This window comes from Neopelma chrysocephalum, unplaced genomic scaffold (genome assembly GCF_003984885.1).
Source record: "Neopelma chrysocephalum unplaced genomic scaffold, ASM398488v2 Primary Assembly neopelma1_131, whole genome shotgun sequence".
NCBI classification, from domain to species: Eukaryota; Metazoa; Chordata; class Aves; order Passeriformes; family Pipridae; genus Neopelma; species Neopelma chrysocephalum.
The window spans coordinates 1971854-2043942 of NW_020897793.1; the positions used below are offsets into that span (position 1 = coordinate 1971854).

Below are 72089 nucleotides of genomic sequence, written 5' to 3' on the forward strand. Positions count from 1 at the left end.
AATAGGTAGAAACTTGTACAAGCTCTGTGTCATCTGGCATGGGTCAGAGGAGAAACCAGAAACCCTATGCTTGCTAAACTGTGAGTGTAATTTCAAAGCATCAAGCAGACTGATTTTCTGCTGAATGTGACTTCAAGACTCTAGGTCAGATTTTCAGTAGTATCAGACATGTTCAGATAAATATCTCACTGGATTTTCTGTTGCTGTTGTAATGGAAGAGCTGTTAGGCACCTAGTTTCAGCACAGTGAGGAGAATATTCATCCTTGCAAACAATTTCTTTCTTGGTCAAAGTCAATTCTCAAGACATGCTGTAAGAACCAAAATGAACATCTGAATATCTTTTGGAATTACTGCATTAGTAGCTTTTTTAAAAATTATTATTTGTTGACACTTTGTTCTGTTCAGTTTTCTTTTCCCTTTTGAAAATATTTGCTCCATTAATAATCTCTTTGTGTCAGATTTTGACCAATTTGTTTCTTTTTGGGGTCTATTTCAAATATTTTGGCATTAAGCGGCGTATTTTGGAATCTCTTTTAGTATAATGTTCCCTACTATTACTATTTTAAAATTTCTTCTCAGATGAGTGTTGGACCACGTCAGGAATACTTAGGAATAAGATGAGGTTTGCACCAGCAACCTGGGCTGAGCACTTTGGAGAGCAGTATGAGCCACTCCTTGAAGGGCATTACATGTGATATATATCAAACTCCTCCTTCCACAGTATCTTTTAGTACTTATTTTGGAAATCAGAGTAGTGTAAAATTGAAAAATAAGGATAAAGTTTAAAGGAGAAGGTAATGATGTTTTAAAAATTAATCCAAGTAGCTCTGAACTGTACCTAAAAATTTTTATTATTTCTTTTTCTTAAAAGGATCTGCAAGAAAATAGCTATCAAAATGAGGGAACTGAGCAGAATATAAATGAAATATTGTGCTCAAAATGGTTAAAATTGAGTCCTGCAAGTAGTTGAAGTACAAGATGAAATGTAAAAACACATGTTGAGGCTTTGAAATATGTTTTTCCAAACATCTTAAAAAGTGTCCAGATTATCTGGTGAGGAGATCCAGACAAAGACCAATATTGGATCTGAATTATAAAGTCTTTGCAAATATTTTTAATGCCACCTATGCATAAAAATTCCACAAATGCAAAGTAATGTTCAGACTGACCACAGTGTGATTTAAGCATGTTGGAAGGCTATAATTGCATTAAGTGTGGTAAATTTCACATTTATTTCCAAGTGCCTGGAAAGAATAGACTAAAAAGTATTTAAATGATAAAAAAATAGGACAAAAAAGTGTGTGTGTACAAAGACATAAATTTGAGAAAAAAAATTACCAACTCAAAAGTGTCAAGAAGGACAGTAAAATATTTTTCAAGATATTTTAAAAACTGAATGGACACTGAGGAATGATTTTGAAAGTATTCCAATAGCAAAATGAAATCTAAAGACTAAAGGGGTCCCAAAGAAGCTGATGTCCAAGTCCCTCAGTGTCAGAATTGACTGGGAAACCCTGTACAATTTCAGTATATATTTAATCAGTAGTCATTTTTTTGAGCTTCACCAGCTTTAAAGTCCACGAACAGAAGATAAAAACTGTTGCACAAAACAGAACAAAAGGGTTGTTTCCCATTTTATTTTCCTGTTACTCAAGATTATAAATAAAGAATTTAGCAATTGCCAGCAATGGTCCAAATGGATGAGAAATAAGGGTGTACACCTCAGTGAGCAGGAGAAGGAGCTTCTCAGAGCAGCAATGAGCCTTGGAGCAGTGCCCATATTTCCCAAAAGCCAGGGCTGCCACCGTACTGTACTGTATCTGAAACACCCAACTGCAGCCTTCAGCTCTTATGTCCTGCCCTGTGGGGATTTCTAACACTGAAAGCCCTGGCAGAGGGACTAATTGCAAAGCTTCAGCCTAGACGTGATTTCTTACAGGCCCACGTGTGCCTGTCATTTCAAGATGGAGTTCGACTCCCTCGCCATAGCTGGGAGCACGAGTGTCCTTTTGGCTTTTGCTTTGGCAATCAGTGCAGCTTCTTAAACTCCACTTCCCATGGATTAGCAGACAATGTCTCTATGGAGATTTATTTTGACAGCTTGGGTTTTAGACAGCTTGTTCTGCATTTTGGCTTCGGCCAGGATGCCACATGATGTTAAATAGCAGCTGAACTGAGTGGACATCTGCTGTCACAATAGTGACCATTAAATTTACAAGCAGGCATAAACTGGGCTGAATTAAAAAGGCAAAATCCCACTCCAGTAGGGAATATAAATGTAAGGGCTGTGGCTAACACAGGGGGATTTTTTTTCCTTTACTTTTTCCCCCCCTTTCTTTTCCTTCCCTGCCTCTCTCTACCTTAGAGAGTAGATTGCTACCCATTAATTCATCTGATTTTGATAAGTAATTCGCCACTAGTCTCTCAGGTGAACCTTCTGAGTGCACTTGGAATTTGGAAATATTTAGATAAATGGCCTTTCAAGCAGCAAATAAATATCAGCATGAAAACAACCAGAGCATTGTCCCATGGTACTAACAACACTCTTTGAAAAGCCATTTTCCAGTCTTGTAGAGAGGATAGGTGGGACTGGGAAGAATTCTCATGCAGGAAAAGGAAAGCAACTGCAATTCTTTTTTTTTTTTTTTTTTTTTTTAGTCTCTTAAACAACACATTTATTTAAATAATGTATTTCTAATAGAGAGCCTTGGATATCATTTTACTTGCTGCATCCCAGAACACTGGGCATTCTACACCTGTTTTGTTCCCAAAGATGTACATGGAGGGAACCTCACCAGTAGTTTTTACTCTGTATATAAACCTGTTAATAAATAACACTTCATTTTTCATGAAAGATTTTTTGAAGACTTAGCTGCTACATGCTTTAATACTCTCCCTGTGTGCCATGGAGGAGGGGTGTGAAGGTGGTAAGGAAGAGGTCTTTACAAAGTTGGGCCTTAAAAGACCAAAAGTGAATGTCTCCTGCTGCCCTGCTAGCACAGCTGGGACAGCCAAACCATCCCAACCCAGCGGCCTCGCTAGGGGCATGTGTGCAGCTCACTCAGTGGGTAGTTTTCCATTGCATTTCCCTCGAATCCCATGCACTGGTGGATCTGTCTATTCCTTGTGAATACTTGGCCAGGATAACTGAACAAGTTGATCTGGGTGGACTTCAGCCATTTGTACCATCACAGGAAGGTGTCCTATTATCTTTAAAGCTGAACACCATCAAGACACTTGTTTTCTTTTGCTTCTGCTGAAGGCCCTGCAGGTCACACATGAGCAAACTCCTGACACTCAGCTATTTTCTAACTACATCATAAGTAGTTTACTACTGTTATTGCCAGTTATACTAAAGTGTAAAATTATAAAATTATTATAAAATAATAATATCCTTGTTTTATTAGGGAATATTTTCATGACAGACTACAGAAGAAGACCAAAGGCAATGGTGACTGTGCTGTTTGTCTTCCCAGAGGCCCACACCTCTGCTGGGTGGGCATGGGAGTCCCTGAGGCCCTCTGCTTCAGTGGCTGATGGATAAATGGGAAGAACACATCCTCCCATGGCAGCTGCCACTGTTGCTCTTGCAGCATTCTCAGTTTAGCCAGCCAGCCCCGCTGATGGGTGTTCCCTCTGCTGTTTAAGCTACACAGAAAGTGCATAAGGAGTCTCTGCTTTGGCTGATGGGGGCTACTCTTGGGCCACTCTCACTGCAACAGCTTCACCAAGAAATGTCCCCAATGGCCACCCCTGTCCCCAGGAGGGGGTTTTATAGCTGCTGCATCTGCTGTGCTACAGATCAGCAGCCTTATGTCTTCAGTCCTTGCTCACTGACATGTTTAAATGTAGAGCAGTTGTTGAAAAAAATCAAGTGTTGTACCATGGACAAATAAGGAACATTTCAGTGAAAAAATCCCATAAAAAATCCCATGTGCTTATGGTTAGATGCCAGGCACAGCAAACAATAACAGCCCCACAGGGCCAATACTCCTGACCTGCTGCTTATACATAGGGGACAGTCACAGGGTGCTGCATCAGTCCCCAGCAGTTTCCCCACCAGTTCATTGTGCTGATTTGCCATGAAATAAAAGCTCCTGTCAATTTAAATGCTGCAGAATCAAGCCTATGTCTTCTGTAGGTTTACAGCAGCTGTGCTATTGCACAAACCCTGAGCCAGGTATAGCTCTAAGCCATCACGCTATAAATATTTTTCTATCCTTGTCCCACAGGTCAGAGGTTAAGTAGGTCCAGGCTAATCTTGCTTTGTGACCCAGCGTCACACATATGGGCAGTGAGGTGCAACCCCTTTCCAAGGCACACTCCTCAGCATGCTGTAGTGAAGCCCATCCACACTAGATGGCCCCAGGAGAATGCAGAACTTCTTGGAAATAATAAACAAAACCTACTATTTTGGATTTAAAAAAAAAATAAAAAAATTGGTTACTCAAAATCCCTTCTCATAGATCTACTTAGACTGAGCTTTTCAAGGTCCCTGAACATCTTACAGGGGAACCTAGAGAATAGCATTGAAATTTTATACTTGTGGAAGAGATTGACTACCAGATACTCTTTTCTCAGAGAAATCCACAGACTGGCCACAGCTATGTTGCTATTTTCATTACCAACATGTAAGGATTGAGCTAGTGGGGAAGGGAGAGGTGGAGTTGTTTCAGAGGAAAAAGGTGCCATACTTATATTTCCATGACACAACATCTAAGTTTGGGGAGTAGATTTCATGCTCACCATGAGTACACCCTGCACAGTGCTGTGGGCAGGGTTTGGGGCTGGATGGATTGTGCAATACAGCACTGTGCACTGACGAATTCCAGCTGTGAATCTGGGCCTTACTGTGGTGTTCTGCTTTGATAAATGCCATTAAAATACAGGAGACAGAGACAGATCCCTTGAAATAAAAAAAGAAAAAAAAAAGAAAAAAGGTAATTAGGCCTGATTAATTACTTGGCTTGGCAACAGAAGTGGTTTTGGCTCCATCTTCATATTACCAACCAAATAAATATGTCTGTCAGAATCCCCTCAGCTAGAGGATGAATGCCAAGAGTGGTCCCGGGGGTGATTTTTAGCACTTCGACACAGACTATGAACCATACTATGTCTTCTTTAGGGTTGGGTCCCCCTCAGGATTTATTTCTGCGTCAAGGAAGATTACACCTAATAGGATTTGTTTCTTGGAGGCTGTTGGCATGTTTGGTGCAAACCCCTGCACAGTGCTTTCTTAAAGGAGAATATGGACCCTGTTTGTCATATTTTTCTTCTTCTTCTGGCCTTCCACAAGATAAACCCATCTGCTTCGTCTTGTATCACAGGATGCTCTTGTTCTCAAGACAGCTTTGGAAGGTAAGAACGCTAGTTAACCCTGTTGTAGCACCAGCAAAGCAGCTCATATATATTTGCCAATGATGTGAGCATCAAAACCAGATTGGTGCATGGAGTGCCTCCTCCAACACTTGACTAGTGCTAGCTTGAGCACAGAGTGAGATTTCTCTTATTTCCCTGAGATATGTAGTTGCATACATAGCCATTTTTATCACTTAATTGCATTCTTCATGGGAAAATTGGTATAAAACCCACAGAAGGATGATGTATGGTTTATGCATGCCCTATATACAATACCATGTAATTATTCAGGTGCTTGTCGTCCTCTATAGGGAACTGGTTTGTTAGACACAAACGTGGTATGTGACCTGAAGAATTTTCTGTTTTCCTCCTTAGGAGTTTGCTCTGCATGTCTGCACTGCTGAGGCAGATCCCTGCAAACATCCCTCAGGACATCCGGAAAATTAGAATCGAAAATTCTCACCTAACAGAATTGCCTCGTGGGTCTTTTGAGAATGTTAGTGCCTTGGAGTATCTCTGGCTCAATTTTAACAACATCACAGTGATGCACATCAAGAGCCTGGAATATCTGCCAGCTCTGCAGGAGCTGCGCTTGCAAGGGAACAAATTAAGTTCAGTGCCATGGACAGCATTTCAAGACACCCCAACTCTGAAAATCCTGGATCTGAAGCACAATCGGCTGGATGTCCTTCCAGAACATGCACTCCGCTATCTGCCCAACCTGACCTATTTAGATCTATCCTCAAATCAGCTTACCATCATATCCAGGGATGTCTTCTACAACTGGCCTGTCTACCAGAGAAGCCAGAGGACAGAGGGGCAGATAGAAGCTATTTCCAATGCTGTTCTGGCCCTCCACGACAACCCCTGGATTTGCGACTGTCGCCTGCGGGGATTTGTCCAGTTTATCAAGTCGGTTGGCCCACCTATTATTCTGATGAATTCCTATTTAACGTGCTCAAGCCCAAAATTCAGGACAGGGAAGTTTTTTCATGAAGTGGAGCTTAATAGTTGCATGAAGCCCCTGACCTCAGCCCTTGACACCAATCTGACAGTCCCAGCGGGGCTAAACATCACCCTGACCTGCTTTGTGGAAGCCAGCCCATCCCCTGCTGTCTGGTGGACCTATGCACTCAAACTTTTAAGGGCATTTAATGGTAAGCAAAGCTTTTTTTCTTCTTCTTCTTTTTTCTTTTTTTTCTTCATTAAAAATTTATGGTCTGCTATTCTACTTACACAAGGTCTGCAGGCCATCTCAGTCACCTCAGCAACTCTCAGCCCCATCACAGTTATTGTGGTGGCAATAATCCAAATAATCTTAATCATCCTATGCATCTGAGCACGCCTGACCAGCATAAGAAGAGCTGCTTCATGCAGGATATCAGTCAAAGATGAAAAGAGCATGGCCTCATTTTCACACAATTATCTTATGTGTGGATTTTCGGTAGTAGCTCTTTCCTCATGACACATGATGTAGGAACTATTAATACTGTATCAGTTGTACATATTTAATAAATATGTAGTTATCTAAATATACACGTATATTTACAGTATACATTATATACTACATATATATATGCACATACTCTATATAATTATATTTGTATGTACACGTGCATCAGCCCACACACATATACACAGGCTTGTATTTTCCTATACTATTTCCATATATTTTCTCAAGAAATACCACACAAACCACAAAACAATGCAGCTCTGTTGCCTATGTCCATGCATGTTCTACCAACTGAAACAGAGGTTGTTGTTCTCCCTAAGTGTTGCTTATTCATACTCTTTAGCGATGGCCTCATAAAATGAAAGCTTTTCCTCTTCCTCCCAATCCGTCCTCCCTCACATTTATTTTTACTAAGAGTCTTCAATAGGACAAGTTGCTATTTTCATCAGGTAAGATAATAGGCATACAGGCACTGCATAGGCTCTGTGTGTTCCTAATAAGGCAGCTAGTTAAATAGGATAGCATTAGCCCTTAATCCTGAGCTGATATTTGCTTCAATTGCAGCGCTGTAGCAGCACCTGTATGCCTTTGCACAAGCCCATGTTGAATTAATTACATATAGGTTTTTCCCAACCTACACCCCTGTTTGGGTAGCTGACAAGGTTTCATACTGTTCTTAAAACTGCATCTCACTTCCAGCCCAACACTTCCTGGCTCCATCCACTTCTTTTTGGCCTGAGCCTTTTGAGTCTGATGTTTTTCCACACTTAATCCTAACAGAGGATGGAGCACGCGTCCAAAATATATCTGTGCCTTCTCAGTGGCTCTCCCTGGTTTCCCCTGACCCAAGAATGCTGATGGCACATGGCACATGGGCCTCTGCCCACATCATCCTCCCCAGCAACTTGTGCTGGGGCAGGAGTTGGGTGCACTCCATGTCTCCCGTGCTTGGGTGTCCCAGTATATTTATTGCCTTTCAGACAGACAACACTTTCCTGATGTGCTCTGTGTGGTTTGGCACACTCCTGTTGCCCCTCTTACTTCTTCCCTGGGTGGGGCAGGTCCTGCCAGAGTCCCATCCCATGCTGGTCTCAGGGCTGCCCCAAGGGAATGGTGGCTCCCTTCTGCCACAGACAAGAGGGGCCCTACCTGCTGACACAACTTCCCTTTGCCCCTCTGCAGTGACCACTGAGCCCATCAGCGAGGAAACCGTCCGCTCTGAGCTGCTGATCCCAGCGGCACGGCCAGCAGACGCCGGCAACTACACCTGTACAGCCGCCAACTTCTTGGGTAACACCTCGGTGGCCATCAACCTCCGTGTGGTGGCCCCGTGGGCATCCACCACTCCCCGGGGCTGGGCCCCCATCGCCCCCGCTGAGCCAGGCGCCCACGTGGAAGTGCGCATTGCCAAGCAGACGGTCTATGGCATCACCCTGGAGTGGTTTGCAGCGGCGGCGGCAGCAGCAGAGCCGGGGGAGACCTGGTACACCCTCCTGGTGGGCCGCTATGACGCCGCCCAGAAGGACACCATCTACATTGGCCCTGGGGTCAACACCTACTCGGTGACCGACCTGCTGCCCGCCACCAAATACGAGGTCTGCGTGGCCGTGCGCAACCAGGCTCCCCGCAAGGGCCAGTGTGTTGTCTTTGTCACAGGCAGCGACGTCAGCCAGATGGAGCAGCGTGAGAAGCTCATCCACATCGTGGTCATCGTGTGCGCCATGGTGCTGGCCGTGCCGGCTGGCATGTACGCCTGCACCGCTGAGGCCCTGCCCGGCTGCCTGGCCCGCTGCCCCAGAGCCTGCCCCCGCCGCCGCCGCGGGGGCCAGGCACAGGCTGCTGGCAGCAAGGAGAGCACGCTGGACAGCATTCCCGCCGGCAGCGAGGATGGGCTCTGCCGCCCCGAGGACGTCCGCGGCACCCGGCGGCCTCCAGCCCGTGAGGAGCCTGGCAAGACCCGGCCGCCCCACAGGAACAGCGCCGACCTCTACTAGCACAGCCTCTGCCCGCCCTGCGAGCGCGGCCACAGCAGCACCTTTCACAGACCACCTCGAGCCACAGCACGTGTTGGTTTTCTCGAAGGACCATGCAACGGCGGCTCTGTGCTGCAAGGACTCGGGGCACGGTGGGACACATGACTGTTGTTTGCAGTGGGCTTGGGGAGCCCTGGGAATGGAGGTGCCCGGCGTGTCTGGTCGCAGGTATGGAGGTGTGCCTCCACAGCCCCGGGCTGCCCCTGCAGCACTGTCATGGAGCAACGCACACTGACACACCAAGAAAACCGGCATTGACAAAAAAACAACCCCCAAACCAGTACCAATGCTTCTGGACAAAGGTCAAAGGTCTCCCCTCACTCACTCACACAGGCGTCTTTAATTATTTATTCTTCTTGCTCGCAGCTCTGCCCAGCGCCAGGTGCCAGCTTCTCTTGTGTGCCACCTCCTGGGAATGGACAGGGGAGCTGAGCAGGGCTGTGGCCATAGCCAGCAATGAGTGGTGGGGAGGACTGGGTGAACACAATGGAGAAATTTTTTTTTACTTGGAGAAAATTTTTTTTATTTTGACCAGAGGTGTTGGGTTTGGGGGTGGGTTTTTTTGTTCTGCTTTGTTTTGTGGGTTTTTTTCTTACTCCTCCTTAAGGTTTATGCAGCCCTAGGAGATTCACAGCTTTGGTTGTACCACAAACAGGAAACCTGCAAGTGCTTACTGAACACCCCAGTGTAATACAGCCACAGCACAGGATTTTGTGGGTTTTGAGTTATTATGGTTTTGGGGTTTTTTTGTATTAGAGAGAAGGGGTGGGCTTTTTACTTGTGTTCAAACACATCTTAGAGGAGTGTTTTAGCTTCAGACTAACTAGTGCACACACACACACGCGCACACTCTAACACACACTTGTGCCTAGTGCTACACAAGTGTTGTTAATATATTCTTTAAAGTTAGGAACCAGAGCCGGTGAAAAACAATTTGTCTTTCAGAGGCAAACACTGAACTACTGTTTCCCCTCCCACACTCCTCATCACTTGCACCCCTTTTCCCAGGATGGTGCTGTGGCTGCAGGGGGTGATGGGGATGCTCAGCCTGAACAGGCTGGTGAGGCAAGTGGACAGAGGCAGAGAACCTGGTGGAGCAGGGGTTTGGGAGCTGAAGGTGCAAGCCAGGCACTTTCCCTGAATGCAGACAGGTGCCTGCCCATCCCACTGCTTTGAAACCAAAGCTTGCCTCCTTGGTAGAGGCAAAAAAGCCCCAATAAGCACCTAAAAGAAACAGCTTCCTGCTTGCAGAGCAGCTCACTGCTGTGATTCTCAGGGGTCTAAGGACATGTGAACTATTATTTTTCTTGGTTTGACCTCACGCTTTCCAGCACAACCATTGTCATATGTGTTGTTGTAGATTGTCTAAAAAATAAAAATCTACAGGAGGCACCCCAGCTGTAAGCAGGGATAGAACCTAATGTGAGCTTCATTCTGTGATAGTTTGGCTTTGTAGTTGTATTTTGTTTTTTGGTGTGTGTTTTCCATGCTGTGTCTCTTCAGGCCCCATGTTTCCTCTCCGAGCGCCTCCTTCTGCTGTAACATGCTGCACAGCTTTTGCACAGAGACCTGTTTTGTCACTGCGGACTCTTGGTGTGAATACTTCACAGGACTTCCTAGTCTTGTCAGTCTTTTAGTGTCAAAGCAATAAACATGACAGATTTTCAGAATACACAGATGTCCTCTGCTTCCTCTCTAGCCTTTTACAGTTACAAATTGCAAAGAAACCCGAATGCCAAGGAGCTCCGGGGTTTGGCTGCAGGGATAGAGGAGACCAGGCAGTTGCAGCACATGTCACAGGGGGTCTGGAGCGGTGAGGAAGGGGCAGAAACAGCCAGCCAAGCAGGGAAACCTTGACCTGGAAAAGCTATCCGTGTAGACAGTGCATACAGAGTGAGGCATGAGCTGATGCTGGTTGAGGACCAGTGTGGGGCTGTGGATGAAGGGGAGTGAAAAACAAAGCACTGTCTGTAATGACTGGCCTTCCATCACAGTCGACACAAACACTAGTACACACTAGAGATTGGAGAGAGCTGCTGAATCACAGAGAGGGAACAGGCAGAGAAAGACAAAACATCCCATCACCAAGTGTAAAAAGTTTGTAACAAATCACATACCCACTGGCATCAGGCTGAATCTGCTGCCTCGTGAGGAGCCTTCCTGCCCCCAGGGCCATGCTGCAGTGGGCTGCAGAGCACTATGGGATCCTGCCCACCCCCTGTGCCACATGGCATCCTGCTTCTCACCTCCTCTCCTTCCAGCCTGGTGTTGTCCAAAAAGCACATAGCCCCTCTCTTGACTTGCAGCCCATGAAAGGGTCCATTTGGCCATCCTAGAAAGCTGCCTGGCTGCCTGTGCCCTTTTGGTCATGTAACAGGCAATGACAAGGCATCGTTGCAAGTAGAAGCACACCATGCACAGAAGCACCTTTTGCAGGTTTTTTTTTTAAATTTATTAACAAAAACCTTTGAAGTTGAAATACAGAGTAACTTGGAAAGAGTCTTACAACATAGTAATAAAACATCTTTATTGCCTCTTAAATATAATCTCTAAGACTACAAGCCTGTAATTCCTATTAAATCTCACTTAATTGAATGGTCTTTATAGGCTTTCCTCATTAGAGAATGCACACTGAATACTGGCTTTGAAACAACATCAGGAAGACAGTAGTATGGGGAATAAACAACAAACTTTTAGAACCTCAGGAAACATTGCAGACCCTGGCAGAGACACAACCAACAGAAGGCGTGTGATGGCACAGGGCAGCAAGAGAGGGGTTGGGGGCTTGTCCCCTCCCTCCGACCAGCTCAAGGACAAGGTGACTGCACACAACACCAGAGCCTTGGCCTCAGGCCACACTGCCCAAGGTGTGGGGGATAAGCAAGAAAACAGTGGAGAAAAGAAGAGACATGATGGGAGAGGTTCTGGGTGCAGTGTTGCTGTCATGGTCCCCAGCTGGGACCCTGCTGTACCTCTCGGCTACAGCTGCTGGCTCAGCCCACAAGTCACCCTCTGGCTTCTAGGCAGATTGAAGTTAAAAAATACAGGATTTTCCCTGTAAGTGGGTAACTTCTTATTCAACCATCTATCCCCTAAACTGATGAAGTCCTAGTGCAAAAAAAGGGAATTTTTCCAGCTAGTGCAGTAAGAGGAGATCTGGAGTGCCAGGTCGGCTGGTTCAACTGAAATGACAGCTGGAGAACTTTCAGGAACCCTTTGAATTAACAGTGTCCTGTCCTGTCCTGTCCTGTTGGCTTCCCCATCCTGATGTTCCCAGTGTCAATCCATGACAGCACAGCTTCTCTGCAGGGCCAGGGCTCAGGCAGAAGGTGCAGGGTGCCCAGCCAGCCCAGTCCATTCTGCCTTCTTCCCAGCCTGATGCCCAGCTGAAAAACATCTCCTCAGAAACAAACATGAGGGAGAAACCGCTGGGTAGAAAAAAGTGCTCTGCCCTCAGGGGTTTTTTACTGTCACATAACAGAAAAAAAAAAGTGTCAGCTACCTTCCCACCCTCCCCCCCTTCCCATAAGGGGAATTGCGTAATTCACTCAAAAATACTGATAGGACAAACCAGAATATTTTATGGAAACCTCATTTTGCACTCACCAGTCCCTGGAACAAGCCAGGAGAGGTGATGAAATATATTCCTTGACACCTTCTGCTAGCAGTATACAACACCACATGATCTTTCCAGACACTTCCCTGACCAACATATGCGACTTTCCAGCACTTGTCTATGTTTTTCACTTATCGTTTGACTCTCAGTTTTACCTTGTCTTCCCTGTGAATTTATCTGTGTCCTTCTCCTGCTGGGCTCCTCCTTTTTTGGGGCTCAGTGTCAGAAGGAGGTAGTACTGAGAGTGCTGCTACTGAGCTTCTGTGCTCCAGTCTTGCCCCAGCTGGTCTACGGAAGGCTGAAAAGTCCCTCCTGTCTCCTTCTCAGCAGCGAAGTCCGGGGCAGAAGCAAAGCACAGCATCATGTCAATGCACTCTGGCAAAACCCAGCATAAGCTGCAGGAAAATGAAGAACTTCTCCAAGCCTGCCCGCTTACCTTTTGGGAATGAAGGTACTCAGGCCGTGAGCACATCACTCCGTCAGCTGTTGCAAAGCTTGTTACACTTTGAGGACAGGGCAGTGTCACTGCTGTAGGAGACCTGCATGATGACTTGGTGCTCATGCCACAGCCTTCAAAAGTGGGTCTGGGATTTGAAGTGATGGGATTTTGGACACCTCAAACCCACCTGCCAGACCAGCTCAGAAGCAGCATCTTCCAGGGCCTTGGCTGCAGAGCATCTTGTTTGAAAACCCAGGCTCTGGGTAAAGACTTCCAAACTGGGAGCAACCTGAATCCCTGTTCACTTGGGGAGACTGTGGCTGGTGTACTCAGCACCATGGTCAGACAGCTGCAGGGAGGGAGCAGCAGTGGGACACGGGCTGAAGGAATTGCAGTCGCGACTGGACACAGACCACAGCACTTCTGTGGGTGGGGTGACTCTGTAGCACGTGGTCCTTGTGGAAGGTGAGGGGTGGCTATCACAGAGAGGAGCTGCTCTTGGTTCACAGGGTGCTGACAGACAGGGGGAAGAGCACAGCACGTAGATACATCCATGCACAGCCACAGTCTGCAGTCTCTGGGGGCTGCTGAGAGCACCTAGATGTGGGGCTCCCCAGTAGCTGCGTTCCTCTTCTCAAACCTCATTTTGAGCTCTGACACGAGGGCATTGTGGGTGCTGCTATGACCTTTCTTCTTTGGTGGCTTGATTGTATGCTTGGGAGTGAGGGAGCCGGACACGGTTGGCACCCGCCACCCTGGGGCATCGCTCCTGGGAGCCAGGGCAGGGGGTGGCGGGGGCAAGGGGGCTGATGGTGGCACGGGGGTAACCTGGATGTTGTTGTTGCTGTTCTCATTGTTCTCATGTAGGCTCTTGACATCATCCTCAACGACAAACTTCTCCGCAGCATTGCTGGGCCTCTTGAACTTCAGCCACTCCATCCTGACTGTCCGGGATGGTGGGATCTGTCTCTTTTTTATAATCCTTCTTACCGGCATGATTTTGCTGGACCGCTTGTTGCGCCAGAACATGGCAGTAGAGATCATGATAGTTATCAGCACCATTATGCCCATGACACCAGCTAGCACTCCTAAGGCTTTCATGGGGTTATCTTTAGTTTGCATCAAAAAGGCGGCCATAGGCCCTTTGTGAAGAGTCTGTAAAGGAGTACAAAGAAAACACATGACTTACTCTAGGGGACAGACAATGACCCAGAAATTTCATTTGTCCAAAATATGTAACAAGCAGGGCTGATTGAAGTTGTCTCTAAGAAACATGAGAGTCAAAGAGCCAGTCCAAGGGTGGAGAATTTAGACAGGGCTGGAGACTGGGCAAATTAATACTGTGAGGTAGATGACTGTTGAACACAAAAGCTTACAGAAGTATTGCCACTAAATTAGGACAGATTCCTGCATGTCACCATAGTGTTTGTTTAACTTGCAAGAACAGAGCATGAAAATAATTGGCTCAATTACTGAGCATGGCATTGAAAAGAATATCAGAAAACTTAATTTTATAAAATGGCAGTGTACAAATGAATAGTTAGCAGGTATGTGCTGCATTCTGTTTTCAAGTACTCTTTTACAGACATAACAAAACTCTTTGAGGTAGGGGAGATGAATAGAGCTAAAGAGCTTTGTTTTCAGAAAGAAAAGAAATAAGAAATGACATACGCTACATATGGCATATTAAGGACAAATGAATGGCCAGTTCACTTTCCAGGTTAGCACACTGTACGTCTCGGAGGTCCCCGTATAATTTTGCGGATTTTGCCCTGCGGGTGGAGCCTGGATCTTTTCACACTTTTCCAGTACATGATGGTGGAGATCACCATTGTAACAGAAATGGTGGAAAGGACGCCACTCATGCATATTCCAAATATTGTCCATGGACGCTTCTTGAGGCCTAAAATATAGGATTTTACCCTGGACTTGATCTGGAAATATCAAAAATAAGAGAAATGGTCAACCCTCACATGGTTATATATGAAAGAGGCCAGTATCTATTATAAATACAGCTGGGGAACTAGACTGAAATGTGTATAGGATTGAGAGCCTATAAAATAAAGAGAGCTAAGTGTTGAACTAGGCACAGGAGAGGAGGCAGTTGCAAAGATGTTGAACTGAATCCAGAAATACTAAAAGAAGTAAGGAAGTACATATAAACACCTGGCTGATAGGGGAATAAAGGGTAGCAGCATAGCACATAGATTAGGAATGGACCTGACCTAGAAACCAAAAGCAGAGCAGCCCATGACTTTGGTGGAGCTTAGATTCACATCAGCTTTGCGGTTCTGCATTTCACGGATTTTTTTGTACTTAAATCCCATCAGATGACAGAAATTCTACCCTGGTTTACTTAATTTCACATGAAAGTCAGATTAATTAAGTGTCAGATAAAACCTTGCTAAGTACATGGCCTGAAATCAGTCCACTTGTTATGAGTCTTGTCAAGATGTATTTTGTAGCGAGGCACTGGTGGCTGAAGAGCATAGGACCAACACAAGGAGAAAGATGACATATATTTAAGAAGATGCTGTATCTCACTGATAATTATTCACTAGGTATTTGAAACCCTTGAATAAATGGGATGAGACAGAAGCACACATTGCTAGTGTACTACAGTTGCAGGGGTAAAAACTGATGAAAGTTGTAGGGGGAGTTTCAGCATTTGGCTTCTTTCAACCCCCTGGTCTCAGCAAGTTTGGCACCTGTTCAGAGCTTCCAGTGATGAAGAGATGATTAATACCAAAACTAAAACCATTAACAGTTAGCTGGTTCAGCCTCTATTCTAGTTACTGGACCTGTACTATACAAAGCTTTGTCTAGAATTAGCCTTGAATAACAACTCTTTTGTAATGTCTGCATAAAAACATCAAGTATTTCGTAAGCACACAGTGGGAGAATTCCTATTTGTCATGGCCGTGACACTCACAGGATAAATAGGAGGAATAAGCCAGGAATTTCATCATCTTAGCCAGCCTTCAGAGAGGCTTATGGGAAGTGCATTTGTCACCAAAAAAACTGCGTTCTTGTCTGTGTCATCAGTGTGGCCCAGTCAGTTAATACCCAGAACAGCTCTGAGAAAGGTCTGAGCACATTCTAACAGGGAAAGTCTGGGAGCATTTGGACCAGTCAGTTGAAGCAGGTTGGCCCTGAGCACTACCCTGTACATTTAAAGCACCTTCAGATCCTTTTGTCAATTACCAGCAGTTCCACAGAGCTGGGTCAACAAATAGTGTCACTTTGCTGAAGCTGTTGTTTTTTCATGAGAGGCATGCTGTATTTTGAAGAGTGTATATAAAAGAGCACATATAAAACAAAAGCAGATACATAATGAAATGAAAGCTACCATATCTCTGTGGGCCAGAACCTGAAAGAAACATTTTCTTTCTTAACAGGCATCACAGGAGTTCAAATACGACTGCTCACAGAATGCTCTGCTGGTTTTTTGCTGTGGCAGCTTCTCCAGAACCTTTCCTAATGCATGGGTTGCAGTGAGCAGAGCAAGTGGGCCATATATCCAAAAGCTGGACCCGACAGGAGTGCGTGGTTGAGCTGTTCAACCACAAGACCAGCTAAAGCTCACCAGCTATATTTAAAAGTCTAAGTAAGTAGACGAAGCTGTTAAGAGATCAAGCTATTGCAGATTATTGTACATGTGCCACTTAGGGACATGGTTTAGTGGTGGACTTGGCAGAGCTGGGTTAACAGTTGGACTTGATGATCTTAAAGGCCTTTACAAACCTGAACACGTCTATGATTCTATTACTGACAACTCAGGCTGCGTGGACTTGAGCAAGTGGATCTGTACAATGAACCAGCTGGTTCTGAGGACCCCACATCCACATATTCAGCATTTCTGGGGTTTTGCTCCAGCCTTGTTGCAGGGATGGACTGCTGATCTGAGGTAGAACACAAGCTGCCCCTGCAGTGCTTATCCCAAAGTGCAGTGCTATCACCGTACACGAAAGTTGCGTTTACATCTCTCTGTAATACAAACACCAGCATGGGGCAAGACTTCTCAAATCAAAGCAATCTTTTTAAGTCCATGGAACTGTGGAAAGAAGAGTCTAACTGCTCTGCAAAAGTGGCGAAGGCTGTTTAGTGTCATCAGCCACAGTTCCCATGGTTGCAGAGTCAGTATTAGAGGAGGACATCTCCGTATTAACTCATAGAAGATTTTTGTTGAACCTTTCAATTAGGAGAATCTAAAACTGAGACTCATCAGCTATATTTAGAAGTCTAAATGAGTGGCCAAAGCTATTAAGAACTACAGATTATGCTGTCTAAATATGGACTTAAGCCTCAGCCCATGAACAGGTGTAAATAAACGCCCCCTATATTTGCAGAACCTCAGTGGAGTCAAGAGGCAGAGGGATGCCCTCATGAGGCCAGCCTTCAGGATCAGGAGTGGGAATCAGCTCCAGGTTTCTGAGTAAGACATAAGGATGAAAAGAGAGTGGCTTTTCCAGCAGATGTTTTTTTATTCTGTTGAGAAAGAATAGGAAATAACCAGATGCCACTCAATACCAATTTCCATATAATCAGACTCAGTTAAATTAAAAGGCCTCTGGATTTTTTTACCACTGCATTATTCCAGGAGAAAAAGGTCCTTTTGGTGTGCATTACTGCTGAACTTAGCCACAAGGCAACCATCTCAAAGGGCACAGTCTTGTGCTAATTGCAATGGTAAACGTTAATTAGAAAATATGCCTATTTAATTACTTACTGTGATTAACACTGCAGGAAACCTCTAGAGGATGCATTCAAAAATATCGTCCTTATCCAAAATCAGTAATATATAAATGTCCACCAAAGAGCAAAATAAGAGCCTTTGTACAGCTGGAGCACAGGGGGATGAAATGTACATTTGTAAGAGCCTCAGAGAAAGAGAGTGTGTGTGAAATATCCCTATACCAATAGATTGTTTTCTTCACAAAGTGTTAGCAGTGCCTGTGCTGTCCCTGGGACACAGGGAGTGAGCAAGGGTTTTGTGCACTGGCACTGCATCTCACACACATGAAAACTGAAATCTGTTTCTGCAAAAGGATGTGATGTTGTTAGATAAAACCAAACCAAGCCAAACCAATACAAATCATTGCAAGCGATGGAAGAAGTAATGGAGACGTACAAAAGCTTAAGGAGGATGTGACATCAAATTAGTAGTCCAGATCCTGCTGAAGAGACCTACTCAAAGAAGGAAGATGCTGTTGCTATATCAGGCTCTGTGTTGGGACTTGGCATCGAGAAGAACATGGGAAGAAAGGAAAAACTGTATATGAAAAGAATCCATGTCTTCCCAGCCCTCTCTGCTTCCCCTTAGACTTTATCAGGAGAGGAGCTCTCTCGCTTCCTGCCAAAACTGTACCTCTGGAGGGGAGAAGAGGAAGCACAGAGGGGACTTCATATAAGACACATTCTTTCATCAGGTGCTGCTGTTGCTTCAAGCACTAGAAGGAAATCCAGGAAACTCTTTGTCCCGAAGTATCAGCTTTGCCGCCTTCTCCCCCAGCAGAGGAGGCGTGGGGCACCCTCCCTCCACTCGACACCCATCAGCTCTGTACCTTAGCCCCACATGTTAATGGAGAGGTTACCAGCTCATCCAGGAGGGCAGGGAAGGCTGAGGGCCAACAGCAGAGACAGTGCCTGAGTCCACCTGGTGCCACGCACTCCTGAAATGTGCACCCCGAGAAGCCTGGAAGCAAGGCAGGGAGGGCAAGTGCTCCCACTGCTGGCTGCGGGCGGCAATTCTTATTTGTTATATAAACCCCACCACAACTTATGTTTTCGTGAGAAATCAAAGTGTTAAGCAGTTTTTTTTCTTTATATATGTAGGAATGGCTAAATCTCTAGACTTATCACAGAGATCCACCATGCACAGGCCCCCAGCTCCACGTGGCAGAGCTTTGCAGTGACACGCTCTGCCCATGCCGAGCTCTGTCACCTGCAACAGGGCTGGCTGGCCCCAACAGGCAGCGCCACGCCAGGCACTGCCCTGCTATGTTGCTGGTGGCTAAGTTTATCTTGCTGATGAGCACAAGTGATCTCTGCGGACACCTTTTACCTTGCAGCAGGCTCTGAACTGTATACAAGAACAATCATGTGAATGAGGTTCATAAGGAGTAACAGCAGAATAAGAGGAGATGGAGAAAACAGAGGAAGATTGTAACAGAGAAAGGAGCAGTGGGAGCACTGTGACCAAACAAAGAGATGGCCAGCTGCTGTCTGTAGGATGAGATTAGCATCTTTGCCCAGTATGTGTGTGGTCCAGAGACTGTCAGGCTAATGATGTGTTTCTCATCTACTTTAAAGCCCATTTCCTCCCTGCTGGTACCTACTTAAAGGCATGGCAATGCGGTTACAATAAATAAGAATCATGCAAGCATGCGCTGCACACCATAAATCGCTGCTCGTTCTTTGGCTGACGCAAAAGTTGGACTAAAAGGAAACTCTCAACCTACATGGGTTATCTTTTAGAGTCTTCTTTTTTCATCTGCTAATAATACTTCACTTATTAAACTCACATCCAAAATTCTAAGTACTTTAAAGCATTTCTATAAAGTTTTTTTTTATTTTTCCTATGTCATTTATGTTGACTTGCACAACTGCTCTGATTTATTTCATTCTGGCCCCAGCTACTTTCCACTCACTTTTTGTAAGGAAAATGATTTTTTTCTTCTCCTGAATGAAAAAAAAACCCAAAAGTTTAGCAGTTAGGATTTACCTTTGCTCTCAGGAGTATATAGTCCTTAATTTACATCTATCTCTAACAATCAGGTACAAGAAACTCATCTTCCAATCACATTGTGCTCCTACCTTTTACCTTTACAATATTTTGGATCAAAATGTCTTTTACATCTGTGGCTGTAGAATCCAAATTCACCACAAGGTTCGAGAAACACTCTACAAAACAGAGCTAGCAAGAAAGTCTCAGAAATGGTGCAAGCAGTGTCTGCCCTTTAGTGCCTCTCAAGGATTGTCTCACATGAGGATTTTTCTAAAACATTTGCTTACCTCTTCTGTGATATCGATCTTCAGAACTGCCGTGGTACTGAAGGACGGGGAGCCTCGGTCTTTGGCCTGCACCACCAATGACCATATGCAGTCTTTGTTTTTTGTGATGTTGTGGATGATGTCCAGGGAACGAATATAGGATTTTAGCTTGATTTCCCCAGTGCTTTGGTCTATATCAAACACGTTGGCTGGGTCTGCTTGCATGATGGAATAATCCACGATGTTGTTGGGTTCTTCTGCATCTTGATCTATAGCCTGGTAGGGGAAGTGTGAAAAACAAAGGTGTTATTGTTTGTATCTTTGCCTGAGGACAAAAAGTTTCTGAGCATTCACTTCTGATAATATCCGTGCCATGACTGGGCTGGTTTTATTTTATCTTGGAAGCTATGCTACATTTTCTAGTGAAAAAGAGCAGGACTAGAGTTCTTTTTGTATGAGTGATTTCTATTTGAGATTAAATAAAATCAGAGGAAAAACTGAACCATAATCTATCTGTAGAATGCAAATGGTCCACTGCTGGGGAACTTCTTACACAGCATGGGGGACAAATGTGAAGTGATAGAGAACAATGGAATTAGCTCCATGCCATAAATTATAGCTGCCTTAATTTTTGTGCTGTGGTATTTATTCTACTAACATTATATGTTGTGCAATCAGGCTTCACGATACGCATTCAAATATGTATAACATAGGATGTTCTGCTCCTTTGCCTGTGAATTGTTATTGCATTTTTTTACCTTCTGTTCCACACTGGATCAATGAATACATTTCGACAAAGCAAAGGGAAATAAGTCATGTGGTTGAGTACAAAGGGTGTCAGGAAGGTTAAGTATTCAAAACCCTGTACTTTCATTCACTCATCTTATTTGGACTTCTTATGATCACTATATAATCCTCCACCAGCTTATGGTTCAAATACTGTAACAGAATATTATATTTTGCCTATAGAATTTATTTCTCCTTCTCAGCAGCCTGTAAATACTATAATTCACACTTTAATCCATTTGTTACATCCAAATGGATGTGCAAAATAAAGCCGCAGGAAAAGCCAACTTTCAGACATTCATCATGACCTCCCTCAGAATAAACAGCAGAGCTGGGGCTTTTCCAAAGAACTCTGCTTGGTGACACACAGTACTGTCCCTCACCTCTATCTTCACTGGTGACCCAATGATCATCGTCTTTTCCTGGATGTTTTCATTGAACTCTGGAGAGTGGTCATTGACATCTAGCACAGTGATAAACACTTCAGCCAAGCTGTATTTTCCATCTGTGTCCTCTGCTTTCACATAGAAATTATACTTCGAGTTCACTTCAGCATCTAACACAGCCCAGGGCTGGGTGTAAATTATGCCTGTTGATGGGTGGATTAGGAACCTGGAAAAGAAGCAAGAAAAGGCTTTTGGGTTTTTGGTCACTTAATGCATGCTTAGAGCCCAACTTTGCCTCAGGCTGTAAACACTGAAATGCTGTGCCCAAAGACTGGTTCTCTTCACCTAACTCTTGTCTGGCTGATCTTTCCAAATTCTTCACTCTACCTATTTTTTGTCTGGTTTCTTTAGGTTTGAAAATTAGAGAGCCATCAGTGTCTCGTGTTTTTCTATCTATTGTGCATTAGCCATTTTAGCTGCATTTTCTATTAAAAGTCCTCAGTAAATGCTCAGTGTGATGGCCTTCTCCCAGAGTGATTTCCTTGCATTAAAACATTAAGCCTATTTTTTTTCCAGTTTAAAAGTACAGTGTATTAGATCATGTCCTGCATAAACTAAGATTTCTTATATCACCTGGATAGCTAAGGGAAGTGTGCTCCATATTATAGTTAAGCTCTTCTCAGAATGGGTAAGAAAAATGTCTGCTCTCAAATCTCCCAAACTGCAGGGCAAATTATCTTCTCCAAAAATAATCACTTTTCCATAGACTGGCACTGGGATGGAGTGGGTGTTCAGATTTATCTGTTTCAAGTTCAATTCTACACATTTGTAATTACTGAGACACTGTCAAAAGTGTCAGCCCAAAGCTTGGATTTATAGAGAAGATACCAATGCAGTGCCTTTTTAAAATGGACTGCTGATGTAGACTCCAAGCAGTAGGGCTTTTAACAGATGAAAGCTTTTATATACCCTTTGATTAATGTACAGGATAACAAAATATTTTCTGTATTCCCACTGTGAATCCAATTGAAAATGATTATAAAAGGGGCACTTAGTAATCCAGAATCTTCAGTTATTCTCATTACCCTATTAAATATAGACACAAATTTTGATGAGAGTCGAGACCTGGAGGTAGAAATAGCTGTGCAAACTCTAGGTAGGAGACAGTGCCTGTGCTAAGTGCCTCTTTAGCACCTGACCCAGTCTAACCATGCAGAGAGTACTCTCATCATTCCCATTTTAGTGGAAAAATAGAAACATTCCCACTGGCAGCTTGGATTACCAAGGTAAAATTATCAGCATAATGGTTTTATCTTCAACAGTTAACACTTTATCTTACTCTAGTACAATTCATTTTTCTGCCTATGTAACTGCACATCCACTGATTTAACATCCAAGACATAAAACATCATGCCTCTAATTGAAATTCTCAAATTTGCATCAAACTGTGTGTTCAGCAGATCTGGAGGTGCTAGAACTAGAAAATCAATCCAGCTTTTCAGAGCTATGTCATTCTGGCACAAGAAAATTAAAAAAATACTTTAGAAGGAAAAAAAAAAAGTCTTCACATTATGATTTCCTCATTCAACAGCATAAGAACAGCAAGTCTGAGCATCCCCATAATGCCGATCAAAATAAAGTTGCACTTATATTTTTTCTCCTAAATCCTTTGTCAACAACCTTCACAAGCTTCTTTGCACCAGCTGCTACATTCTAAACCTAAGAGGTCTGCCTGCATGACATGACCTTTTCTTGCTTGTCTCTCTGCAGTTAGCAGCTGGCTTAAAGACTTAGTGAAGAGGCTGAAAATAATCCAACCTGGAAATGCTCCTGTATGTGTATCCTTCTGGCTACAGAAGAGGTTCACCCTTAACATCTTGGATTTTGGACTTTGATTGTGTCTCCTAAATGGTTTTCACCTTTACAAGAAGAGTTCAGCTTTAGCTCCATGTGGATAATATGCAGAGAAAAACGGATTCTGGGGGTGAGTGCCTGAAAAGCTCATTCGTTTCCAGTGTTCTGCCCTGCAGCCCCACCACGTCCAGAAGCTGCAGAATCCAGCAGTAATATCTGTGACAGCCATGTCACTGATGCCAGTCATGTCTGGGAGCCCCAGCCAATGGGCCAGATGCTGGGATGGACCGTGCTGGGATGGACACAGTGACAGAGATGTTCTCCTCCAGAACTGTCCTCCCAAAGACAGTGAGAAAGTGGTAGGCATCATTACCAAATCACGTAGGCATCAGATTTTTTTCTTCCCTGATGAAGGACTATTAGGTTTAAATATAACATCCAATACAGTTGACCTCCAAAGCTGAAGTTTATATTCTTGAATGTCTTGTCTTCTTTGATTTATTTTGACAAGAGTTGAAACTGAACTATTTGTACAGTCATATGGACAGGTAAGAGGAAAGAACAAGGGATCTTTTTTTCCAGAACTGGCTCTTCACAATTAGGCCAAACCTTCCTCTTTCTCTTACAGGCGTTTTTCAAATAGTGATTGGAAAAATCCTGTATATAGATACTTCAGCTACCTTATGTGTCTTTGGGGGTTTGTGGATAAAATTCCTCGGGTTCATGAAGCAGATGTTTAATGATCACATTAGTTCTTCTGTTGTTGTTTTCAGAGAACTCACAAAGAACATGGCATAAATGTCCTTGGAAATGAGCAGGTCAAGAATGAGCATGTTAGTTTTTTCTAAAATTCCTTAAAAACTCTGCTTAGAGATTATGTATTTTTATTTACTTATTTATTACTTACAGATCTGCTCCTGTTCCGTAGATAGAGTACTTGATTTCTCCCCAAAGCCCTGAATCTGGATCTGTAGCCTTAAGAAAAGGAAACAGAGTAATCCTTTACTGAAATGCAAAACCAAATGTTTCATTTCCCTTTTAACAACAGGCCACGAAAAACCCAAATGCTTTTCCCTCTTTTTGTCATCACACTTTTAGTGGGAAATCGCATGAGCAAATATGCACAATCTAACACCAGGAAATGTCACTGCCAGTCCCAGGAATGCTGTTCAGATGCCGCCTGTCCCTGGTGCCCGGGGGCTCTGGCAGGGAGAGCAACGCTAGATGGCCCCATCAATCCACAGTTACCTCATCCTCCTTTGATAGAGATGGAGATAATCTCAACGACGTGAACACACTGCCCGCTCTCAAGCCTTCCTAATTATCAGTTAAACATTAATGAATATTCCCTAGGCAAAATTATTTACTTTTATATAGAGTATTTTTAAGCTTCTGCTTGTTTAATTGATTCAATTTAAAGTAGTGCATAACAAATGTTTCAATCTATACACAATATTTCAGCTTTGTTTACATTTTAATCACTCTTGTGCCTGTGTGACTTTTAGTAATGCAAATACTATGCCAGATGATATCTTTGTTTCATACTCTTGTTGGCTTCCTCTCTCAGCTCAGGATTAGGAAAGCTATTGATTTGGTAGCAGCTATTTCCATAAGCTCTTGCTTCTCTGATAGCTCTGAGGAGGTGTTATATTATACTGTTGTATCTGACCATCAAAACTCATGGTGGCAGTGGCTGATTCATTCATCTTCCTGTTTAAATATTTGAAAACTGGAACAATGTCTTTGATTCCTTCATGGTTAACACAACACACCTGCATCCCTACTGATAGGGGTTGTTTTGTTCTTTGACACGAGCTTGTCAGATTCTCTCACTTCACCATTTTGACCGCAGCTGATAGTACTGTCTAACTTTTCCTAAAACATTTGCACACCTGGGGTTTCTTCCAGAATTGCCCTTCTGCATACTTGGAGCATCTTAGTTTTTCAAGTATATTTGTGAATCTGAGTCAGGTTGACAGCGCATGACTAAATTTTACACAGAATCCTCAGCTACGATATCCTGTGAACTTTGGCTCAGAATGGCTAGTTTTGTTGTTTCTGCAAAATTTTTTAAATTTCTTTTTTTTGCTGTCCACTCCTAGAATTTTTTATTTCTCTTACCTCTAAGATAGTGATGTTTAGGAGTCTCTGTTTAGTTTCCTCTAATAATATTTTCTGCACTGTTTATGTTCAACTTCTTTTTTGATTCTTCCATCCCTAAAATTTGCCTTCAGCACTTTATTATTCTTATTATTTAATTTTCTTTCTGACTTGTAGCCAGCCTGTGCTGGAGATCTCTGGCAACCTGCCTCCACCATCCTTACCCATGAGACCTGTGCAAGGTGACTTGCATCACCCACTGAGCCCCAAGTGGCCAGCAGCTTTCTTGGCTGTGTGACGAGATCTGTTTCCAGTCCCAGCAGCTGCAATGAAGAGATACACCTCACACTGACAGCTAGAAATGTTCCTCCACCACACAGGGCCCATGTAACACCCTGACTTACTTTCTATGAAAATGTGAGATACTGGAAAATCTATAGGCATATTTTTCCCACTGTGAGAAGATACTTATATATGTATCATATGTTTGTCCCAGCCCTAAACATTTTAATGTTATGTTCCTGCCTTCATTAACTGTTTAATTATGCATTTAGCAGCCAGATTCCTCCCAGGAGGAGGAGACTAATACCTACTAAGCAGCCATGTTGTTTTCTTTTTACTCCTACTTAAGCAAGCAAATCCAGTAAATCCAATTCTGCTTAGCCATAACTGAATCTTCCCGCTGGACACTGATTTGACTGGGGCTTTCTTAATACTCACAGGCCATGTGATTTGTCTTAAAAGCAGATGGCCTTTAATTAAAAACTAAAGTAAATTTGTTGTTCTGGAAAACGTTTGCCTAAAACCTTATTTTTTCCAGAAGTGGATTTTTTTCTGTGTATGTGTATTCTGGAAAGGAACTGGAGTTCAGTCTGGAAGCTGAATGGCAAGTAGGATTTGCTCCTTGCCTCTGCCCACTATTTTTAAGGTACTTGAACAGTCTTCACAGAAACACAGAAAAGAGAGCATTTCTTAAGAGGTGAATGAAACTCACTGTAACAGCAACTACGTTTGAGCCCCCTGGAGAGTTCTCGGGGATCCTGGCAATGTAGTAGTCAGAGGAGAACTTAGGGACGTTGTCGTTGGTGTCCAGCAAGCGAATCACTATGTCAGCCGTGGAGCTGAATTTCTCCGGCGTGTTCACCTCTATTGCAAGAAGCTAAGGAGAGAAAACCAGGAAGTCACTACAAAGCAGCTATTGTTTTTTTCTTTAAGGAGCTTCCTCTGCCACCCATGGCTCACTAGTGTCTTTTAGCCTGGTTAGACCAGACAGCTCAAACCCAGGGAGATGATGAGCTAGGTCAGCATGGCCCAGGCATATTAGATGTGACTGGTCATAACTAACCAACACAGCTGGAAAAGCCATAACAGAAGCAAACACCCATCCCTGGGCAGTTCCTAAAAATTAGGGAGACATAAGCACTGAATTATTTTGAATAATCACATAAATTTCATAATGATCCCTTGCAGAAGAAGCATAAATTCTTCCTCAGGAAAGAAGTCGGGACAATAAACCTCACCAAACGGGGTAAAGAGATGAGAGAACCAGTGCTCTGGGATGTTGGAAGCAGCATTACCCCTACCCCGAATGCTGGATGGTCAAGCATCAGGCATGTACAGCAGAATCCCATTTCCCAAGGTTTGTGAGAACTCCTACTTATCAGACTTCTTGGGACCCTCACTCATACTGATTAGGACTGTATCAGATACCCACGGGGGCTTTTGAATTGCTTCTCTATCTCTGAGGAGAACAGAGAACTCTGGCATCCCACATTCTCCTAAGTCTGCTCATCTGACTGGACAGGCAACCACGTATAGCTAAACGAGGGATGGGGAGAAGCCGGCAGCATGGATGTTCTGGCTGGCTGTCAGCAGAGCTTAATGCTAGTGACAGGCCTAACTGATCCTCAGCTGAGGGTAGCTGGCACTGTTTGATTAGCAAGTTGGGTTCTCACATTGCCCCTTAATGCATGGCTAATTGATGCAGGGAGGAGCAGCTACCAGAGAGAAGGAAGAGGATAACCCGGGCATCTGGTGTGTGGTAGTTCTCAGTAGGTCGAGCTCTCACATCCCCACTTGGGAAGAGACCCAAGCAAGTGTTTGGTGAGTCACTTCCAAAGCCACAGATAAGCACTTTTCCATAGGACTCCAGGTACTTAGCACAGAATGTTTTGTCTCCTGTTAGTTTAACACAAAAACATGCCTATTTGCTCCTTACTGAGCAAAATCTACTAGATGTGGGGAATGCCAGTAAGACACCTGAGCTGGTAGAGCATCAAGCTCAGGTGGTGTGTGGCTGAGCAAGGAAGAGCAGCTTCAGCAACAGAGAGACACCAGGACGTTCACAGCCTCTGCCCCAGGTGTCTGTCCCTGTTGGGTGTGTGCATCACACAGAGTCAGCACTAGGACATCAGTCCTGGGCTCTGTAGGGGCTGCATCCAAATGACTAACACCATGAACCATGGTCTAATGTTTGGTTTCTATGACTGGGCAGAGACATAGTTAACACAAAGCATGTGGGCTCTAGGACCCTACTGGGGACAGCACACCAGTAACAGACTGGTGAGCAGGACACTAACTGAGACATGAGAGGCTCAGCTGAAAAATCTGGCTGCACAGGTTTTAATCACTTGCTGGGCCCTCAGACTCTCTCTCACCACGTCACAGCTCCATGTGATGCTCAACAGCAGTGGCACTGCTGATTGGCCTGTGGGTACACACTGCTCTGCCAGACTCCTATACCTCTGTATCACCTCGAGGTGATAGGGAGGGTGGGGAGCAGTTTAAGTAGACAGGGAAAAGGCTGTCACAGTATCATCTCCTAGGGCTGTTCCTGCTGTGTGAACATTTATAGTGGTTGGAAATAAAGTGTGAAAGCGTACTTGAAGAAATTAATCTCGAAGGATTGCTTGTGATTACTGCAGGACACATCTGCTCTAAAAGGCGAACCTGGTCACTGAATCTCTGTGCTAACTTTTGTGTTTGGGAGTCTCAGGTGGTGCCACAGCAAAAGAAATCTTTGAAGGGACAGTTATACACACATCAGCAAAAATCACCTCATGAGCAATCTCAGCTCCTAAAGCAGCACAGAGATAAAATCTTAGTGCTTATCGTGCATGTGGAGCTATATCTAAATTGTAATATCTGCAGTGAAATAATCTTTGCTGCTGGGATCAGTCCATCTTAGAATACCTTATGAGAGCTTAGTATTTTTACTTTGTTTTCTACACTAATTTTAATTTCCTCTCCTTTTAGCAGCCACAGTCCAGCTATGTCAACATGCTGAAAACATCTTCCTTCAGGGAGGAATTTTTGTCAGCTTGCTTGCAGTATATTATGCAGATCTGTGTTGTTTGTTTCATGCAGAGAGAAAAAAAAATAGCATAGAACTATTACTCTGCAGGACTACATATCAACTTTTAACTCAATATCCAGAAGAGCAAACTGACATGCAATCTTAAAAGTGGCAGGTAAATTTTTAAATGGTTTGATTTGGCAATTGGAGATAATGGCAGCCTCATCTGGTCCCTCTCTGCAGGAGATGTGAATGTCTGCAGAATGTCCAGGCTCCTGCCAGGGCACAATGTACTCTAAGCTGAAGGAGGTGGAGGCAGGAGGTCTGGCCCACAAAGCACATCAGCTCATGACAAGATGGGACAGCAATATCTGGCCCCCGTGACAGAGGAATTTGAGATCTAAGAGGTCAGGCTGGAGGCATATGAATTACCATAGCTGCCATACCTTGGGAAACCCACTTGAGCTCTTAGCTGAAAATGAAGGAAGTCCTGACTACCAATTACATGTAAGAGCCATCCCTAAATGGAAGATAGATTTCTCTAGTAGTCTTTGCTTCAGGAAGTTTTTCAGTGCATCTCCCAGTCAAATTAGCTTTAATTCCACTCTAGCATTTTACTCTTCAAAAACAAACCAGAGGAGAGGGATCATTGCTTACAGGAAAAAAAACCCTGAAAATAACTTCTCAAAGCTGCTGTAAGATACACATTAAATAGAAATATTAAAATATTTCATCCAAAATTCTAACCAGAATTACTATATTAGCAGCTGAAACTGGGTAGGAAATGATTTGAACTTTTCAGGAAAATGAAGACAGCAATGAGGTCTTTATAAAGTATTTGCTACCATATATTGCTACCATATCATCCTACTGCACCTTCTCCATTTGGAATCTAGACAAAGGCTGCACTTTTGAAGCAATGTCTTATGGTCTCCAGTAGAAATAATTTCTGAAAATCTTTCTCCAGTGGAAATAATTTCATTTAAAAAAAAAAGGTTAACAACTGCTTAAGCTACAAGAATATATATATACTTTTTCCTGGTAATTAATTCTTTTGGTATTCATGGAAATCACATTAACTACTTTGATTTCTATTAGCATTCACGAGGAGGCCATGTGTAACTCCTTTGCTGGTCTTTTGGTAGTTTAACCTGAATAAATGTGCACTTATTATAATTAGTTTTGGTAGCATTTTATGGCCCTTTCAGAATCTTTCACTTTAATACAGTAATGACGCCTCATATTTTTGTAGCATCTATAACCTATGAAGCTCAAAATGGCTAAGGAACATTACAAGAGGAGACATGAAATGTACTGCAGTGAAACTTGCTAAGGACACAAAGCAAATCATATAGGAGGGGGGAAAACAAAATTCAGGAATTTTGGCTTCTGGACCTTGCAAAAAATTCCACTTTCTGTACATTACAAAACTAGCATATGTTAATACTCAACGTGATAATTTTGGCATTTTTTTTTTAAACTGATTGTCTACACAATTCTTTGCGGTTAGAACTGAACGATCTACACTGATATTCAGAGGCAGCTGACACAAAACCAGACTACTTAGTTATCTTGCTGATGAGCCAGAGAATCCATCAGGGAAGGTGATAATGGAAGGTTCCAGTTTTTGGATGAAAGCTGGTTCTTGCATGGCTGGTTTAGAGCATGGGTGAGCCTCAGGTCAGCCTGCAAAAGGCCATAACATAGATAGATTCTGACAAAGGCAGTGAGCAATTTTGGGAAATTATCTTCCAGTCAGCTGGGGTCTTCAGCCTGCCAACATTCAAAAGTATGATCATGCATCAAATTACTTAGCACTAAGCAGGTAAAGTTCTGGCTCCAGAGAAATCAGGATTTTATCCTGTGAATTTATTATTGTGAGAGCAGAAATAACACCCTCAGGGTTCAGTCTAGAGTGACTCAGAGCCACCAACATGTACAGTTTCCAGAGAGAGATAAAAATCAACACTGTGCACTGACCAGACTAAATCAGTCCACAGATGCATCCATTAAACCTTGGGAAGGTGATGAACCAGAGGCAGAAATGAGTTTCCCTTACATGTAATATCATGTCATTGACAATGCATCAGACAGCTCCAGATGGATTAACAAGCTAAATAACCTCAGATACAGAAGCCATCATACCCATAATGTATACACTGACAAAGAGGACCTGAAAAGCACAAGTACCTTGAAGGTTAACACCTTGAAACTTTCAAAGTCAATAGCAGCAGAATTTTCCACTATTATTGTAACCTGAGCCTCATTCAGGACAGTTTGGGGAACCACTCGGAAGATGCCACCAGGTCCAACAAGACGGAGGTTGAATTTAGCATTGGCTCCCTGTGAACAAAAGCAGATACAGCATGGTTTTCAGTGAATGATGCATTTCTTACAGCCTAGATTGCTCTGATTCTTCAAACTGTACAAAATAAGAATGGGTCTTACTGCTTAGCGCCCTCTGCTCTCCATCCCTTGGGAAGAGACTGCTAAGAAGCTTAGTTGTATAATCCCTCCAGCCCTGGTCACAAGACAGCTTTTCTTAAAATAGATTGACAAGCTTGGTTATTCTTTCAGTCATAATGGAAAAACCCTGCAGCAGGATTGGCTGACAGAGGGATCTTGTGGCAAGCAGCCTTGGGCTTCGTGCCACACGCTGTGAGCTACTGCAGGTGACAGAGATGACACCATATGCACATCAGCAGGCAAGTCCTGCCTCTTCTGGTTCCTGTTAAGGAAAGACAACTGAAGGACTTGAGCAAGGACAATGGAACCCTAAAAAGCCCAGTCTTATAGAATGGTTTGGGCTGAAAGGGACCTTATAGTTCACCATGTTCCAACCCCCCTGCCACAAATAGGGACACCTTCCACTAGACCAGGTTGCTCAGAGCCCCATCCATCAGGCCTTGAACACTTCCAGTGTTTGGTCTGTGTCCTAAGAACTCACAGCCTGGGAGTTTTTAGGGATTATCAAGATGCAGAGTCACAAAGACATGCAATTTCCAAACAGAGGTGATGCTCCACATTTTGCACTGACTGGATTAAGCTAGCCCAGAGTTTCAGGCACTAAACCTTCTGGAAGTTGATGCACCTGGGGGTTGGAAAGGACCTCCACTTGTGCAGAATAAAATCTTACACACACACTTGACAGCTCCAGGTGAAGTGAGAAGCCAAATCCCATTACAGAGATAAACTTTCTAGCCAGAAAGAATATGGGAAGCAGCAGTATCTGAAAAGTTACCACCACTTGTGTGCAAGTTGGGGAGAGTAAGCCAGAGCGAGATGGCCAGACTGATTCTCTTAAACCAAACTGGAGCATGAAAGAGAGAAGATGAAATGGAGATTCTCATATTTCTGCCTTACAGAGCAGAGGGGAAAATGAGTTGAGCCCACCACACCGAACTCTGAGTTCACCAGTTTCTCAAACAATGTCATGTTTACACTGTGACAGATAGATTCACTGCCTGGCTGGTGTCATGTTCTCCCCCTAGCATGAATCTTGAGATGAAAAATTTCTAATAATAACTTGCAAACAGGACAACTCTACTTTCAGCTGTATCCCTGGAGGGCTTGTTATGAGCAGCTCTGGATGCAGCCCTAGTTCATGTCAAGAGAAAAAGCATTCAGCAGCAGTCCCTTAAGGGAAACAAAATGACCTTGGATCCAAACTCAGTGGTCTGCATTGTTTGGTCCCACAAACCCAGTCCCCAGCCACAGAGATGACAACAGGCTCTCTTTTGCTGGACGGTAAAGCCAAACACACAACGCCGGAGCTCCTGAACTATGGAAATAGCACTGATGGCAAGAGTGGACAGTCTGACCACACAAAGTCCTCTGCACTTGGGACTGTACATGATTAGAAGAAGGGTGGCATGGGATGGGAAGAGGACTGCCTCCCTCCATTAGCTGAGTGATTTCTGCCAGTGATGTCCACTGAACCCAGATCTGCTCAGAGCAAGACAATGTCTCCAAGCAGACAGCCATGGGACACAGGAAGGACTGAAGGAACAGCAGCACTGAGCCCTAAGCTCTGTCTGTCGAAGAGGTCTGGGGGAGAAATTGCTGCCTGATTTTCTTGCATGTAAAGATGGCATTTCCATCTGGCCTACACCAGACTTTGCCCACAGCTTCCTCCTCCTCACCTGTACCATCCACTCCCCCAAAAGGAAGAGTCACTAATGGCTGTGACAGAAACAGACATGTTTAGTTTTTTTCCTCTCTACATACTGGTCTTATGTGGAAGGAAAAACATTGCATTCTCTGCCTTAAAAGAAAAGCAACCCATCCCCTCTAGAGTGATGCCTTACACTGCACTAGGAAGCTTCTTGAGGAAATCTATACAGTGTATTTATCAATGTTTTCTGCTTATTTTACAGCTTAACTTGCAGCCTGAATATTTTGTCAGCCTAGATATATATTTTGTCTCTAAATAGAAGCGATGGGTTTTGTTTCTTTCCTTCTGCAGCAGCATCCCCTGTGACAATAGCAGGATAGACGTAGCACTGCTTTGAAAGCAGTCATTTATCTGCTTGCTGCAGAGCAGCAGAAGGGAGGGGGAAGAAGCCAGTGGGTTTGATAAAGTACAATACCATCAAACCAGCACAATACTGAGCACAGTTACAGAAGAGAGCCCTTTCCAATAGTAATATAGTTCTCAGAAGCATTAAGCTTTTTTTCTTGTCACTACCTAACCTCAGGCTAACTCAGATGGATGCCATTCATACAGTATTTAGGGATCCCTATAGCAACCATCACCATAGTATCTACCGGCATCACAAGTCAGTTAGGCAGCAGGCTGAGATGGATGGAGTCTTCTTTCCTTTTCCTTTACCTGGATAGAGTTAGTTTGGCTCTGGTATAATTTTTAAGACTACCTAAAAATATCAGTCCAGTGGGAATGATTTATCAAAGCATGCACTGCAGACCCTGACTGTAACATAAGGGCCAGAAGGACAACATATTGTAATAAAAACAATGTAAGGGTACAGACTATAGTTTCCTGCAGGGGCTGGAGGTGATATAAACAGCACTTGCACTTGAAGTTACTAAAGGGATTTGAACCTCTAAGTAAATCGCCAAAGGGAGGACGTTGTTGGACATTACACTGGCAACAATTGAATGTAACCAATACTTAGGGGAAGTTCATAAGGACTGTTCAACTCCAGTTGCCACAAGAACTGGGCTGCAGGTTTAGGACCACCCTTGTCATCGACAGTATATGGCAGACTCACTATACTTCTTGGTCCAGGCTCTCTGTGGCATTGGACCCTACAACTACTGTGTCTGTCCTAAGCTTTTGGGGAATGCAGGTGAAATAGCTGAATTCCTAAAATGACATTTCCCCATTTGACAGTTCTTTCTAGTCTTTGAGAAAATAAGACAGGAAAGTGAAAGTCCACATAGTTTCCATTTACCTGATCTGAATCATTGACTGTGATCTTCAATCCCCTTAGGATTTCACCCTCTGGGGGATGCTCATACATGGTCAGTTCAAATCTGTTCTGAGGACCATTTTCTCCATAGAATGTGGGTGGGTGGTTGTTGAGGTCGACCACACGTATAGTCACCATGGCAAAAGTGTGCTCGGAGGTGTCACCTTCCTGACTGACTTCTGATGCCTGCAGCAGGCACGAGAAAGAAAGGAATTATGAGGGTATTTTCTCTTTCCTCAGATTCATGTTCAGGCATTTTCCCACATGTACAAATCACCTTAACACACTAGCTCGTACAAAGATTCACAGATTTATTTTTCTCTGAAATCTCAGTCCATTTCACAGTGAGGTTTATGATGATTAGAAGATTATGGTAATAAACCAGTCCCGATAAAGCCCCAGTGAAAAAAAATCTCCTCCTAGTTTAGTGAGCTTAGTAACTCACCCTAGGTGAAAACAATTCTCTTAAAACAAATAATCCAATAGAGGCAAGATAATTGCTTGCCTGAAGTGTTGACAGAATAGAAGAGGAAGACAATGTTTAAATGTACTATAGTACCACAGGTAGTTCATTGTCATGTTGCTGCAAGGACTGCAGCCTTGAATACTTTGAGAAAAACTGTACTTGGGCTATTTAGGTAAATATTTGAAAAAAGAAAAAATACATACTTTTTTTAGCCTTACAGTTCTAGATGAGCTTAATTTAAACTGGATATAGTTTAGACAGGCAGGCAAACCTAGATGTTTTTCTGAACCAAAATATCAAATCTATCTGGGTCTCAACAACTCCAACATGCAGCCTGATTCACTGGATTGAACCTAAGACATTTCTTCTGCCAGGGCAGAAACTCTGGCTGATGTTTTTAAAGCAACAGCTATCTCTAACATGCCTTTTTACTGGGTAATACAACACCCTTTGTGTTCCCCAAGTAGATTTTGTAGCCTGCACGAGCTCTGGGTCACCACATAGATAATTAGGAGATCAGAAAAGCTTGCAAGGGCTTAACTCATCCTGCCTCTGAGAAGCACTAGCAGACTGCAGTGAAGCAATGTGAATAGAGGAAGAAATGGTGCCCCAGTTTAACTGAGACCACGAGAACTCTGTGATTTCCCAGCTACAACATGCTGCTTGAGCCCAGTAGCAAGCAAGTGCCCTTGGGGATGCTACAGTGGTTCTGGCAACGTGCAAAGCCTCAAAGCTGCCTTTAGATGATATTGTCCTTACCATGACAATAATATGCATTTGCTGAAGAAAACTGATTACAATTTAAATCTACACACTACTCTACTCTCTACACTCTAGTCTTCACAATTTAACTCTACATTTTTAAATACTTTGTCTTTAGAAATTGCTTAAAATAATGCAGCCTGTCACAGGGATACCAGCTCATCAAGGTGTTAGCTCACTGAGGTGTCAACATGTCCATGGCTGATCAGTGCCTCAGGAATGGATGCTGATATGATATTGCATGACTGTCCCAATCCTATTAATAATCACAGATTTGACAGTTACCTATCTTATCATAGAGAGGTTACAAGACATTAATTCCCAGTTTAGCAATAAAATCTGGAAACACAGAGAACAGGTATCCACAGATGGTAAAGGATGTTGATTTTCTAGACTCAGAGATGACAAGATGACTTCATTTGAAAGAAGTAATTTAAGATACTAAATAGGCCAAGGAACAAAAGCAATTTGTTCTGTTTTATACTACCTGGCATTCTGTTTAAATACAGGAGGTAGTTTCTAAAACAGGAAAAGTCTTAAAAGTGGTCACAGAACATACCTGAACTTTTAGTTCATACACTTCTTTCTTGAGCTGATTTGGGCTTTTTATCACAGAAATGGCTCCAGTTGTGTTGCTGATTTCAAATGAACCTTCACTTCCTGCAATAAAACCATGATGCTCTAGTTACATGCCACATTCTCTTTCTCTGAAACAAGCATGAGCAATCAACTGTACACTTCATTAAGCATATCTTTGCCACTTTTGAAAAATGAAGCATTTCTGTGACTGGTCACAGTGAGATGAAAACACAGATAAGGGTCAAAAAGAGTTTCCTCCCCTAGGAATGGCTTACTGGAGTTCTGCCCCTATGGGTAGCTGTCATCACTTTCCTTTCCCCACCCTGGTAAGATTCCCTTCAAGCCTCAGCAACCAGGCATGCAAATTTTTTATTTATTTCTATTATGCTGTCTTTTTTTATATGCTGGTTTAGACAAAAATAGACATTTGTCATTGTAATTAGCAAATGCACAATTAAGTCTCTGAGAAACAGGAACATTTCTCTCACTGATATCAGCTAAGGTGAGAAGTCTGACAATCTGTCTCAAAGAAACACAGTTACTCTTTCTGCAGACAGCATCTCTGGAGAAGCGCCTTCTGGTCTTAAAGATTTAGTTGTTAAAAAAAACTCTCAGCGTGTTGCAAGGCTGTCCTGAACCAAAAGGGGTTTTTGGAGTATCTGGGTAAACCCCAAGGTTTCTGCGTTGAGGCAGAGTCTGACAGGCAGGATAGGGCTGCAGGCTGACTTTGCTACCACCACCCAATTTCCATCGATCTGAAGAGCAGGTCACAGGCTGCAGTCCCTAGAGACCTCGTAAATTTGTGCTGAAGCAAATGCCAGCTTGAAGAGAGGCAGCAGCGTCTCATAATGATATCAGGACCCCTCCTGCCATCACAGCCAAAAGCAGGCTGGTGCCCAGGAAGGGGACTGGCTGGCAGCTCAGGGGGCCCTGCCCTGCTCTGCCGAGGGGCTGTGGCCATCCCTGCATGCCACCTCACGTACAGTACTGACCACAACCAAGTGTTGTGGCAGAGTCTACCATCGAAAGGAAAAGGGAGAAAATCCCTTTAAATGAAGGAGATCAAGACTTCAGAAATAAAGGATGATGACCTGAAGGCTCAGGCATTTTTTGTTTTTCTCAGTCTCAATTCCAATGCTGATTTTTAAATCATCCAATAGTATCCTGTTTTTGCTAATACCTGCAATAACTGTAACTTCATTAAAGCACACTAGACACAACATTGAACAGATATCGACTCCTACAGTGCCCAATTATTAAGATACATTGGACTGGAAAACATATTCTGACTGAGAAGAAGCTTAAGCCAATAGTGGTTTCAAGCCACCATACTTCATGCTATTGTCTAGGTATCTCAGGGAAATTGGTAACTTGGAGTATGTAGCACTATATGTGTTCCCTTGTACAGCATATTCAGAGGAAAGGAGCATTTTCCATTATTATCCCACACTCCCTGGATATGAAATGCTTATTAAGAACAAATAATTTCCTATTTGCTGTTAGTATTTTCTTGCCCTTTGAAAACCCAGTCTGCAGATATTGGAATAATAGCTTGTAACAAATAATGCCAGTGTCTGAGGTGCAGGGCTAGAAACCTGTTGAGTTCTTTTGTTCTCCTTCAACTTTCTGTGCACTAAAGACATATTCCCTTTCCCTCTTTTCCATTTTGCACAAACAAAATCCTTCATTAATGTGCATAAGGAAAACTAGCTCCCCATTAAGTTGTATTTTCTGCTACTTATCTGTCATCCCCTTCCATCTTCATTTTCCACTCTTTCTTGAATACTTGCTTTTTTTTTATCCCAGAGAACCCTTTTTGTCCTTTTCTATTTTCTTTGGAAATCTAATATCTCTTCACATTAATCTTATTTTCCTTTGATTTTTTTCCCATTTTTTACGCCTTCATTTATTCTCCTTAATTAATTTCCCCCTTGTTTATCATATTTTCCTCCATCTTGTTTGTTTTTACTGCTCATTCTACACCTTTCTTTTCACCTTTTCTCATTTCTTTCTCAGTGTTTCTACCTTCCTTTCACCTATCTATTCCCTTGCATTAAAGAGAAACCTCAGCATGGATCCCATCTCACACCAACACAAAAACTTGGTCACAACCCTCTCTGTTCACTCTAGACCTGGCTGTTTAGGTCACCTAACACAATGAAGCACTTACTCCATAGCTCTGCAACTACACCTCAAATTTCTCTTACGAAGTTCTGGGATCCCTCACACTTGGGAACTGGGATGCCTGGTAGCTAATGGAAGTCTTGTTTTGGAGGAAGAGGGAACAAACAAAACTAAAGTTGTAGCCTGGAGTTTAGTTGAGCTAAGTTGTTGACTTCACCAGCTAATGAATCATCAATTCAGCTAAGTTTCACATGTATGCTATTAAAAGACATGTGACAGACACTTTCAGAATAGCTGATGGAAAGCATTAATCTTCTGATAACACTGCTTTCTTCCACTGCAGTGTACGCCACTGTCACTTCACCAGTAAATATAATTTCTTCCGAGAAATCAGAGGCTTCACTGTTTAGCCACTTTAATCATAGTATTAATAAAAATGTGCCTCTAAATTCCATGTCTGGGTCTCCCAGTAAGATCTCTCTCTTCCCAGATTAAATGACAGAGATGCTCAGTAGCAATGAATGCATCTCCCTTTATGCTTTCTGAAATGACAAGCAGGCTACTGATGCCTAACAAATCAGCAACATTAACAGCTCCAAGCACAGTTCTATGAAGCAGATACTAAAAGTCACTGAATTGTATCTTAGCTATTCTCTGGCAGACAGGGCCGTGGAGTTGTTTGAGGTACCTGACATTATTTCATGAGACTTTGTCTCAGTTTTATTAAGCTCTAGCATATCCTATTCTAATTTAATGTCAGATCTAGTTTTGAGTGCCCTTCAAATTTCATACATGACAAGTCTACTCACCATTCACGATGCAGTAATGAATACTGTTCGGCTTTCCTCTGTCTCCATCAAGAGCAACAACAGTAAGGACCTCAGAGCCCTGGGGAGAAATGGGAGATCAGAGTCTGTGTGCCGAGAATAGAGCAGTGAAATTGCAATTGCATATTAATAAACGGAACTTCTGTAAGTCTTTCTGCAGTAAGATGCTGGGGGCAGAGTGGGTGCTTGTGCTGTATGGGGAACACAAAAAGGGCCATTGACTCCCACCCAAGTGCTTGGCTTTGCAGAATGCTGTTTCTTGGACTAACTCTACCTTGTTCCTACATCAACAGTTTTAAGCTGTTTCCAGTGACTACTCCAGCTGTGAAACAGCTGCAGACCCCATGTGGCCACAGGGCTGGCTGGTTGCAGGAGCAGTCGGAAACCACAGCCAGGGACACCTGACTTGAGCCACAGACTTGGACAGGGGATTTGGAGTAACCCATCTGAAACTCAAGGTTTAGTTTGGGTCACTACGAAGATTCACTCTGGTCCCTACTCTATAGGCTCCTGCATCACTGTGTGCCCCGTGGCCACACAGTCTGCTGAGACACAGGCAGCTGTCAAGGAGTCATCAGGTCACTTTGGTTCTACTTAGTTAAGTTCAGACAGGCAGCAAAAGCAAACAGAGATCACAAAGCAACTTGGCCCACAGAACATTTAGGGCATAAAATTGTGATGAAAATGATGGTGATTTAACTGCCCTTAAACCTTCATTGCCATTCTCTCTGCGCAAGTAATGTGGCCACGGGCCATACGTACAGAACTTGTGTACTGGGGACTGTTTGCTCATATGACTATTCCTATCAGCTCAGAGTGATGATGACTGTTACAATAAAATGCTCACCCAACTGGCAATGAGCTGTGCAATTCAGGCCTGTGAACCAAAGTGTTACTGTTTGGGGCTGCAAAAACAGGGGACATTGAAGTAACTGTCAGTTAATCACAAATGGCAACAAGGAACATTTTCATGACAACCCTTGAGTGAATTTTTCAGACGAGAGCAAGGTTTTGTTAGAGCAACTGGAAATACAGAACTGTATTTATTATCATTTATGCTGGAAGCAGCAATAAAATCTGCCTACTGGGCAAAATACAGTGCAATTCCTTTGAAGGTGACAGAGTACTTGTAAATCCTGACAACTCCACCAAGGAGAAAAGAAGCAAGTTTACAAAATTAACACCAAATGTGCAAACACCACTAAAATCAGCTATTGCCTTTCTCTCTGTGGAGTTCATTCTAATAGCAAAACCCACACTGGGAAGGACCGATTCGTGCTCCCATCATTATATCATAATGGTGTAAGTTATGAGCTCAAGCTGGATGTAATTAACATTTATTGACTCCCATTTCCACAGTAAACACTAACTCCTGTGTGCACCTGATAGTTATTTCAAGATCTATATGTAACTATGCAGAATAAATCAATATACATAATATCATTGATTCTAAACACCTGCAAAGTACACAAGCATTACTTCTCTGCCCTGCTGAAATGTAACAGCCTCTGCAGTGAACTGCAGTATATAGTCATGCAAGGGCTGCAGTATACATTGGGGCTGAGGAAAGAAAGTAAAGACATGATTGTTCCTGAAACTCAAGGGAAGATCAGCTGAACAGTGTGCAATCACACTGTTAAACAGATCAATAGCCTAATGTTGGGTAATTTCATGGGTAGATACTGTTTCTTGTCCTATGTATGAGGAAAATTTTAATTAAATCTTATGCATCAGGGCAAAAGCTGATCCATACACAGCATCATGTCACTGCTTAGATACAGAGAAAACTCATTAGTTTGCAGCTCCAAGCATAACATGTGGCTTCAAGTCCTCAGTTGTAACTGGTTCTCCTAAGTATATCCTTGCTTGCTTGATGATCTGGTGGGTTTTAGGCCTGGGAGGACTTCCTGGCCCGTTCTGCCTAGCCAACCATCGCTGATCAGAAAGCATCCTGCATTTTGGACATGTCAGGGTTGCTTCTCCCCAGGTGATGGCCCATGGGACAACAGAGATGGTCTGGGGCGTTTGGCCATAAATGCTCCCCACATCTTACACAACCAACCGTTGGTACCAGAGTGATCACAGACAGAAAATATGAGCATTGTGAGACTACATAACACACAAACACATAAAGGCTTCTAGCATGATGTGTTCGGGTGAGGTAACTGGCAGCCTGCTTAAGCCTTCAGCCAAATGCCTCTGGAGGTCTGAGCTATGGAAGAACTCTTAGTTGCTGCCTGGGCTTAGACCAACATAAATGGGCAGAATCCTTTCTGACATTAATGAGAGCAGAGGGAAACCTTGCATAGCAAATCCACAATAGATGTAAATAAAAACAAGTCTGAGATATGGTCAGCTCATTTCACCTAGGAGTCAAAACAGAGTTAAGGTCCCATTTCCGATAAAACCTGTGCTAGAAACCATAGGGCCATCCTGACTGAGATGGGAAAGGGTACACTTGTTCTCCCACAGATGAAAACCAGCACTTACTGCGAGCGTATCCTCATAAACATATCCATAGTAGGGAGTCCCGATGAACATGGGAGGGGTGTCCTGAACATCCTCCACATTGATAGTAACTGTTGTTGTGGCTGAAAACACTTTGTTGTCTCCCCTGAGCTTCCCACCACCATCCTAGAAGAGAAGTCATCATCAGGTGCCTCTGCTGAAACATGCCTGCAAATCAGCTTATGGCATTGCATGGACCTCATGACCCTTCAGAAGCACAGTTCCAGGAATCTTTCTCTCAAATCACCAGTTAATCTGTGCTGCCCTATTCCCTTTTCTCTTTGTCCTGCTCCTTCTCTGATTAGGAAGACAGTTTGCAGTGTCTCATAAGTAGTTTCTTATATTAAAAGTGGATGGGCCAAAATATACTGTCATCCATGATATTTTATTAACAAAACAGGGGACAGAGAATTCAAATTTTTTGATGGGAAAAAAAGAATGCTAGAAACCAATGCTAAAAGTTAGCGACTAAGGTCTACAGCTTTTCATCCCATATATTGTCTTGTCATAAACACAGGACAATGCACAGTAGCAAAGTAGTGCATTTCTAGGGGGAAATAAACAGTGCACATGCTCAAAGTCTCTTTGGGATTCTTATGTGATAAAGTGAAAGAACAGAGGAGCTGTGCAGCCAAGAACTGTGAGACAGCCACGGTGTATAAACAGTCTGTGGGGACTTGACTACAGCCAACTCTGCATGACTGATACAGCAGAGCCAATTAGGAAGATGACTCGCAATTTCAGATGCTTGTAACACCCTCAGTCTCAGAGCACCAGCCGGAGGTTAGTGGTCATGCTGGTGTGTAAGAGTGAGAATTGTTCAACATGTCTGCTGTACCAATTCTAAAAAATTCCATTTTTTGAAAAAGATACGCTCTTTTTTTTCCTCCTTATTGCCCCAAAGGCAGCATTTAAGGCAAATTTTGTTACTTTTCCTCAAACAAACCTTGGCTAAATAAATACATAAAAAGGTTCATACATTTTTCATAAAATATGAGAAACTTGTAAGTAACAGCAAAATTGTCCTCTTTGAACCCATGTGAGTCTGTCTGTGTGACAGGTCCCCACAGGATCCTGAAAGACTTTACTTCAGAATCTATAAACTTTTAATGCCTGTTATGAATCATCTGTCACAGGCACAGCACTGCTGGGAATGACAGTGGCAAGGGGGGATGTGCAGCAATATTTGCAGGATTTGAATAAGCTGCTGCCATGAGGTAAAAGAGAAGTGAAAGAAAGAAACACCCACAGATATTTCCAGAAAAGAAGTCCATAATTTGTGCTGTGCTGGGTCCAGCTGTGCCCTGGGTAATGACTGTGACCTGCACTGTCTACCTGCTGGGAGTTTGTCCTTGTGGTGGTAGGGCTGTGCCCTGGGAGCATGAGGGAGCCCTGAGCATCTGCCTGCACTCAAAGTCTGCTGCTTCTTGAAGCCAGGGCTTCTCACACCAACCCCTCACTTCTAGGTGACTCTCAAAACACACATGGCATGAATGATACGTGGGAAACCCAATCCCAAATCCTCCAGACGTTGTTCAGCAGCAGACACCGGTTACCTTTCCTCCCTCACTTTTCCGTGTTACCCCCCACACCTCCAGGTGTTACAGAGGGAGTAACTCTGCTGCCTCAGCGTACAACACTTGTATTTGAACTAATCAGTCCTACTCAAGCACAACACCCCACCCTCCTCTAGTTTCAGATGAAAGCCTTATACCTTGGCTACAACAACAACAAAATGTGTTCTTGATTTCTCATAGTCCAGGGTGACCCCTGTTTTGATGCGCAGCACTCCACTGTGACGGTCTATAGTAAACTTGTTAGCGTGGATGTTCTAGAAGAAAAGAAAAGAAGAAACAGCAAGAGATTACAGATATGGAAATAAGATTGCCATAGGGATTCATCTTTTATTTCATCTGCTAAGGGAGAAGACTAGAATAATGATATAGTTTGGGTGAATAATGTATTTGATGAATTTCACCTCTGTGTGTTTATGAACAATTCATGAACCGACCACGAGTCTCTCATTATTCAGAATAAATCGGTTACCTCAAATGTAGATATTTTTAATCTTTTAGTATTTCGCTGTGAAATTTTAAACTTTGGTTAACAGAGTTCATTGCATGGAGAGAGGTAAGGGGGCTGTACAGAAAAAAAGATGAGGGGAAAAGGAAGAAGAATAAAAGGTGTTACTTAAGGGTGTTACACTAAGGGTGTTTCAAAGTTCTACAATATTAAAAAAATAGCAGAAGGGTTGCATGTGTAGATTATTGTCAATATAGTGGTGGTTTGGTGTTTTTTTGCGATATACAAGCAAAGTCTAAAAGACATCTGATGTTCAAAGAGACCTAAAAAATACCTCCCTCCTTTCTTCTGAACAGGAGGTATCAATATAAATGCCTCTGTTCTGGTATCCATACACAGTGGCCACTGTCAGATAATCTTGGCCATTTCAGTAGACACCAAACTTGGGGAGAGGTTTTTTCTGTGCAACTTGAGAATTCTCAGACACTGTGCCAAAAGATATTTTTTTCAACAAATACACATATTTAGTATCCTTTTCACCACACAAATATGTAAACTAGACATGGAAGTTTGAAATTGCTGTTCCTTTGTTTCTAGTCTATCAGCCCACTGAAAAAAGCTCTATGTGAAACTGAATCCTGCACAGACTGTATTTTAAATGGATCGTAATTTGTGAAATCAAAGCTAAATTTCAACAATGTACTCAAGGTGTTCTTTCACAGTATACCCAAGCTCTTAACAGGATTAACCTTAGTGCTATGTAAATATTTTCTAACTTACTTCTATATTTGTGTCCAAATTAAATATTAAAACAAATTTACTTTGGGTTTGTTGTTGTTTTTTTTTTTTGGTTGCCTCTTGAATAAGGGGAACTGCAGCTAATCTGACTGAAGCTTTTAGGAAGAAGGAATATTAAGGATATAATGCAAAAAGTTGCCCTTTTGGAATTCAGATCTGCAATACAAAAATTCAGCTTTAAATACGGAGCCCTTTCAATTCTTCAGCAGTGGGCAATAACTTAAAGCTGGTGTCAAGCAGTCCCAGCTTTGTCAGTGAGAACACTTAGTACCTCATATTTCACACTGGGATCCAGGTATTGATTATGCACCAGCCTGCTACACTAAAGGGCATATTTGGGTTTCCAGTGCGTTTTGCTTTCTAAAGAAAGCTATTTCATGCTTTAGAAACCCCATAAGCATACAAAATTTCTAGCTGATCTTGCTCTCCTTGTCACTCCACAGGAAGGGCCCTGCCATGAGGAGTCCTGCTGGCAAGCACAGGAGTGTCAGTGGCAACTCCAGCTCCCCCTCCTGCCTGCTGGACTGCCCTTGGCTGCTTGCAGTCAAACCACATATGTTTTTGTCAATGCTTGTTTTCTTATGCACAGTACAAAATTGGTCCAATAGGCACTAGGACAGGCCTCACCCTCAAAATCCGTTCTTAATCTGCTTTCTGAGATCTCAGTAAATAAGATTTTTGAAGGTACAGACAATACCTTACCTGCAAGAAGTAGGTGATACTTCCTCCAGAACCCGTGTCTTTGTCTATTGCCTCAATCTTAAAGATACTGCTGCCAGAGGGAGTGTTCTGTGACCAGAAAGAGTTACCAGTGACACAGGAGTAGAAAACCAGGTGAGTTAGAAGAAGTGAAAAATGAGCATGCAAGGAGGCAGAAAAAGAGAGTGATGGTAGAAAGAATGTAAGAGCACTGAGGGAAACAAAGAGTAGAAAGGAAAGAGGGAAGAGGTGGAGAAGTAGAAGGAAGAAATACTTTGTGGAGTAAAAATAACAAAATCTTATCTAAGACAGAGTGTATCCTATTCCTATTGTGGTCCACCCTAAAATTTCTCAGTGACTCATATCTTGGAGCTTACTCCAAAACCAACACACCTTAAGTACCTACAGACTTATTCCCTAAGTTTGAAGTGAATATTAAATATCTACTCTAACCCTAAACCAAAAGAATGCAAGTTAGTCCTGCACATCTTATTGTTTTGCTGAAAACATACTAGTCCCTCTTTACATCCTATAGAAATAGACTTCCATTATGCAAAGGAACTTCACCAACCTCCGGGACTCCGACTATGTAAGGTGTATTGATGAACTCTGGGCTTTCATCATTAGCATCCATTACAAGGATCCTGACTTTTTCAGAAACCTGGAGTAGAATATAAAGAACATATTTATGACTCAAGCTGTTTTTCAACATGTACCCATTTATTTGCCTGCTAAGCTGTAGTCAAAGGCAATGACAAACTGTGTTGCAATAGAACATCTGTGCACTACCAAGACTGAGCACATGTAAAAGAATACAGAAAATCCTCTAATCCAGAAGAATTTTCTTTGTGGAGAGCACTCAGATACCTCCAAACTAAAGAAGAAGCCTCAGAGTATTTTATAAATTAAAGATTGGGTCTGATTTTCAAGGTTTTTTTATTTCTTTATGGCATTCAAGATACCATGACACATTTTATGGTATACATAAATGACCGTAAGAGTTGGTACTTGAAAGCCAAGAGCATTCATTTATACCTTGTTTGATATAATGATATTAGGCTAATAGCATGCATAATCTGGATGTACAAATACATGCTACTAATATGTAACAATCCATTTTAAACAAAACGTGTGTTTTTCCTGTAAAAGTTCAGAAGCAAATGTATTTGACCAACAAAGCTTCCTAGTTATTTGCAAGTGGACATGTGGATGCAATTCCATTATTTCCTGTTTATGGAGGTTGCCAGGGCAGTTTTGCCTCTAAGATACTGGCACCTCCCAAACATTTCTAGCAGTAATCTCAATTAATTTGTTTGAGATGAGGAGAGGTTCCAGAGTTATCTAGTCTTGTGGATAGTAAGGTCCTGCTTTTGTGGCACCTCTAGTAATGAAGCTCATGTCCTCCTATTGGCAGACTACTATCCTGACTGTAACAGCATCAGTCCACAAATTGAAAATGTCAAAAAAATTTGTGGAAGTAGGAATGGATGCTTGTGCAACGCCTCAGATAAGCCCCTAATGATTAGACATGATCAAAGCTTTATCCAGCAGCAGACGAGAAAACTCCCACCACCTTAGCCTAGGCAAATCTTCTTAATGTCATGCTAGAGAAACACTGTGGGGGTGGAGGGACAGTCAGTTCTTGGGTGCCCGACACTAGTTCCTATAATATCACGCATTTCTCCAAAAAGCCTACAGATCTTAGGCATGAATCCTACTGCAGTGGCAGTGAGACCTCATAGGAAGTTGCTGCAATTCTGCAGTAATTCTGCAGGCCACTAAGTTCATCTTTCAGCTCACACCACATTGTAATTATCCTCAAATAGCTGAGCAAGGAGATGGAGTGAGACTTGAGTTACTGTGAGTTCAGTGGCTCTTGGAACAGGAAGTAAAACTCTAATGAGATTATGTTTTCTGATAAAATGAGATAGTCCCTGCAAGGTAATTTAATAGGAGGAGGTATGTGGGGACAGAGTTTGACAAGCTACAGCACAAATACTTACTGTACTCAGGCCATCTGAAATACTGACAATAACTTCAATCTCATCTTCCTTCTGTAAATCAAGAAAGTTCCTTTGTTAGAGAGATGGTGTTTACCCTGATTGTAAAAGGGACTGCAGATTTAAATGTGTCTAGGCAAGTAGATGACAGTAGCAACTAATCCCACAAAGCAATCACAGCACAGGCTAGGAAGACCCCTCAGAAGCTCCACCTCTGGGCTCCTTGGACTTTCTGTGGCTACTGTCCCAGAATGTGACCTGTTGTCACACAACAGATCTGGGAATCCCTGTTGTTCTGTAAAGTGCTAATGAAAATCTTTCATCTTTTCCAAGAAACATTCCCTTAAAAAGGCATGGTTGGTTCAAAATTTTTCTGTCTCAGCATGCAGTATTTTGAAGGGTTTACCAAGTACTGTGTACCTTTCTCTGTGAAGGAGATGTGAAGGATTTAATACCTGTGTTCCCAGAATAAGGCTGCCTTTAGGCCACTATTGCTGGGGACATCTTTAACCCACATGGTTACATAGATTAAAGGGCTATGATGAACTAGAGAAGTGTCCTGGAACACTGCTTACACAAATCTGTACTTCCTCCAAATGACAGGAAAGTCCCTTGTCTGAGGATTTGAGGACTGTAACTGCCCCTAAGCTCTTGATGGGGTGTGGGTGGGAGAAGATAGAAATAAAGAATAAACTTCTCTTTTGACAAAAGCTGGACAGACAGCAGCTGAAAAATTTGATGGCAGTGTTAGTGGCACAAGTCAACTGGAAAACTACGTGATGAGTGAAGTATCATGTCTTAGAATTGCAAAGTGTATTACATGATTCAGGGGAAATAAGCTGGCATTGTCCCTCAAAGCCACAGATCAAATTAAACAGAGAAAAACTCTACAAAAACCTAGAGTGGTGCCATTTGACTGTACCTCTCTGTCAAGCTCCTCGACCAGCGTAACATTTCCAAGGTTCTTGTCAACAGAAAAGTAGCGTCTTGATCCGGCTTCATAGGTCAGGTCATATGTCACGGGATCCCCTTCTGGATCAGTTCCATTCAGAGTGTACACATGGGTACCTGAAAAATTGACATTCAACAGCATTTCCCTGTGGTTACTTCAATCAGTGAATATTTCACTAGCCTGTTCCTTAGGAATTTATCTACCCTGTGGCAGGCAAAAGTTTTGCGAATCAAACCCACCTACTGGGAAGTATGGAAAAGCAGACAGTTCAATAGTCCTGATGACCACCTTTTAGCCAACTGCTTAAATCAAATTTATGAGTGCTAGTTTCTGTCCCTTCAGGCCCTTTCCTGTGGAACTGAAACTACATCAATACTGCTCACATACAAGTGTTTACATAGGTGACAAGCTCTTGACTAACTCTTGGCCCAAGTGAGCCAAAGTGATGCTGTTGTACAACTGGGTGACAATCTCAGCGGTACCAAAAGGCCATCACAGATCTCTGCTCTGTGGGAAAAAGAGAACTGCAAACTAGCAGGCAGAGAATCTGGTAATTAAAAGGAGTGCTCCTGCAGGACTGGACCCAAGCTTTGGAACTCAGGATGTGCAAGGACATTTTCAGACTTTCCCACTTTCAGAACTAACAGATGCAAAACTCTTCTTTCCTACTTTACTCCCCCTCATTAGCTTTCTCTTATTAAATTCTCTACTTGACACACCCACTCATGCTCATACCAATGAAAAAGTTTTTCAACTCATCAATGTATTTCCTTCACAAGCTGGGGGTAGAGATTGTTATTTCTATTTCTAAACATTTGAGAAGTTGGTGCCAGTTTTTACAGTAAACTGACTTTGTGTATCATAAATGATACTTCCTGGAGGAGTTATAACACTCATGTTTTCAAAACATGGTAAGAGTGTTTATTAGTATTATTATTTTTTTTTAATTCCATGTCTGTCATCCTCCTGTGCATTAATACCTTTGTTCAAATAACTTCAAGCACTTTACAAATACCAGTTAACTAAACCTGACATATAAACCACTGTTGTTGTTTCCTTCCAATCTGCTGTGCCTTGGGTAAATTACCTGAGATATTCAAGTGGTAGAGGTTAAGCACAGAAACTGTGCTTTACATCTAACAAAGTCCTCTGCACTGGAAATACTGTAGCCAAGTGACTCACTGGTTAGTAGTGGGTTTTGTTCATGCATGCATATCAAATATATGATGGAAAGATCCCTGCTAAGAAAATCAGCATAAAGCTAAGGGAGAACACTTTAAAGGGAACCCAGAAGACTCCAGTTTTAAACTGCTCTGGCCCTGAGTTTCAGAGATTTTTAATTCTATACTTAAAAATCACAATCTTTTTCTCATCTCCTCTCTGCAGTGGCAGTGGGGTTTTTCCCTGACCTGATCCACAAGCTTCTGTTTAACTCTAGGGCTTTGGCTGATGTCATGGCCATAGCACTCACAGGTCAGCTTCTCAAATGTTTCTTCAGTTTTGCAAGGCAACCTTTCAGGTCTCATTTGCTTATTCCTTGGCATGCAAACTGTGAAGCTGCTTGGTGCTTAATGGACATGTAACATCTGGGAATCAGTGATGATATTTAGCAAACATGGATGTCTTCTTGGCATAGCAAGAGGTTATGCCAAGCCATGTGGAATCTGTTCTCACTTATGAGCAAACTCTCTTATGATAATTACCAGGGCAATATTTGGGCAACTTTGTACAGAAAAATGTTCACATTGGAAAAAATCAATGAGCCTACAAGAGCACAAACAACAGATCCTGTTACGAGCTGGTTCAGCCGGCCAACAAATAGTCAAGACTTGCAAAAGAAGTTCACAAAACTAAAAAACACTTTCTACATTTTTCTTTCTCTTTTCCCACAAAACAGAGTAGAAAATAACACACTGTAAGTGTGATCTCTGAAAATTATTAGGGAAACACAATGAGCAATATGATGAGGCTTCTCTGACTGCAACAACTGCACTGCGTAAGTACAAGGAAATGTAAAGAGAGGAATAAACTGGGGCTAATTTAAAACAGCGTCCCGAAAGGACGTCTACCTCCTGATATTGCTGTCTACATAAGAGACAGATATTTGAAGACTTCTGAAGGTTCTGCAACACCAGCATTGACTCATTTATTCTTGTTTTCCCAAAGCTTTGTCTTAATATCTCAGCTGGGGCCAAAGGGAGAATTCAGGTGTCCAACTGTCAGCACCTGAGTGACATTGTTATCAATACACTGCTTTTCTGCAGCCTTTTTTGGTCATTAGCTGTTTCTACTTCTTGCTTGTTTTTCTGCCCATCTTATTAGCTTTTCCTGTACCTTTAATTCTACATACCTCTGCCTATCCTGCCTATTTCTAGCTCACACAGTTGTCCGTGGTAGCTGCTGACCAGTGTTCTGCAGTGAAAAACCAGCATGGACGTCACATCTGAGGTCTCTTCGAGCCTGTGAGCAATGACCAGGCATGAAGTCTAGTGCTATGGCTGCCCTGAAATACTCATGCTGGCAGTACACCAACTATAGACCACTCCTCAGGGATTGCAGGGCTGGAGAAAAACAGACTCTGAAAGTTTGTGTGAACACATTTGAACCAGGCTTGTTCTTCCAATCTCACAGTTTTCTTTCTTACATTTTCTATGAATTGTCTTATAAGCAAGACAGGAATTTTCTTACTGTTAAATGTGAGAAAAAACATTAATATTGATACAGATTGAGATTACTGAGGTTTTTGAGCAAGTAATGAAGGACATCATTGATCTTTAAACTGGACCATTTGCTTTTTAGCTAAAGCTGATATTTCATTTTTCATAGTACAGAACACTTGTGTGCCTTTTCATTGTAGATCAAAATTTATTTCTAACTCATTATAATTCCTTATTTTTTCCAATTTGTAATTTCACTGCACAGTACTCTCCATATCATTAACACCCCCGGGAACACTTCTCAGCACAGTGTTAATGCCAATTAAAAATCTCTTCTCAGTGTGCTGTCTCTACTTGCTGAAAAGGAAATAAATGAAAAAGACAGATAAAGTCTAATCAATGAATACCAAGTAAACAGCCTCTCCCTGTCAGAAAGATATGGGAATAGAAGAGTCTTTATTGGGGATATGGCAAGTACCATGTAAGAGCCAGCTGGAAGAGCAGGATGGTCTGAGTACGTAGGGGATGGTGCAGCAGGCTGAGAGAGGGGAGTCTTGGGGAGCTACTCACTGCTTCCTGCTATGGCTGCTTCCCAGGAGCAATGCCAGGCTTTCACTCTGCTTCCCTATTCCATCTTAAACAGTCATTTGCTCTCTGCTCCTGCCACTCGGGCTAAATGGCTGTCCCATGATGCCATTGCTCCATTTTACTTCAATTCTGACTCAAATTTAATCACAGCCAGCCTCTGCCCACAAGCTCTGGGGCTGGTTTTACCCTCTCACTGAATACACACTCTCCCTTTCTTGCTGTGCAACACTCAGCAATCAAATCCACCCCATCAGTTAAACAAGCCAAGCATATTTTAGACTCATGCTTAGTCCTGCCATTGTCCTTGCCACCACAGCTGACATCTGTTAACAAGATGTTGAGAGGGATATCCATGGCCATGTTCCCAGGACAGGATACCTCTGTTCCCAATATCACAGCAAATACATCTTGCCTGGGGTTACATGCCTGCTCTCCACCTGTCCTAGCCAAGGGTCATTTCCCTATCAGGAAAGGAAGTGGACAGTTAACACAAAGCCTACAGATGGCTATTTTACAATCCAAGCTCACCCCAAGCAAAGGGGAGCACAGGTTCCTGGAGGACATGGACCACACACCATGGGTACCTCAAAAATGTCTCCTTTCTCATTCACTGCCAGCTATCCCTCCTTCTGGAGCATACCCAGGCAACTCCTGCTCCCCCCCTGCATCTTGGTGCACCAGCTGGCTGGCAAATCGGGGACCCGGCCAGGATCAGCAGCTTGAAAGCCATAGATGCTATAGCAGCAGCAGCTGAAACAGGCCTTGCAGCTGCTAATGCCTGCCATGGGGAGAGGGGATATTGCAGCAAACGCTCAGCATGGGGCCTGAAACTTTACCCCATGAACAACAGCAACGTGTCCCTGCAGCACCCACAACAACCAACTCCAAGGATAAGCCATTTGAGGGCAATTTTCTGATGTATCTGCAGTTTCTCTCAGAAGACTTAAAACAAAATTGGAGGTTGTAACACCTGCAAGTCCTCATCACATCTCTGTGCAGTGCTCAGCTTTGTGGGGGGCTTTGCTCTGTGCATTGCTTGCTTTGCCGCACTGGTGCAGAAGGCAGGCTGTGCTTAACACTGCTGTTCTGGTAGCCTCCCAGCTTTCCTAGGAGTGGATCAGGGGGATAAAAACAAGGAAGGAATGACAGATACCCGAGGAGACAAGGGGACCTCTACACAGTGAGCTGTGACTGACGCGAAGAAATGAGATTAGGAGCATGTAGGAACAGGGTAAGTTTGAAGGATGGACGGAACTGAAGGGATCAGTCAGCCAGTGATAGGTGGCTGGCAGCTGTAGCTTTGATCAAAGAATTGCCACTGCAAACTGGCTTTTAATGGGGGGGTCAGTGCTTACTTTGGGGGCAAGGGTAAAAACAGAAAGGAAAATTCAAGGATAAGAGGCATGCAGAAATCTCCAGAGCACTGATGATGGCTGGGCTTTGAGAGAGTAATGAACTTAGGCCTTCTGAGTATGCTTCAATCCCCTGCCCTGCAGCTGTTCCCAGCCCCACTCTGTCCCCACAATGAGGTCTTACAGGGATTAAGAGGTAAGATGAAACAAACAACCTGAAATAGCATCCCACTCATGGCTTAAGACTTTGATTAGGAGCACACACATTTTGCATGTACACAGGCGACTCTCTGCAAAGAGCTAATTACCCACCTGCCCTGCCAAACAGCCTCAAACTACAACTGCTATTGCGGTTCATAACTTTTCCAATTCTTCTTAAGCCTGGCACTGGAAGGGGCTGCTGTCCTGGCCCTTCTTACCTTAAGGGGTCTCATGCTCTGCAGCAATAAATAGCACCTGGAAATCTGCAGATACTTTCAAGCATTCACACAGAAATAGTATTTGCTGGTTTTATGATAACAGGGTACAATGTATGCAACTTGGTAGACAAGTATCAACTATCTGTAAATAAGCAAAATTGGACAAGGGAAAAGAAGGTCAAGTTAGGGATGATATGAGTGTGGTAACGAATTTGATGTGTCCATGCAGCTGCAGCACTGCAATTTCTTTTTCTACAGTCGCACAGAGAATCCATTGTCTCCTTTCAGTGTTCCAAAATGTTGCATGTCCCTTGCCTACAGATGCCTGGGAATATAACTAACACATACTACTTTGCCAACTGCTTGCAATCTCAGCAGGGCCAAAGACTGTAAAATTTCTGGAGGTTCGTTAAAGCTGCTGTCCATGGCATTGCTCAGATCAGACACCAGCTGCTGCCAAGAAAAGCATCCTGCCCATAACTCCAATTTTTATGTAAGGACAGGGAAGACCTAATAGCAACCTGCCCATTTTTGCAGAACATAAGCCCGACTGAAGCCGTCCAGAATCAAACATATGGAAGTTTTAATTCCCCTGTTTTGTCACTGATCATCCTGCTCAAAATGAAAGATGACTCCTGGAGTGTGGATGCCTGGGACTACACATGGACATGGGAGCCCAGATTTCTTCTCCTGCTTCTGGAGGAGATTGGGGCAGAGTGCTGAAGAACAGCCTCCTCTTCAGTGCAATATCCTTCACTGAAAGGGCCAGCCTGGTAGATATTTAGCAGGGGCAATGTGTGAGCCCTCCCTGAGCCCTGGCACGAAGCTGACTGTGGTCTCATGTGAACACTGGACTCTTGCCCTGTACAAAGCTGAATGCACACCCAGCACTGTAGCACCGAAGTGTCAGTTCCATTTGTGCCCTCCTCTGGGAGCCTCTCTGCCAAAGCATTCCCGAGGAGTGGCTGTGCTGGCACGGGCAGCAGGTACCAGCAGCAGTTTGCATTAAGCAAACCCCAAGCAACCACACTCCCATGGAATATCCAAAAGTGCTTTCAAAAGAGAGGACTTCGCAGTACTCATAGCTGTTTGGCAAGGTGTTCTGGGAATTAGCCAAAAGAAGGACTGGCAGGTGGGTGGCAAAGCAACCACACTTGAACTTCTCAAAAGTAAGGCCTTATCTCCCTTTCCCAAGGGTTTCTACAGGCCCTTTGGAGCTTTCAGCAAGAAGCTGCTTCTCTCTTGTTTTTTAAAGCACACTTATACATCAAATTAGAAGTACAAGCCAGCCAATTTAAACACATGTAAACACATTCTGGATGAAGCCAGCAGGCATGATGCACAGCAGGACTGAAGACAGCAGCTTGAGCTTTATCACTGCTGCAACCAAAGCACAAACTCTTCAGGGACGTCTGTATACCCAGTCTAGTTGCTAACGTTACAAAAGCACATGCAGAGGCCCATCAGGTATTTCTCGTTATTCTTACTCGGGCTAGTTACGGGAGCACTAACACAGCTCTGATCTCTCACACTGACTGGGGGCTCCAGCACCCTCTCCTTTTTTGCTGCTGGAGCCCCCAGTCAGAAGCAGTGGGTGGAAATTAGTGCTGTACTTCGCTGCTGCAGGGAGTGCTGTCATCTGAGAGACCATGTGGCGCTGCAGTCCTGACAGGAAGGACATTTTGCCTGTGTTGTGGCTCTGTGCCATCTTTAGCTCCCCATCCCCATGCAGGTGGCTGAAGGCTCCCAGTGGTGGCAGGGAGAGGCTGATGCTCTGTAAATGTCTTTGAGCTGGCACCACATCAGGGAGTGGGAGTTTGATGGCAAGCAAGTTGCGCTGCCTGCGGTTTCAGTGGTGGAGTTGGCAAGCAACACCCCAAACAAACTGAGCTGGGATCCCATTTTGTGGCTGTCTGGCATTACAAGCCTCAACTATGCTTAGACAAGTGAGTCCACTGGCTAATCTTACTCCAGAAATCAGCAGAACTGTAGGGATTGCCAAGACTGAGCAAGTGTAGTTTCCATGTGAATCCAGGCAGAAGTACAGCAAAAAATGCAGCTCCTTGGTCTGCCTTTGGCTCTTACAAGTGCCACTACATTACTGTTGGCCTTCAGTTGAGGTTTCCACTTAAGCCTGACTAAGCAATAGCAAATTTCTGCTGCATCATAAGCAAGCTCTTTTAAAGTTCATCAGCAAGATGTGTCACTTCTATGCTACATACTGCCTTCTCTCCCTCCTCTTCTCAAGCTGAGCAGGTAAAGGAGAATTCCCAATCACCCTCTCCCCATGCTGTAGAAGGCCAAGCATGGTTCTTGTTTGGCATTAACACCACTGGCTCAGAAATGGAGACTTTGTGCAAACCCAGGCAGCTGCTTCCCAAAGCAGTGAGTGACCTTGGTTTTGTTTAGAAAGGTGTGGGTGGCAGCGTCAGGCTCCAGAGGAGGCTGTGCCCTCTGATCCCTCCCTCATCCTCACCTCCCCCAGCTGCCTAAGCCCTGGGAGCTCTCCCTACCGAGCCATCTCTCTCCTCTATGCATGAGGTAGCTAGTAAAGGGGTCCTCTGGTACTCAATTTGCAATAAGTAAATATTTTCTGATTTAGCCTGTAAAAGCTACAAAAAAAGAGTAGAAAATTCTAAGCAAAACTTAAATGCAAAGTTTGAAGAAAAGGTGGTGTTCACCACTGTAATATATTTTACATGTAATTTTTTAAATGTTAGGAAATTATTCTTCTCCCATGCAAAATAGGGATTATAAATCATCTTTTGTTCTTATTTTTTCTTAATGCAACTACAGTTTAAAGAAGATAGACCTGCACCAAAATGCTGAAATATGAAAGCTGTATCAATTTTTGAATTTTCTCTAAAACAAAACTAAACCTTTTTAAAAACCATCAGTTGTTTAGACAAAGCAATTTTCACTGCAGGTGGAAACATTTTCTACTATTTGTACTGTAAACATGAAAAATTTGATAACTGTTTAAAGAAAATTGTGGCTCTTACTTTTCAGTGTACAGATTGCTTTTATCAAGGCTGATAAAATTACCAACAACTAGGCTTTCTTCTGTAAGCATTTACAGGATTGGTAAGAAGCCTCTCACCACCGTGAATTTATTTCTGACCACAAAGGTCTGTGCTGTGAAGCTATGAATAGATTGGTGGACCAAAAAAAGGGAGCTGAAATTCATGTTTTAAATTGCAGCTACAATTCAAACATGTCATTTAAATTGAGGCCAATTAGAATCTAGAGAGAAAACCATGTAGGATCACAGATTATAACAACAATCTACAACAAAATATATGTGTTAATCATAAGAGCAAGCAACTCCAGTTTCACAGTTTAAACATACTCATTTTAATACTGACCAACAGGTGTGTCCTCTGAAAGGCTGAGAAGTGCCATGTTCCCATTCGTGCTTCTGGCTCCATTATCAAAGAAATAGGGGGCATAATTTGCCTGAACTGCAATTAAAACAAAACAGAAGCCAAAGAAAAGCATTTTATAGGTGGCAGTTATTTGGCTGACTCAGTTAATTACTTGACCCTCAGTAAACATGAGCTGTTTTGGGAATACTATGAGTGCGTAACACACCCAGTTGCTGCAATGGATCTCAGAACTGTATCTGTATGGATATTTTTAATAACATTACTTCTACATGCCACTGTGCCAGTATTCACACAGCAGGAAATCGAGAGCATATGTTAAAAAAACCCCAAAACCAACAGAAATAAAACAAGTAGGAAGATCTCTCTAAAAAATCTGAACCAGTTCCAGACAGCTTCACTGAAAAATGAACCTTTTCAGCTTGTCATGACTGCACACCTCTCCCCTACTCTACATATACAAGTCTGAAACTCTCCGGTGCTTTGGTACCTTAGCCAGTATTCTTACTCAGTGTTCTAAGCACATTCTGTCTTAAAATTATGCCTACTATTGCATGAGCAATTAGCCATAATTAAACAGTTACTTACTTGCTGCCAGACAACAGCAAAGTTAAAAAAAAAAAACAAGAAACAACAAATTAGTTGTCATTCTATTGACTGACTGTTAGAGATTCAAAATAGCCCATTTGAAACAAAACTCCAAATATATAAACACAGAGGGTAACATTTGCACAGGGGTCAGTTGCCAAGGAAAATATTTCAGGACAACGTTACCACATCAGTAAGGATTACTACAGGATTTAAGGTTATGTTTGTATTCTCCTATATTTTTACTTAACAAAGTGATTATTGTACTCACCCAGGCAAACATGCACCAAACTGAGAAATAAGGAGGGGTTGAAATGCCTTACATGCTTCATCCCACTGAAAAAAAGAGCCAATTTCTTCTCCGTTATAGGGGCTTGGTTTTTTTTTTTCTCTCTGAAATGTCCAGGAAAGTGTCCTTCAGGCTGATGTAGTGCAGAAATGTGCAAGCGGCAGTAACAGATGCTAAGATGTTAAGCGGATGACACGTCTTAATTTCTGAGGAATTTAAAGAAGCTCCTTCCTACCACCTAATTAGACCAATTACTTTGCAGGGAGCTGTGGGACTCATCTCTGAGACAAGATTTGGAGGAATCAGTGTAACTCTCAGAGGTTCTGCTGTTAGTACTGTATTTGTGCTGACCAAACACAGAAGTCAGGGAGAAGGTAAAGTAGAAATTTGTTTTCTTTCTAAACTCTGTCTTTAATTGTCTAAGCCAGTCCTCTATTTTTGAAAGCTAAAAGAGGATTCTTTTTATTTTAGCTTTGGCAATCTTGAGAAACTACAGAGAAAGAAAATCTAATATTAGCAACAAACAGTAGACATGATTGTTACCATTTTAAAGAAAACAATTACATTTATGATAGCAAAAAAACTCCAAACACAACACTGCATAAATTGCAATTAAAAATGCAGAAATCAAAATGTTCTTCTCATGAGCTGGCCTGATCATTTAATTCTTAAACTGAATGAATTGCTGAAAGCACCTTTTACTTTCAGTGGGCAATTTTTAACCAACATACTGAAAAGTGTGTTTAAACATAACACATCAGAAAAGTTAACAAAGTAGCTTTTTTTCATTGCTTGTTTTGGCATATAAAAGGTGTTTGCACTAACTTAAAATATATATAATCCAATATATTATAGGGTTAAAAATCAGCCAGTTTGGGAAGGTGTTCACAGATAAACCTGCTTAAAAGGAGCTCCATCGTGGAAATACATAGCTTCTAAGCAAGTATATGTTTACATCATGGCTTAGCTGTTTAAACTTGACCTGCAGTAAAGCACTTGCCCTTTAAGGATGTGTTAATGGAGATTTTTTTTTTTTAAATTAACAGCCAGCGTGGTAGAAACGTCTAAGAAATTAATTAGCCACAGAGTTCCCCATTGCAATGCTTTAGAACGTGGCAGAAGCTGCACACCCTGCCTGGCAGTGGCCCTTGGCACTGGAGCGGTGGGTGCAGCCGCTGCCCCGCAGCCTGTCCCCACACCTCGGGAGATAACCCCACACAGTCTCCCCTCCCAGCCCCTGCCTGTGGGGTGCAGGGGGGAAGGTGGGCAGCACTGCAGGGATGGCTTTCATCACACACGGAGGGGAGGGACAAGCTGGGCAGTTCCTATATATCTGTCCTACAGAGGGAGCTGGCAGTTAGATCCTGTCACACATTTGCAGCACATTTGTACCTTACCCTTGACCTTTGCAGAGGGAACAAATGGTGGCCATGGGAGAGGCCTTTGTGTAGTGCTGTGATGCTCCTGTGCTGCGGGCAGGGCATGTCTGCACCTGCAGATCCTCACGGATCTACAGTGCTGCTGGAAGGACACCTCTGCCTGCAGAACAAATTAGCTGTAAGGCTCCTGCAAGGGGAGAAGTAAAATGCTTGAGCCAATGTTAACAAAACTTGCCACCCATAACAGAGCTTGCCAGAGAATGGTACAGAGAGCAAAAGACCAAAAAGGCTCCAAATGAATCAGAAAAAATAATGAAGATTATGTTCATTGATAACTAGCAAATGTGATGATACAGATGCAAACCCTGGCTCAGAAGGCACTACATTGCCCCCTGCCAGAAGCTCTTTGTCATCTTGAACGAGACTGGACCTTTGGTGTGACTCTGTATGACTCTTCCTGTAGAGCAGTATTTGCAAAAGCTCTATGTTGAACAAATGTGTGACTGCAGCAGTAGCCTGTAAAGCTGAGGGAAACCTGCAGCAGGCAACTAAGAAAAACAAATGTATTTTTAGTGCATTTAAATTCATGATATGAGGATCCAAAGCTGAAAACTGTGTGGGAGCAGATACACATTTAGAGGATGGATATAAGTTTAGTCCCTGTTACAGATTTAATCATGCCACCTCTGTCAAAAGTAGTATTAAACCACTGATAAAATCACAGAAATGCACCTGCACGGTGCCCAAAAGAAAACATAAATAGCACCTGAATGTCCTCTCAGCTGCCTCCTCAATCCACAACTAACAACATGCTGTTTTTCTACAGAGTATTTTCCTAGAATAAGTGATGGAGAGCTCTTGTCAAAGTTAATAGCTGTCTGTTCCCCTGGTTGCATCCCCTGGGGATCTAAATCTCTTGGGCCTGTATCTCCAAGGAAGCAAAACATCTCACTCCTGAATTTCAATGAGTTTGAGCTCTTAATCCACTTACAGTTTGAAAACCTAGCTAATATGCATCTATGCACAGTCAGATACATACCTAACACAGCAACATTAGATAGAAATATATATATGTCAGAAAATAAACTTTGATCGAAGCTAACACAGCTCATGGATCCAGACTTATTTTGATGAATTTTCTCCTTTGGAAGAAGAGGGGCAGCAGAGGGTTTCAGGAGAGCAATATCTTCTGTTCCAACATTTTTGGGAATGGAAGGATCCCTCTCTCTATGTAGAAGAAATTTCTATTTCATATCTTTCTAGCATATCAAGTAGCAAGAAACATAAAAGAAGAATGAAATATACCCATCTGATATGAACAAATTAGTTTCCCAGAGTGCTGTGTGTTTACTATTCAGTACAAAAAAAAATTCAGGAAGATCCAATATTTTCAGAACACAAGTTTTGGGTTTGGGTCACTGATCAGCAATATCTACAGGAATCTTTTAGACAACCTGCACTTTTATACAATAAAACTTTAAATGTTGAAGGATGCTACAATAACACAATGAAGGTTTTTACAGACTTCTCCCATTCTGACAGCAGCTGGGGTGTACTGGGGCCAGTGCAGCACAGTTGTAACTGCTGGATTGTGCATTGTGAAACCCTGGGGATGCCCTGAGCTGTGGGGTTTTCCCCCAGCAAAAACCCACTTCCCAAACCAAAACTAGAAACTTCTTGGACACAGGGCCCAGACATAAAACCAGCCACACACAGTCCTCTGCCAGCTCCTACCCTCTTATCTCTCTGAGCCTTTGAGAATCTTGGAAAAACCTGGGTCCCAATATGTTCACTTTTCTTAGCCCTAAACCCCATCTTGAGCCCAAGACCAGTAGTCTTCCCTAACCAAGTATGGCTGACAAGAAATGGCTTCCACCAGTATCAAAAGTTGCACTTTGTGCTGGTTTAAAAGTTAACCAGCAAGGCAAAATGAACTCAATTCAAAGGAGAGATTTATAAGTCAGAATAACAATTTATTAAAATAATGCAATAAGTACAATTATACAGACAGACAATTGGTTTTAACCCACAAAACCCAAAAGTACAACCCAGCACCCTGGGGTATGAACAAAAGTGGTGTACCTTGGCCCACCCCCAAGTCCAAAGCAAAGGGAGAGGGGAAAAAAAAACCTGCTGGTGGGAGAGCTGCTGCAGTCTGGTCAGAAGTGGTGATTGCAGTCCAGTTGAGGGTGGTGGTCTCAGCCTGGTTGGGAGCAGCGGTGGTCTGCTGTCTTCCTCTGGGTCCCACGAGAGAGAGCCCCAAGGCTCTGAAACTCCCAGTTATATACTCTCCAGTTCAGGCGGGAGTGCTCAGTCCCTCCCTCAGAGTAGGGAATTCCATAAAAGGGCATGCGGATGCTCAGTCCCTCTTCCATATAAGGGTATCAGAGCGGGGAATTCCATATAAGGATATCAGAGCAGGGAATTCCATAAAAGGGTACAGGAACATCTTCCCACCTTGCAGGCCTCTACTGACAGCAGTTTTTGGGAAATGGCATGGAGGCTATAGAATACACAGTTTTGGGTTACACCCATCCAGGGATGAATTGGTCCCAGCCGTTCTAACCAGGACACACTTTTTCTGTTCCCATGTTCCCTGAACAGGGGAATTGTGGCCCCCACCCAAGACAGCTGTTCTTGAGCCCAGTCCCAAAGTACACCGTAAAATGTTGGCCAGACGAGAACTGGCAACAGATGCCAACACTAAACCAGCACCTAAACCTCCCCAGGAGCACAGCAATGGTGCCATGGGCTCAGGATGGGATGGGGGTGGGAAAAGGCCTGTTCAAAGCATAGCCAGCAAGTGCCCTGCTGTGTCACTGCCATCCCAGATGGCACTTGCTGCCGCCCGTACTGAGCACAGAGAGCACAGGCTGAGCCGGCACAGAGATAAATTACTCTTTCCATATCGTGGGTGATCCTTCCACCTCAGGGCGATCACATTAGAGCTGCCCACCTGGGGAATGCCTGCTTGGCATATAAATGTGAGGTTTGCATGAATTGCATTTCAGTCAGTTTTCTTCTTCTTACATCGCACTTGTGATTTAAAAATAGTGAGAAAAATGAAATTAAAGCAGTAACGACATTATTTTCCACTGTCCTGCTTTACTTTATAATAACCATGTACCGTCTTCAGATTTTACGTCTGTTTCCATTTTCCTCTGTTCTAGACTTTGGACAATATGGATAAGTAATAAAGTTCTCACTCATATAACAACAGCTCAAGCTACTTGTTTTACTATGCTCATCCTCCAATTCTGGGTGCATATGACATTAAGTTTTACCTTGGAGTGGAATGGCCAGCATTTTTTGTGTGCGCGTTTGTGTGTGTAAATAAATTCAACATAAAAAGTGCTGCGCACTTTACATAAACCTCAGCATGTACAGAAAAAGTCCAAATTACACTCCGGCCTTCCTGTTGTAAATCACATACTAAGGGGGGCTGTGGAAGTTACCACTGATATCTGGAGGCGTGATGCACAGCACAATTCAGTCAGAATTGCTTGATGCAATACCATGAAGGAGAGAAGTGGAGCCTTGGTAATTTTCAAGACCCTCTTACAACTCTCCCTATTCTCACATCTTCGAATGTGATAGAGAAGTTCTTATTTATCCTTGAAAACAGGATGGGGCCGTGACATACATTGTAGGTGAGACAGACATTCTAACAACACTGAGTTTGACACAGCTGTAACCACAGCTGGGCTGTTCCTTGCACACCAAAGGGTCAGTTCAGTAGCAAGTCCCACAGAGTGGCGTGAGCAAGAATTGTCAAAGCTGATCTCCAAACACCTTGATAGCAGCAGGACATGCTGAGGTAACATAAATGTAACAACCACACTTGTCTGGGTATTTGCTCTCTGGCCGGAACCTGGGAGGGGTCATAGAGCTCTTTGTCTCAGCAGAGCTGAGACATAGTTAAACATGCAGTTTCCATCACAAACTAAACAAAACTCTCTTGCCTGCCCAAACTACATCATTCCTTCCCACCAAAATCTCCCTGCAAAGGACTGCGAGATGACTTATACTGGGGCATGTAATTTCCATTACTACAGACCACAAAGGATGCTGAAAATCCAGGAACAACTGTTAATGACCATGTCAGATGACTGGTTTTGGTGGTGAAGAATTTTACAGGACCTATCTTTTGCATTTTCCTAGCACAAGCACCATACCTTCTGTCTGGCTGCTGAGAGAAACTGCAGGAAGTGCTCGGGAAACTGCAGAAACCTGGGCCAGTCTGATGGCAGGATAGAAAAGACTGAAGTCCCTCAGAAGTCTTCACTGTCCATCTCTGTGTTTTGAATTACCAGCTATGGGAGAGAAAGAGACTTGCAGTACCATTGCACAATAGGAATGGCAAAAGAGAAACAGTTCTATGTTTTGGTGGTTAAATCTAATCAGAGATGTGTACTTGAGTCCTTGGCCATGATCACCAAACTCTGATCCTCCCTGTTGCCAGAACCAAAATGCCACCTCCTATGCGAGAGTGCTTGAGATATGCAAATTTGTTAAAATGACTTTGAATTTTTTGCAGTCAAAACAGATTAAAATGCAAACTAGTAAACACCTCTTTCTCCCTCTCACTGGTATTCTCTTGTTATTAATTGAATAATTTCTATATCTAAATGGAAAATGAGCTTGTTGTTACAATTCTGACTCATGGGAGTCTAAGTTCAGTTTCCATATCTACCACAAAGAGCTGTAAATAATCAGCACAAGATCATTAAGTTCGCATAAAAGTAATTGAAAGATAGTGATGTTATCATTAATGCTCTTGGTCAATATTTATAAACCTCTCTCAGCTCAGTAATACAAAGCTGAAAGTGATACTGTACTGTTTGTTTCAAGGAGTTTTAAAGAACAACATGAGTTACAACTTGGCTGTCTACACATAATTTTTCATATTGCAGCCCCACTGAGCAGCTCCACTAAACCCCAGCAGTCAGCAGGAGAATCACAGAATGGTTTGTGTTGGAAGGGACCTTTAAAGCTCATCTAGTCCAAACCCCCTGCAATAAGACAGATCTTCAACTAGATCAGGTTGCTCAGAGCCCTGTTCAACCTGAATGTTTCCAGGGATGGGGCATCTACAGCTTCTCTGCACAGACTGTTCCAGTGTTTCACCACCCTCACCATAAAAAATGTCTTCCTTATATCTAGTCTGATAAAACAGAGAGCATGAAGAAGACTTTGTAACTCAAACGATTCAGGAAGATACACCCCACAAAAAAGAAGAAGAAAAACACACCTCATTCACGGAAAGGAAAACCAAGATTTAGAAGGGTGACTACAAGTATTACATCAATTTGAACCCCTTGGAGTGTCCTCATTTGGATAACAAGAATGGAAGCATCCAGTCATGATGTCCTTATCTCCAAAGGAATTAAGAAATTACAATAGCGCAAAACCAGGGAGAACAGACACCAAATACCCACTAATTTCTGCACTTCCACAGTGACTTCAAAACACACAACAAAGTGCTTTCCAAACAAACTGATGGACATTTTTTCCACACAGGTAAAGAGGTGGCACTTTCATCCCATCAGAAATACTCATCTACAAAACAAAAATCTCGGAGCACTTGCCTACATGATTTATCATGAGTTATTGTCATTTACTGTGGGTGGCAGCAGAGGTTTGGGGAATTCCTGAGGAAAAGAAGTAACTTCATCTCAGATACAGCTTCTCCTGATTTTAGTCTGCCAAAGAGTGTTTTATAGCATTTGCAAAAAAGATGCTGCAGGTAATTGGGGAAAGGGGAATATTTGCTGCAGCTGCTAAGTAATTAAAGTTCCTGCTATCCATTTTACTAGCTTAGAGGCTTTTAAAGACCACTGCAAAATCCATTACGATTCAGTAAATTTACTTCTTTGGAAGTTACAAATCACTCTCCTCATTTTCTTTTGACAGGGATAGAAAATGAACAAATAGTCCCTAGAATATCCAGGTATATTTAGATAGCCTGCATTCACTTCAGCAGGATGATCTGTGATGCATGTGGTGCCGTGGAGCATGACAGGGATCTGTGTGAAGGATGCCATTTAGCAGCAGCCAGACAGTCCAAGTTATTTATGAAAGAACTAGTATTGTTCATTGTTTTGCCTGTAAAAATTATACATATAACTCAAGAGTTGGGGTGTGAATAACGAATAAATCAAGATTTTATAGTTTATTCAGTGTGGCTGAGAAAAATAACAAGACTTGTCTAGGCAGAGCAAAGAAACGCTTGTGTTCTCCCCATAAATCTCCTGACTGGTATATGTGCTGTGGACATCCCTGCATAGATGCCCTGCTTACAAGAGAGTAAAATGGCTTGTTGAATCAGGGAAAGTATGAAAATTAAACATGCTCCTTTTGCTGCCATGTATAACCAAACTCAGCTGTTCAGGAATGTACAGGAATGACATGAACGCATGCTGTGGCTTCAGGATGATTATACGGTGCCTTGAAACAGAGGTGCTCCAATCCTGTAACTGTCCTTGGTACAAAAACGTCTGAAAACAACAAATGCAATGCAGTACCATTTCATACCATATCTTTTTTATAATGTAGACTCCAGTCAGACTCATGGACAGAAATTCACGGAGACAAAATTGTTCAACACAAAGAGAAAATCTTGAGGGAATTCAGACAGCAGAATTTCTCTAAGATCCCACATAGACAAAGAATAGTTGGGGGACCATCAATCCAAGAGACAAAAGATTACTTTTCTATTCAGTGAAACAGACAAAGAGGAAGACTTGGCATGGAAAACTGTAAAATCATGTCTAGTAACAAAAGCAGGTACTGAAAGAATGTTGAGGATGGAAGGGGAAAGTTCTGTTCAATGGACAGGAAAAAATGCAAAGCACATTTTTAAATAAAATTACGAAGAGCAGGTCAACTTCACTGCTGAAACTTAAGGATCTGTTTTCAAAAATGCTGAGTCTTGACTTAAGTGTAAATTTAAGGGCAGTTCCTTTCAAAGGCTATCAAAGCTGGAACTTATGAGGTTAAGGTCAACGACACACACAGGGCTTTGGCAGACAAATCTTCAGCTCAGATTTTCTTTTTAATCTCTCCTTCCTTCAATCACACACCTGAAGATGTTTGCAGAATAAAGCAGCAGTATTGGTATATATTTAACTAAGTAAAAGGAAGAGACTGAATTGTTTAACCTTGGTACATTCAAACAACTTCAAGATAAGAGCTCAGTGACAATTGCTATCATTTATTGCTTTCCAAGCAATGAAAATGAACAACTGGAAAGCCATTAAAAGAACACTTTAAAGAGAGACTTGCAGACACTGCTGCATTATCTCAGCTCATACAGAATCTTGTTTTCAGCCATCTCACTGTTTCTCTGATAGCATTCGTAAACAGATGGACTTCTTCACACTTTTTTCTGTATGAAAACATCTTTCTTCACAGGCATATTGATCTCTTGGGGAAAATTCTGGGATGCAAATAGGTTTTAGCATTGCTCGGTGAACATGCCACAAAACTGGCACTGACTGTGACACAGGGCTCTGCGACAATGCAAACAGGGAGTTTCATGTGGAGAACTCACCTACCAAAGACAGCATTTTCCAGTGCACTTCAGTCTTGGGAGGCAATTGTAACAGCATGCTACAGAGACGTGATTTTCAGAGACCAGGCAAGCACCAAGTAGTGCCTCAGGAACCCGGCTTTTCGCCCCCTGTGGTTGGCATCAGTGCTGAAGACTAAACAACGTGACAGCAGAAAACCACTTTTCTTCACTGATCTAAACGACATCTTGCTTGTCAGGGGAGGGCAACCTTGCAGCTGTCTAGCTTTTGCACTAGGACACCCTATTAGCCAGAATATACTAGTTGCTATGACTGCATTACACTTCTCACAAATGCATGTGCACAACAATATAGTTAAACGATTGTAAAAGTGCCTATCAGGCAGTTAATGAACAGGCATTTTTGTGTGCATGAAGCTTTTGAATGCTTGGGCTTGAATGCCTCCCAGACCAGGTTTAAATCATCACCTGTGATTGTCTGTGCTGTACTGCCAGCTGGGAGGGATCAGCTCTCGAGCCAACATCCCGGATGCAGTCTGAGTCTCTGGCAGTAATTAGGCTTGGTATGACAGCTTCCTGGGAGAACAGAGACTGCTGTGATTGGGTCAGGTTGCAGAAGTCAGACAAGACATGTCCAGTTGAGGATCACTCATAGGCACATATTGACCTGATTTCTCTGATCATGTTCAGAAGCTGACCAGATGGCATTGGAAGGATAAGGTGCTTATCCTACAGCAAATCTCTATCCTGAGCTCCCTTGTGGAGCATCAGCCTGAAAATGTGGAATTAAATCCCCCCTCCACTTGAAGATATTCACAGTCAGTGCATCTGAAACACACAAACAAATGTTGGCACAAAGGTTGAATGACAACTTGAACACATCCATATCCAGATACTGAACTTTTCTAGCAGAGTCCCCCATCATTAAGACATTGAAAACAGAAGTAATTTTTTGGGATTCCTTCTGTACCAATAGCCCTGCTCTAAGATCGAAAGACAAAGCATGATGGGACAGTTATGTGTTCAAAACCAAGGTAGGTTACCCAGTGGCTGCCAAAATAATACTGAAGGGCTACTGGGAACCCCAGACACACATGGGTTGGAACAAACACCCTTGTCCACGTCATTTAATGTAGCACAAGGGAGCTCTCTTTGCTCCCCAACAGCAATTAAAAAAAATGAGTCCTTCAGAGAATTTAGCTATGGTGGAGATAATTGCTTACACCCAATAGGAACTGGTTGATCTGAGGCAAAAAAAGACTGATGTGTAAGAGGGTTTTCCCCCAACCTTCAACCTACAAGAGGAAAAAGTGCCAAACTTTGGATAAATTCTTCTCAGAACAAGCTTTAGTAAAAAGTATATAAGCATCTGATCTGCCTCCACCATCTGACAATATTTTCCTGAAGCTGCTCATGAGAGAGTAATTAGCAACAACTTTGGACAAAACAGGATCAGGCAGCAGGTCTTCAGACTTGATCCAATGAATACCAAAGCCACAAGGAGTCTTCCACTCAGCTTGGGCAAGAGTTAGCTCTATGCCTACAGCAGGAAGTATTTATCCTTCTGCTTTTGTTTTTCTCAGCAAACAGAATCACAAGAAATTGCCTCTGTTGTCCACACTTTGGATAAACAGAGCTTCTCCAGAACCCAAATCCTGAATTTTTAGAGGATACCCAGGCCCTTGCATCAGTTGTGGGCCACACAGTCTAAAGGGCTGAAAAGCCAATATGAAGAGCCCTCATCACACCTTTTGGGATCATATTTTGTATGAAGAATACATATTTTTATTTCTTCTACTACCCACTTAGAAAAAAAAGAGATCCCCAAACCTGCCTCTACAGCAACACTCCCTATCAGCAGGGATCATTTCTCCCGTGCTCCTGACAACTCACAGTCACAGTGCCAAATAAGACAGACTGATTTGGTGTTAGCTGGTGGTATTAAGCTGTAAACAAAGTGAGGAGCCACCTGGCTCACTTAATTGACAAGGTCAGACTAGGATTCAACATCTGCTCTGGCAGGCATAGAGATACTTCAGAAACATCTTTATTGGAACTTAAGGGCTGTGCAATTTTCTTGCCTGACAGCCAAATGCATGCAAAAACACAAGATCAGATAAGCTAAATTTACTACTTTATATAAGCATACAGCTTGTGTACTTTGAAAAGCCACTGAGCAAATATGTTTCACCTCCAGTAATGCCAAACAAATATGCACAGCAGTGAAAGGAAAACAAAAGGAAGAATAGATACCTACAAGTGAAACCGTGATCAGATGTACCTCTGTTCTACCACACGGGGAAATGGCCTGGTACATAAGAGTCAAACTCTGCTGAGGAAGTACTTCACACAACATCCTGATACCTCCAGATGAAGTGAAAAAGCATTTGGGCAGCAGTCACAATCCATGCTGAAATAATTTGGAGATTCCTGCTTTCGTTTGTTCAGTCAAGACTAGGACCTCACACAAGTTGCATCTTTAACTTGAACAGCCCTCAACCTGGGGTTGATGCCAATCTGGTAACTTAGAGAAATACTTGAGTGCATTAAATTATGTACTGGGATCTCTCCAGAGACCCAGAGCATTAATGGTCTTTGTAGCTTACGCTTCTGTTATCAGAAGGAACATTTTGCCTGAAGGAGGATTGGAGAGTGTGAAACACACTGGTTGGAGGGTGTAGGGCAGAGAGGAAAATCATGCAGCATTTTCAGATATAAAAGGGCTTAAGTTCACATTAGAGAACAAAATCTTCAAACCTGTTAACAATGCTTTATACAGAGCTGTAAACACATAGCCATATTTTACAGAGTAAAACCCTGCTGCAAACACATTTAATACCAAAAAAGCTTTTACATTTACTTGTCATTTATATTCTACAGATTCCTTCTCCAAGCCATAGAAGACAATAGAAATAAAATACGTTGGCCCCACGAGCAGCAACAGAAAATGAAACTGTTCCTTCACCAACCTCCTGATTCAGAGATCTTGTGAGGAGGACTGGCAGCTCCTTTATCCTTGATATAAAAATGCTATGCACGGTCAGCTCTTCAAAAATAGGAAGCTGAATGTCAGACCTACCTAATCTCAAAACCAATACAAAAAATAAAGTAATAACAAGCACACAGAAGACTCAGAAATAGGCTCGATTGCTCAGTACAATAGAAACATTGCCAATGAGAGCAGGACCATGAGTAAGGGCCCATAAACTTGACCCATGAGAATTGCATTTGTCTGTGCGCGTTACGACACGGCTCTGACTGTTCCCATTCAACTCCCCCAAATTGTGAAGGGCACTGAGACCATTTCTATCATACTGGCAATTATGTTAAGAGAAAGAGTAGTACTATGAGTACTGAGGGAAAAATTACTATTTGCAATTTGCCCAGCAGCAGAAAAGCTTTCTACTCCTCCTCATATTCACTAGAAGGAAAACCAGATTTATGAACAACCAAGTAATTCTGTTTTAAGGACTCTCCCCCAGGCAGAGAAATAGCAGCATATGCAGAGAACAGCTAGGAAAGGACAGAAGATACATGAGAGAAGTGTCAGACGATGCTTCAGTTTCTCTGTTATTCAGCCCTTTGGTATTATTCTTAGCACTTATTTCATGCTCCAGTAAGTTTTGTTTATTGAGTTGATCACACAACAGGTGTCTTAAAAGAACAGCTGCCTTCTGGCTTCAGAAGAAGAGATGAAATCTGTTTAGTTTTAACACCTTTTCAGTATGTTGTTTAATAACCACCTGATGACACTCCATAGGAAGATAAAGAACAAGCCACTTTGATTTTAAAGTCAGATTTAGCCTCAGAAGATGTACTGAACAGCTTACTTGAATCTAGTCTGTTACCATTATTTTAGCAACCTGCTTATCCAGTTTCTCAGCCCTTTCTAAATGATGAGATCTTTCTCATTTGTAGAAATCTACTTCTCAGTGGATTGCAAGCACCATGTGCAAAGGCTGGACAAAAAAAATCATCATGTGCCTAGATACAAGCAAACCCCTTTGTTAATATAAAATAAATAATTCATAGAAAAGGTTAAATATGCATGTATACCGATAACTAGAAACAATAGCATCAGCCCTTTACCACCTTTTAGGTAATCCAGAAATGCAAAACAACATGATATAGCCACCTCTTCAACCAGCTCTTCTCCTCCTGGTACTTGAGGAGCTAAACCCCTGTTTGGTGTGGAGGAATATGCGACTGACACAAAGTCTGGTGGCAGACAGACAACTTTGCTGCCTCTTTAACTGCCAGGTTAGTATTAATAAGACAAAGGTGCCTGAGCGAAGGAATAAACACTACTGAAGCCTTTCCCAAACAAAAAGCAATATACACGCATGTGCTGTCTGTGAAAGGAGGGCCCTCAATCAAGTGAAGCACTGTGAGATGTGTTGATGGGCAGATGCCTTTCCCTCTCAGTCTTCTCATTTTAGCTGTGGAAGGGGTCCAGGAGCCACCAGAAGCTGAGGACAAGGCCTGCAGTATTTCTTTATTTTCTTTGCAGTCATTTTGAAACTTACACCTATAAAACAAAGACGGAAAAGAGAGAAAACAGAGAGATTTTTTTAACTGGGGGTGTGGAAAATGGCACGAAACTTTAATACATGAAGCTCAGCCATGTTTGTATGGGCAAACTTAGATTAGCAGTGATCTGAAATAAAAAGGGATGTGAAAACAATTTGTTTTCCTTTCATTAGGTTGCTGAGGACACACAATCACTGAAAGTTAGGCTGCTGCTGCTGGACATTTCCACAGTCAGACAGAGGTCTTCATAGACACAGGGATGGTACTACTGTCTTTCCTGAGTTCAAATTCCACGACTGACACATTAAACAGTATCTTCCCCTTACTATCATCACATTCTCCATCTTTCCTGGACAGAAGCTGCAGGCTGACATTGGCTTGAAACATTTGCTATCTAGGACACTAATTGTTACTGATAGAAGAACAGCATTCTAGGAAATTGGTGGTTTTGCTTCAGAAGAAGTAGCCAGTATGGTTAAATTAACTCCCTCCTTAAGGCACACTGAGTTATCCTCTAAGTGGCTTTACAGCTTCCCCATGGCACATGCCCAGCACAAAGAACAGTGCAGTGCTGAAAAACAGTCTATGCACTTTGCCTGAAGACAGAATAAAGCAAGTGACATCCCCCTAGAAAGGACAGTGACGTGGAAGCACAAGTCACTCAGAAATCCCAGAGCAACAATACAAACCAAAGCCAACAATGTACAGTTTAGGTCCAGAACTGCACATGAAACAAAACACTGTCTAGCTTTGGGCAGTTGCTGCATTAGGTGCAAAGTTTTACATCTGCCTCTCAGTAAGAGTAGAAACTGATTCAGATCAAGCACTGTCATATAAGCAGATCTGAGGAAGTAATTTGCAGCAGACAGGTGCACCCTATACACAAGCAAATAAACAGCAATCCCTGACCTAAAAAAGGTTTGGCTGCAGGCAAGGGCAGGAGATGGTTACAGTAAGATGTTGGAGAGCTCAGAGAACCATGTCAGAGACTAACAGGGGGCATGCAAAGATCATAAAGTATTATTGGGTCTGCAACAGAGGAAGGCATTTCGGATTCCCTTTGTAGGAGATCTTTGTGGTGAATTCACATGTTTTAACTGAGTCCTTCCTTTGTACTCCTTTCTTCCCTTTCAGCAGAGTACTTTCCATTGCTCCGTGAGACCAGCATCACTGTACTCTATCCACAGGAAACAGCAGCCTGCTTCCAGAGGAACATTCTCTTTGGAAGTACTTTTTTCAGAGAGATTTCATGCCTGTTGCATGTAACGGAGCCTGAAACACCTGCTTCTTTGTCAGATAGCAGAAGGTATCTCAGATTGAAAAGTAACAGCTCTGCTCATTGCATGAAGTGTCAGTACCATGGAAAGGGTGTAGGTTCAGCCAGGCAGCATATGTGGTCACTCTCAGGCCAGGAGTGACAGGAGCCACCTCTGTGTCTCCAGCATTGCACTCCACAGCCCTTGTGGATGGGCTGGGAACCTGCTAGTGCTGCGGATCCTTTATAGCTGAAGTCCTCAGTTGCTACTACACCTGCCAATTAAATAAGAAGGAGCCCCAGGCAGCAATAAACCCCTGACACACAATAACTCCACAATGTGTTCACTGCTTCTGATACCAATGAGACTCTGTCTATAAAACAGAGCCCATGATTCAGCACTGGGAGACTGGAAAGGAAGAAAAGGCACCAGCTAAAGGAAAACTGTAGAGAAAAACAAGGATTCCCACCTAGGTTATCAAAAATACAAAAAGAATAAAGCATTTAAGGTAATTTAACAGCTAGAATGCATTTGCTTGGAACTTCATATTAGTAATTTTAAGACGAAAAGATGAGAAATAGGAAATAGACTATTTTAAATCAAATTCTGTATCTTCAGAGTTTAACAAAAGTTA

General features: G+C 42.8%; 2 protein-coding genes across 2 annotated transcripts; one reads left to right on the forward strand and one right to left on the reverse strand.

Annotated features, from left to right (window-relative positions):
• Positions 1 to 4955: 4955 nt before the first annotated feature.
• On the forward strand, positions 4956 to 10178 carry LRIT2 (leucine rich repeat, Ig-like and transmembrane domains 2). The gene is made up of 3 exons (XM_027698627.1): positions 4956 to 5359; positions 5735 to 6516; positions 7995 to 10178. Exons 1-3 carry the CDS (start codon positions 5250 to 5252, stop codon positions 8804 to 8806), a joined length of 1704 nt encoding a protein of 567 aa, XP_027554428.1. The 5' UTR covers positions 4956 to 5249; the 3' UTR covers positions 8807 to 10178.
• A 3012-nt stretch (positions 10179 to 13190) lies between these two features.
• Positions 13191 to 56921, reverse strand: CDHR1 (cadherin related family member 1). Its single transcript, XM_027698628.1, has 17 exons — positions 56742 to 56921; positions 55865 to 55960; positions 47454 to 47599; positions 46535 to 46585; positions 45103 to 45192; positions 44535 to 44621; positions 42727 to 42843; positions 40995 to 41138; positions 38487 to 38565; positions 35534 to 35634; positions 33729 to 33932; positions 30505 to 30657; positions 26014 to 26178; positions 23827 to 23894; positions 21063 to 21291; positions 19915 to 20169; positions 13191 to 14055 (listed from the first exon to the last, which is right to left on the reverse strand). The coding sequence occupies exons 1-17, from the start codon at positions 56800 to 56802 to the stop codon at positions 13498 to 13500; spliced, it is 2604 nt and encodes an 867-aa protein (XP_027554429.1). The 5' UTR covers positions 56803 to 56921; the 3' UTR covers positions 13191 to 13497.
• Positions 56922 to 72089: the final 15168 nt, after the last annotated feature.

What these genes read in the sequence shown, in the direction of transcription:
- LRIT2 (XM_027698627.1), top strand. Translation starts at nt 5,250, where the DNA reads ATGGACCCTGTTTGTCATATTTTTCTTCTTCTTCTGGCCTTCCACAAG. An exon ending in TCTCAAGACAGCTTTGGAAG is followed by an intron (nt 5,360 to 5,734) that starts GTAAGAACGCTA and finishes TTTCCTCCTTAG; the next exon opens with GAGTTTGCTCTGCATGTCTG. An exon ending in ACTTTTAAGGGCATTTAATG is followed by an intron (nt 6,517 to 7,994) that starts GTAAGCAAAGCT and finishes GCCCCTCTGCAG; the next exon opens with TGACCACTGAGCCCATCAGC.
- CDHR1 (XM_027698628.1), bottom strand. Translation starts at nt 56,802, where the DNA reads ATGAAGCATGTAAGGCATTTCAACCCCTCCTTATTTCTCAGTTTGGTG. An exon ending in TTTCAGATGGCCTGAGTACA is followed by an intron (nt 45,193 to 46,534) that starts GTAAGTATTTGT and finishes ATTCTACTCCAG; the next exon opens with GTTTCTGAAAAAGTCAGGAT. An exon ending in TCATTACTGCATCGTGAATG is followed by an intron (nt 35,635 to 38,486) that starts GTGAGTAGACTT and finishes GTTTTATTGCAG; the next exon opens with GAAGTGAAGGTTCATTTGAA.